This window comes from Hibiscus syriacus, unplaced genomic scaffold, assembly GCF_006381635.1.
Source record: "Hibiscus syriacus cultivar Baekdansim isolate YM2019G1 unplaced genomic scaffold, ASM638163v2 tig00111621_pilon, whole genome shotgun sequence".
Taxonomy (NCBI): Eukaryota; Viridiplantae; Streptophyta; class Magnoliopsida; order Malvales; family Malvaceae; genus Hibiscus; species Hibiscus syriacus.
In genome coordinates, this window is record NW_024063138.1 from 2,605,846 (window position 1) to 2,677,934 (window position 72,089).

Sequence of the window (72,089 nt, forward strand, 5' to 3'; positions counted from 1 at the left end):
GATCATTATAGCAGTATGCGAGGAGTTAAATATTTTCTTTATAGGAACTATCTGGTTGCTCCAGTTATGCTAGGCCATATACTTCAATCTTTTTAGTTTTCAATAGCATTTTAATTTCTATTAAGGTGAGGTGAATGGCAAGTGTGATTAAGATTGTGTGCTGTGTCTGTGTGGAAGATAGGAGTATGGGTTTATAGTTTGTGGCCAATGCAAATTCCTGGTGTCCAAGTTTACGTTTCGAGTCTCAGGAGTCATTTTTCTTGATGATTGATGTTCTTGGTTCTGATAGATGTTTCGTTGGGTAGTGGCTGGTTAAATTGGATGGATCCCTATCTCAATTTCTCTATATTAGGAGTTAGGGATGGTGTTTGTTATGTGTGATCAACTTTATTAATGATGTTCTTAGCTTCTAACTACCTTAAGGAATATTATTTTTCCTCCATTCAGGATTAAGGAAGTTTTTTAATGAGGTTCTTGAGGTAATGTACTTTGTAAACGTTTCAATACAAAGTACCTTCTTTCTAAAAAAAAAAAGAATAGCGAATATTCCTAATATTATTTTGATAATTGGTCAAGAGTAATTCGAGGCGTGTCACAAATCAAATAAAGAAATGAATTTATATGTTAATCAACCAACATTTTAGTGCATTCAACGTCTTTAATGTGATTGTTACAAACGTCGACTTCAATTCTAACAATTGAAATGGCACGAGGTTAATGAATCTGCACATCCTTATCTGTTTCTCGGTCAAGTTTATAAAGCAACCACCTAACGCTTTAATGCATTCGTACCAACGTTAATGTAATTGTTACAAAAAGTCCATTCTTCGATTGCAAAATGTCACTCTCTCTTTCCTTTGTACGTGGAGGTAGCATGCCATCTATGCACTCTGCTACTTCTCTCTTTCCACGATTTTGATTGAGATTGACTGCCTTCATAATACTATTGCCTAACCCAATCTCTGTCCAAAAAATTTACATATACATATCAATTGAATAAAAATTAGATATAAACATATAAATATATATATAAATTATACATTAAAAAGATAAATTTATAAAAATTTAAAGGACGTGTCTACTAAGGGTTAATTTGACATTTATTTTTAAAAAGTGATTTTTAAAAATATTGTTCAAAAGTATAGTTTAAAATTTGACAGATTAGAATTTATGTTAAAAAGTGAATTTGAAAAAATAAAATATTCATTATAGACATTAAGTTGTAAATTAAAAATATATCATTTAAATTATATTTACACTTATATGTAAATTATATCAACTTAAATTATAAAAAATATAATATAATATAATTATATTATAATATATTTTATATAACTCGTTATAATATTTTAATATATAAATCATGAATTCTATTTATTTTTAAATAATTAAAATAAATCATTAAAAGCAATAAATTATATTTTAAGGATGTTTGTATTAAATTATTAAAATAAAATATAAATACATAATTGAGCGGAGTCCGTACATTAATAAGGGTAAAAATATAAATTTGATTCTAAATGCAAAGTTAGAATGAAAAAACTATAAATTTTAGTTTTTGTAATTGGTTTAAAACCACCATTTTCATCATATTTTTTTCTTTAATTTCTATCCGTTTGATAATAATTTTACAATCAAAACAAGTTTTTAACTAAAAGTGCTTTTAAACTACATAACAAATGGGACTAGATAAAAGAAGCTTACATCTACAAATTTATTTGAGTTATATTTTATAAATCACAATTCAATTAAATTTGAATTTTTTTTTCAAATCTAATCAAATTTATGAATTTAAAACACGAAATCAATTCGAATTTAACTTTCTCGAGCTGAATCAAATAAAAAGATTTCAGTTTTTCAAATGAAAACGAGGTTTGCTCACGCTTAACAGTGGGTTTGGGTGACACAAATAACATTGATAATGGTGATATTAATGTAGATTTAGGGTTGGTGTAAAGGAGGCATAGGTCGTGCTGGTGCCCTGTTATGAGTGGAGAAGATGTTTCTGCAAAGGGTAGGAAAGAAGGATGACGTCTTATTTATGAATAACTATATCCAATAGCTAAAAGGTAGACTCGGGATACTCGTTTTAAAAGGGGCAAGGTGTACCAATGCGTAAAAGGTCCTTAAAGCTTAGGGGTAGGGTGCAGACGCACTCCTTTTATAGGCAAGATACACTTTTTATGTTAAAAGTTTATAAATTAATTATAGAGTATTTTTCACTTATTACCCACTGATTCACTTCTAAAACACTTAATATCCTCTCTACACTCTTTTCTTTTACAATTGTTTGTCCACTCCTTCATAGTCAAGATCCATTTCTAAAGTATTTCACACACAGTTGGAGTTATCCTAACTAAAAGAACATTGAGGAACACTTATCATTTGGTTAAAATTACCTGCCCATGTTTAATTGCTTGCAGCTTGCTCTCTTCTCCTTTCACCAAAATCTATCTATTATTAATTTATGTTTAATTATTTTAATATTTAATATTTAATATTATTTAATTTTAAATTATTTAAATTAATTTTATTATTAATTTAAAATTTATATAATTTCAAGTTATTATAAAATAACTTTTATATTTAATAAAATTTATTTTTATATATTATTTCAAATTAATTATAAATATTTTTAAATAAATTAATTAATGAATATTATTTAATTTAAATGCAGACGAACATAGGAGGGAAGTTGTAATGGGATTATAAATAAATAATGTTAGAGGGGGTATAGATTGAGCTGCTTAATGAGTAATTTTATGTGTTAGACTATTAGGGTGCGTTTGGTTCACGAAATATAAGATTACCAGTGGAAATAAAAGATTATCAGTGAATAGGATTATTGGGAATGTTATTTTGTGTTTGGTTGGTTTAGCAGGAATGTAAGATTACCATGTTGGTTTAAAGGAATAAAAGATTATTGGAATGTATATTTGACTAAATTGTCCTTATTATATTTTTATAATATTACAAATTGTAAAATATTTATATATATTTCTTTAAAAAATTAAATTCATATATTATATAATTTTTTTACAAAATTAAAATATAAAAAAGGTTTAATGAAAGGGTAAAATTTTAACCCCTGAACTTTATATAAATTTTAATTATAGATTCTTTTTTGTAAATCTAAATAATTTAAGGATAAATTTGTAATTTAACCTTCGTAGAATTTTTATTATTCAATGACAGAAGAAGGATATTTTTGAAAAAAAATAAAAAATTTAAGGGCATTTTAGTCTAAAATGTCGGTAATGTTACAATACTAAGGGAATGGAGGTAATGACATTCCCGATAATATACCCCAAAAATCTACTATGGTAATAAAACATTACCGGAAATGAGATTCCCGGACAATCAAAATGGGAATGTGAGATCTCATCCCATGAGAATCCCACAATCCTTGAACCAAATACCTCATTAGGTTAAGGGATAAGAAACAATGTGACTTTTTATCGTGCTCTCCAGTCACCCCATGCGACTTTCTATAATCTTCTGCAACACTTTCCAACATCATCATCTTCTTCTTATTTTTTTCCTGTTTTCTTTCTACTCTTTCTCAAAGGCGGCAGAAGCGCGCGCCTAAGCCTATGTGCGCGCCTAACGACGCTTCCCTTATACGCTGCGCCTGAACCGTAAGCGATTTTGACGTTCGACTGCGCCTCGCACTCGAGGCACGCCTTTTAAAACCAAGGCTCAAATTATGCATTTTGTGTCAAATAAGTGTTGTCTACATTATTTTACTCATGAGTGTTTAACGTTATAAATGGTAGCATTTTAGGTGTTCGTTCCATCAACGGCATTAATTTCTCGTTAAATGTCACTGTCACAACCTGTAATTTAAAAATTTTATAAAATCAAAAAAATAAATTATATATTTTTAAAAAGAAAACACTTAATTCAAATAACATCTAAACTTTGAAAACCTTCATTTCAACCCCTAAACCCACGCTGATCGTCGACTTTTGCCATCGAAGAAGCTCCCCGACCTCCCCTCCCACCGATGACCAAAACCCATGTGTGAATTGTGGCCAGTTGACGACCGATCAACGTTAAATTGATGTTTTAAATCTTATGAACCCTAAAAAAAAGGAATCCTACACGATTCTAATGGTTAATCGACAACAACTATAGCGACATATAACTAGGATGATGACCAAAACCCATGTGTGAAATTAAGGTTAGGTTTTGGGATTTTGGGGTTGTTTTATAATATAAGAAAAGTTAGGGTTTTTTTTTTAATTATACTAATATTTTAAAAAATAATTTCAAAATTATCAGGTTTGACACGTATCATTAATGGGGAAAAGTTGTTGACGGTTCAGACACCTAAAATGCTATCATTTGTAACGTTAAGAACCAGGATGAGTAAAATATATATAGGCACTTATTTGGGCATTAAGCCTAATCACAATATTTTTTTTTTGATAAACCTAATCACAATATAAAACAATGAAGGGAAGAGACGTTTTTCTCAAAATTAATTTAACACCAGAGTTAATCACAATATAAATAATTAATGTGATTAGTGGTTTTTTGGCAAAGTCTCACATTGGTTGTGTATAAGGAGGAGGGGAAATTCTTTTGTTATAATAGAGTCCTCCTCTTCCTTAGTTAAGTATCCCACAAATATAAGTCTATTCACTATTAAAGGCTTTGTACTCTTTCTCTCTTTGTAATATTTCCTCTATTAGTGAAATTATTTTAGTAGTGTTCGAGGACATAGACAAATTTTGGTCGAACCTCGTTAAATTTTGGTGTTCTCTTTTATGTCTATTTAATAACTATTGTCGGGTATAGTTGTTGTTAATTATTGTCCTATTAAATTACTTATTTTGGTAGTTCTGTCTAAGGAAAGTAGGTTTTAAGAGGGACCATTGTGACCCTCATTTTCCTGGGAATCTACCTTGGGTAATTTTAGTACAATCATTTTCACACTAGTCACCTAGATAATAGTTTTCAAGATGAATTGTTATTATTGGTGGAAATTAACCTGAATTCACAACAATTGGTATCAGAGCTCTTGGTTTATTTTAGTATGTTTTTGTAGTTGCGGCTTAAGCTGATCTTCCACATCAGAAAAAATTTCATTGAGGTAATTGACATTCCGTATTGACAACTATTAAATAGAATTTGTAGCAGAAATGACAGACGACACAAAAACATCTGCAAGAAATGCTGTGACAAATGTTAGATTTGCAGTGGAGATTTTTTATGGCACCGGTCATTTCGGCATGTGGCGAAATGAGGTTCTAGATGCCTTATTTCAACAAGGTCTAGACATTGCTATTGAATGAGATAAACCAAATGATGTTAAGGGAAAGAATGGAAGAGGATCAATAGATTGATGTGGTACTATTCGATCGTGTCTCTCTAGAGAGCAGAAGTATGCATTTTCTAAGGAAATTTATGCAAGTAAATTGTGGAAGGCACTGGAGGAGAAATTTTTAAAGAAAAGCGGTCAGAACAAGCTCTACATGAAAAAGAGATTGTTCCGCTTCAACTATGTACCAAGTACCACTATGAATGATCACATTACCAGCTTTAATCAGCTGGTGACTGATCTAATGAATATGGACGTGACTTTTAAAGACGAAGATCTAGCTCTGATGTTGATGGGATCACTTCCTGATGAGTTTGAGTATCTGAAACTACTCTACTTCATGGGAAGGTTGAGTCTCTCTAGTGAGTAATTGCTGCCTTGTATAGTCATGAATTGAGAAAGAAAGACAAACAATAAAACACAAGTGTCGAAGCAAAAGCTCTTGTTGTTAGAGGCCGTTCGAAAAGTCAAAATAAAGGAATGAGAGGGAGATCGAAGTCAAAGTCTATATTGAGCAAAGATGAATGTGCCTTTTGTCGTGAAAAAGGGCACTGGAAGAAATAATATCCCAGGCTAAAGAATAAAGGCAAACCTGAAAGGGGAAGACTGTCTCGGAATCAAATGTGGTCGAGTATGATGATGCAGATTCAGATTTTGCATTTGCTGCTACGCCATCAACCAGTTATTCCAGTACATGGCTGTTAGATTCAGCTTGTAGCCACCATATGACCCCCATAGAGAATAGTTCTTTGATTTTAAAGAACTAAAAGGTGGAATTTTCTACACAACAAATAATTCCCCTTTGACACACTTGGGATTGGTTCAATTCGCTTGAGGAAACAGGTGTCCATTATGTACTAGATTTAATGAGAAATCTCATCTCTGTGGGAACCTTAGAGTCAAAAGGTTTAGAAGTGAGGGCAAAAGATGGGATTATGAGGATTATCTCTGGTGCACTGGTGATAATAAAGGAATCCGAAAAAGAAAAGAAACAATGTGTATTACTTTCTGGGTAGTACAATTGTTGGGGACAGCAACAGTGGCAGCTTCTACTGATGAAACATGAGTCAGAAACAACCAAGTTATGGTATATGTGCTTGGTGGTTGAAAATCCTTGAAATTATTGATAGATCAAGGATTATTGAAGGGTGTCGGGCTTGCAAATTAGCTTTTTGGAGCATTGCTCAAAGGGAAGAAGACGATGGTGAAATTTGGAATAGCAATCCATGATACTAAAGGTATTTTGGATTATGTTCATTCAGATGTATGGGGGCCTTCCAAGACAACTTCATTGGGAGGAACACATATGTTACTTTGTTGATGATTTTTCCCGAAGAGTTTGGGTGTATACAATGAAGACAGAGAATGAGGTGCTAGGATTTTTCCTTAAATGGAAAAAAATGGTGAAGACTCAAACAGGCAGAAAAATTAAACGTCTCAGTACAAAAAATGGTGGAGAGTACAAAAATGATCAATTTCTGAAAGTCTGTAAAGATAAGGTATTGTCAGGCACTTCACTGTCAGAAGTACACCACAATAGAATGAGGGTGGCAGAGCGTATGAACCGAACATTAGTGGAGAAGTTCGATGTATGTTATCTAATGCTGGGTTAGGCAAAGAATTTTGGGCTGAGGCTTTGGTCTATGCTTGTCACTTGTCAACCGCTTACCATCGATTGCTATTGGTGGTAAAACACCATTAGAGAAATGGTTTGGAGTACCTGCTATATATTATGATTCCTTACATGTGTTTGGTTCCACTGCATACCATGTAAGGAGTCAAAACTGGATCCAAGAGCAAAAAATGCGATCTTATGGGGATCACCTCTGGTTGTGAAAGGCTATCGTCTTTGTGTCCAGAAACAAAGAAAATAATCTTCAGCAGGGATGTTACCTTTGATGAATCTACCATGTTGGGAAAGGTGACTTTAGAAAAATTGGAGCAGACAGATGGAACTCCCAAACAGGTGGAGTTTGAAGGAAGCATAATTGACCCAGCCAATAAAGAAACTAATGTTGACTCTCCTATGGTAGAAGAAGAGTCAGATGAAGAAGAGGTTCAGACCTAAGAACCTCCACAACAACATGAATCAATTGCACTTAGAAATGAAAAGAGGATCATTAGACAACCTGCTTGTTATGCTGATATGGTCTCTTTGCATCACCAATTATAATTGATGACGTTCCTGCCACTTTTAATGGAGCATTCCAAAGTTCAGAACATAAAAAGTGGAGGATCGCTATGAATGAAGAAATGTAATCCCTTCAAAAGAATCAGACATGGAAACTAGCTAGTATTCCGAAGGGAAAGAAGGCAATTGGGTGCAAGTGGGTATATGCAAAAAAAGATGGATTTCCTAACAAGAATAACATCCACTACAAAGCAAGATTGGTGGCTAAAGGCACGATCAAACGGAGGAGAGTTGATATAATGAAGTATTTTCTCCAGTTGTAAACATTCCTCCATCAGAATTTTGTTGGCTTTGACAGCGCAGTTGGATTTAGAACTAGTTCAGATGGATGTAAAAAACTGCATTTTTACATGGAGACTTGGATGAGGAAATCTACATGACTCAACCAATTGGATTCAACGTTGCTGAAAAAAAAGATGGTGTGCAAATTAGAAAAATCGATGTACGGTTTGAAGTAATCTCCAAGGAAATGGTATAAGTGTTTTGACAAGTTTATGATAGGGCAGAAGTACACAAGAAGCAAATATGATCATTGTGTGTATTTACGCAAGCTACAAGATGGATCCTATATATCTTTTTTATGTTGATGATATGCTGATAGCTTCCAGAGTCAGACAAAAATTACGAAACTAAATACTCAATTGAACAGGGAGTTTGAGATGGAGGATCTTGGTGAAGCGAAAAAGATTCTAGCATGGAGATATCAAGGGATAAGAAATTGGGGAGGCTTTGTTTGTCTCAGAAAGAATATCTGAGGAAGGTACTAAAACGTTTTGGAATGAATGAGAAGTCAAAACCAGTTAGTACACCTCTTGCTCCTCATTTCAAGCGGTGCATCCATGTCACATAAGGATGATGCAGAACGGAATACATGTCAAAGGATCCGTATGCAAGTGTTATTGGTAGCTTGATGTATACAATGGTGTGTACGAGACCCGATATTTCACAGGCAGTTGGGGTTGTGAGCAGATATATGATGATTGGAAATGAGCATTGGCAAGTTATGAAATGGATTCTGCGGTATATTCTGAACACCGTAGATGTTGGTTTGGTCTTTCAGTAGGACAACACGATGGTCAATGTGTAGTTGGGTATTGTGATTCAGATATGTAGGTGATTTGTACAAGCGTCGATCAACTACTGGTTATGTGTTTACATTTGCAAAGGCACCAGTCAGTTGGAAGTCACCTTACAGTCAACAATGGCTTTGTCTACTACAGATGCAGAGTATATGGTAGTTACAGAGGCTGTGAAAGACAATTTGGCTTAAAGGGTTGCTTGGTGAATTGTGAATGAAAACTGAAAGCACATCAAAGTGCATTGTGACAGTTAGAGTGATATTCATTTAGCAAGAACTAGGTTTACCATGCAAGGACGAAGCACATCGATATTCGATATCACTTTGTACGGTAGATTCTAGAAGAAGGTGGAGTCATAATCCAGAAGATTCGAATTACTGAGAATATTGTTGATATGTTGACAAAAGTGGTAACTGTGGTCAAGTTTAAACTTGTTTAGACTTGGTCAATATTGTTACAAATTGAAAGATGAATTGCAGACACTACTGAAGATTGGATTTTTGAGAGATGTGTGTGGAATTGCCAAGGTGGAGATTTGTTGGTTTTTTGGCAAAGTCCCACATGGTTGTGTATAAGGAGGAGGTGAAATTCTTTTGTTATAAATAGAGACCTCTTCCTCCTTAGTTAAATATCCCACAAATATAAGCCTTCTTCACTATTAAAGGCTATTTGTATTCTTTCTCTCTTTGTAATATTTTCATCTATTAGTGAAATATTATTTTAGTAGTGTTCGAGGACATAACCTTGGGGTGATTTTTAGTATAATCGTTTTCACTAGTCACTTAGATAATAATTTTAAGGTGAATTTTGTTATATGGTGGAAATTAAACGAATTCCACAAAATATCTACTTTAATTTTTATATACTTTCTTTATGATTATTAATTATATTGTATCTCTCCTTATTTATTCAAAAATATTATATATTCTTATTATTTCAAAAAAAACTCACAGTTATTTCATTTGAATTGATATATGTTTAACTCGTAACACTAACTTTATCTAGTAAGTTATAATAAGAATTAATCCAAAAATTATTATATAAAATAATAAAACTTATTTTTTATTTTATAATAGATGACTTTATTAAGTTAAAATGATTACAAGTATCTATTTTAAATAATCTTAATCATTTGATAATAAATGTTCAATCATATTTGTATCGTTGATTTTTGAACCCTTAATCTAAAAGTAACAAAATTTTTTACTAGAAAGTAAGTTAGTTCGTGGGACGTTTATTAGTTTATCTACTTTTAGTTATAATTGAAAAAAAAAATCTCAAATTTAATCATGTAAATGGAAAATCCCCAGAATGTCTTTCGTTAACATGGAGTCTGGCCTGTGGCCCAATTTGGATCCGAGCCCTGCTTCTACCTAAATAGTTTGTTCGTATCAGCCATTCCAGTGTTTCAACTAATAAAATTAACATATTCTTGAGCAAGTCAACAACTAGGGGGATGCCCATTTGTGTTTCTTGATATAGATCCTCCATCCAAGGTAACTACTCAACCTACTGATTTCTGTTTAGGAACGAAAGCAATTTCTGGAATCTGAACTAAGTTTTTGCTTCCTTTTGTTCTGACTATGATAATAATTCTTTTTAATTTGATTTATTGTAAAAACGAAAATAAGAAATTTCCTTTTTCAGCCAATGCTGGATTCCCAAGTTTGAGCTTTGGGTGCTTAGAGTTGCTAAGTGTTTAAATTGAATCTATGAGGTAGTGGTTGCTTAATTACCTAAAAGAGTGTCTGGATTTGATGCTTAATTAGTAGGGGTGAGCAAAACTCTCGAAAAAGTTTCAAGTAAAATTGTAATCAAATAACTAAAAATTTTAGTAATTAGTGGATTGATTTCAAGTTCAATTTGAGTCTGTCAACGTGCATGATACATGTATATCACATATAAATAATATGAAGAAATATAAATTTATATCGATATAGTTATAGAAAGTCGTTTAAATTTGAATCAATTAATTCATAACATTATAAATATTACAATAAATTTAAACATAAACTCAACAATTCGGCTCGACTCGACTCAAACTTCATAAACTCAATTTGAGAAAGTTTTAAATTTCGTTTGAGTTATAAAATAGGACTCGTCAACTGATAACTCGAAATTTTTTAACTCGGCTCGATTGAATAATCACCCCTATTAATTTGGCCTTGGTTACTTGCTCTTTGTGATATTGTTAGTTATTCTTTTTCAACTTTGGAACTTTCTTTCTTGTCCAACGTAAAGGATGTGAAAAATAGGTCCTCTGGTTAGGAACCCAATTTCATTTCATGTTCCCTCCACTTGGACAGTCTTACAGATTCGATTCCTTTGTAAGTTTTTGATATGGATAAAATGATCCAGATTTATGGCTGCTAGTTTAGTTTATTGCATCTGTTGGTCCCATACTTAATCATATTGCATTCATCATGGACGAGAATCGGAGATACTCAAGAGGTGCAATTCGACGGGAGGAGATGGCCATAAAGCTGGATTTCAGCTCTCAAGTCTATGCCAAGCACAGCTACGAATCCGTGAGATACGTAACGGTCTGTGCCTTCAGCATCGACAATTTCAAGTGAAGTCCCGAAGAAGTTCGATCTTTGATGGACTTGGTGCTTGAAAGATCGAAGAGGTACTCAAGGAAGGGCATTGTCGATAGTTACGGTGTCATAATCATATTTAACGGTCTGTGCCTTCAGCATCGACAATTTCAAGTGAAGTCCCGAAGAAGTTCGATCTTTGATGGACTTGGTGCTTGAAAAGATCGAAGAGGTACTCAAGGAAGAGGGCATTGTCGATAGTTACGGTGTCATAATCATATTTCAGGGAACCTGAACTGTTGAACGAACCAGTTAGGTCGGCAGCCGAGAGAGCTATACTTGCCACTGCTAAGAAATCCAAGGCGGTCTTGTTGTTTGTGTTGCCTACACTTCCACCAGCGAGATTTTGAATGCCGTTCAAAAATCTTTGAAGTAAAATGGGATGAAATTGACTTGTTGAATTCAAGTGGATCAGGTTACGGCTTGATCAGCCTTGGAGGGTCTAAACAGGGTGAAACTGACCACCTTATAAAACTTATCGATATCGAGAAGCATGTGTATATGGCAGCTGCACCCAACCCCATATCATATACGTACTTCGGGTGAGACACGCTGGAGCAATTTCCTTTTGTGGCAGAGCGGAAACTGTTATTTGTACTCGCCTTGGCACTTTGGCCGGAGATCAGTTCCGGGCATAATGAATTTCCAGAGATTTCGTTTTTACTCGGACAAGAAAAGGAAGCAGTTATAAAATGCTCCTATATTGATTCGCTTGGACTTGTTTTTGGTGTCCTTGCTGCCATTGCATACCAGAGAATGCGAGAAATCGATCGCAGATTAGAATTGGAGGGACTGATTACATGGTAGGTTGTCTGAGTTATATACCGACAGTTATACTCGATATGCTAAGAGGATAACGGTAGATGATAGAGCGAAAGACTTTACGACGTGCTCAGGTTCGTACCTCGTGAAAACGACCGGATTATATCTAGAACTGATGGTTCTGTGATTGAGAACAACCTTCCGATTAGTGGACTTGTCTATATGGTTTAAGGTTTTAGTTTTCCTTGTTTGGGCTCCAGGAATTTGACGCTTATGAATACATGTCATGTTAGGTTCGCAGGTTTCGATGTTGAGTTTTGAACAAGTTTGACACTCAGAACTGTTGGATTTTGTGTGTGTAAATATACATTAAAGATTTAAGATGATGCAGAACCAGAATCAGGTTAATGAATTCCAGTCTCTTACAGTAAAAGAAAAAACAGTTGAATTAATCAGATATGTATGATAAAACTTGCAAAAAATATATAGGCATTTGTTCCATAAGCGTTGCTTATTCTCTTGCGTTTCAAGAAGATCCTCCAACAACTTGTTATCCAGGCACTCAAATTCTATGACTTCGGTTCCACGTTTTAATCCTGTCGTAACCGTCTTTCGGTTGGGCCCAGAGAAATTGAGTTTCGACTTGAAAAATGTGGATTGGAGTCGCCACCTACCACTTTAAAACGAATTTAGGTGGGTCGGACACCATCTTACATGATCTGCTTTGTACCAGAAACGTGTCGGGTTCGGGAGTCGGTTACGGCCAATGAAGGATTAGCACTCTTGAACCGCCCTTTCGGTACTAATTAATTTACCAGTTGTCTTAATTGCGAAAAATTTAAAATTAAATTTAAAACCCGATTCGAAGTACTTACCTTTGATCGAATGAAATTTCTCTAAAAAATCAAAAATGTTAGACAAAAAATAATAAATTAATGTTAAATAAATAAAAAAATAATAATAAAAACATATATAATAATAATAATAAATAAAAACCGAAATCACAGGAAAAAAATATAAATAAGTATATAAAAATAAATTAAAGATAAAAAAAGAAATAAAATACAAAATAAAAATATATAAGAAGGGTAAATAAAAATAATAATAAATAAAGAGTACAAATGAAATGGTGGCTGGCCATTTTGGTCATGTTAGTCAATGTTTTAGCGTTGAATTAGCACACAAGATTAGGATAATGTTTACAGCAGCCGCTAATGTAGCCTCTGATCTTGCATATTGACTGAAGTCCAACTCACGAATTTTCTCAAAAAAAAAATAAATAAAAAGTTAAAACAAAGATAATTATAAAAAAAAATCGGGGACTAAATAATAAATAAATAAATAAAAATGGATTAAAATGTGAACATGTTAAATTTGGAATCCACATTGAAATGCAAATTAAACTCAATGACGAAATTATAAATATTACAAAACTTGAGTACTGCAGAGGAGGTTTACCCATAATATTTGAAGGATCAATGGGAGAGTTTACCCAAAGTTCAAAATCACTTGGGCATTTGCTTAATATCACGCAACAAAAAGCCAAAACAATGGTTTTTCTATTTATTTGCTTCGATGGCTTCTGCTTTCTCCCAGCTCTTCCTTCCTCGCTCAAGTAGTGGCCAACACGACCGATCCTCCGATGAGCCGAAGCAAGCCATGCCTCGGCCACCCTATATGGGTGGGCATCCGACTCCAATCGCAACTCCGTTCGCAGCCATCGTCGTTGGAGCGGGTTATCAACAAACCCGCGAGCTATTCATGGCTGTGGTAAGGCATATCTTCTCCGGGGAAGCACAACTGGCTTGGGTCGCGGATGGGCAACGCCGGTTGACCGTGAAACCTTCCCCAGTCGGTTCTGATTTGGGTTTTGCCGCCGTTTCCGTGTGGTGGCCTTCCGTTTAGGGCTCCGGCAAGGTCGAGAGTGTCTAGGGGCCACTGTCTTTTCCTTCTGATTCCCTTTTGTTTTTTTAGTGTTTCCCCTCCGTTTTTTCAACCCGAAATCACCTTGCGTATTCGTGTGATTTTTGCCCAAAAATCCTCCTCCCTTACAATAGAATGATTATATGAATTTATAGGGTTTGAATGCCCCTATTTTTTGGTGTTTTAATCCTAGTAGAAATCTAACACTGCGTTTATTGGCCTTGTTGTTTCCACGAAATCCAAATGCCGATAAATCCGGCTGGTTAGCTACGTAGGAGGCGTGCTGCGCGGGGAAACTTTGGACGAGGGAGCTTGCGGCGCAGAAGAAAACCTACTAGGGTTATGGAAACCCTAGCCCTGATTCAGGAGCGGGTTGCGTGCTTTGGGTTTAGCATAGGGTAGCTGATTTTGGGTCCCATATGGGCCAGTAACTTTGTATTGGACCTGCAATATGTAACATAAAATAATATATGTTAATAAAAAAAAATATTATATATATATATAATATATAATACATATATATGTATGTTTTGGTCAAAAAAGTGTGTCTCAGCTGCCCCTCTTTGCCCATAGTCGTGTAACGGGGATAGGGCAAAGATTAAAAGACACACTTTTCGTTTAACATAAATGTTTCCAAATTTAACACCATCCACATAATGGTCAAATCCCATCGAATATCTGTTGTAGAGTTGAAATCCGATATTTGATTGGTTTGTCAATTTGGATTAATCAGGAAATGACTCCGTCGTAGCGAGGAGGTCACTGGAAACTTTGAGCACGATCGTGAAGTTGAAATTGAACTCAAAAGCTTGGCAAGCCTCTGAACCGTCTTCTGGCTCAAGATACTTCGTCGTGAAGGTGAAATTTATCCTGAAGACTTTGTGTTGTTGTTACAGATGACTCCTTCGTATGAAGTTGGGTCAATCTATTTGTGAAGTTGGAATCGTATAGGGCCCCTTCGTCGTGAAGTTGAGCCTGAGTATTGGATATCCTTCGTTGTAAAGTTGAAATCCAATGTAGGTTGTGTTGTTTCGAGGCCAATATCATTCTTCGTGAAGTTGAAATTGACTCCGAAATTGGGAAATTATTTGTTGGCAATCAGCCGTCCATTCGTTGTGAAGTTGAACTTGTGTTGTCTTGAGTGGCACGATATCCCCCGTCGTGGAGTTAAAATCACAGATGGCCCCTTCCGAGTCCAATATCCTCCGCCGTGAAGTTGAAATTGGCTCTGAAATTGGGAAATTGTTTATTGACAACCAGCGGTCCCTTCGTCGTGAAGTTGAACTTGCGTTGTCTGCAGTCCAATATCCTTCGTTGTGAAGTTGAAATTGGCTCTAAAATTGAGAAGTTGTTTGTTGACAATCAGCGGTCCCTTTGTCGTGAAGTTGAACTTGCGTTGTCTGGAGTCCAATATCCTTCGTTATGAAGTTGAAATTGGCTCTGAAATTGGGAAGTTGTTTATTGACAACCAGCGGTCCCTTCGTCGTGAAGTTGAACTTGCGTTGTCTTGAGTCCAATATCATTCGTTGTGAAGTTGAAATTGGCTCTAAAATTGGGAGATTTTTATTGACAACCAGCGGTCCCTTCGTCGTGAAGTTGAACTTGCGTTGTCTGGAGTCCAATATCCTTCGTTGTGAAGTTGAAATTGGCTCTGAAATTGAGAAGTTGTTTGTTGACAACCAGTGGTCCCTTCGACGTAAAGTTGAACTTGTGCTGTCTTGAGTCCAATATCCTTCGCTGTGAAGTTGAAATTGGCTCTGAAATTGGGAAGCTGTTTGTTGACAACCAGCGGTCCCTTCGTCGTGAAGTTGAACTTGCGTTGTCTGGAGTCTAATATCCTTCGTTGTGAAGTTGAAATTGACTCTGAAATTGAGAAGTTGTTTGTTGACAACCAGCGGTCCCTTCGTCGTGAAGTTGAACTTGCGTTGTCTGGAGTCCAATTTCCTTCGCTGTGAAGTTGAAATTGGCTCTGAAATTGAGAAGTTGTTTGTTGACAACCAGCGGTCCCTTCGTCGTGAAGTTGAACTTGCGTTGTCTCTAGTGGCACGATATCCTCCGTCGTGAAGTTGAAATCGCGGATGGCCCATTCGTTGTGAAGTTGAGCATTGACTTGAATATCCTTCGTCGTGAAGTTAAAATCCAAGTATTGTATGTTGCGGGTGGACACAATTCCCTTCGCCGTGAAGTTGAAACCGTGGAGACCCCTTTATTGTAAAGTTTGGCTTCGAGCTAGATATCCTTCGTCGTGAAGTTGAAACCCACTCTCGAGCAAATTATGTTGTTTCGAGATAAACTTTCAATCTGTCGAGTTGGTCGAAGTGTAGCTTCTTGCTGCTGAGTTAAGCAACCAACATGAATCTTTAAAGGTGCTTTTGAATCGAGTATCTTTCGTGTGAAGTCGAAACTTGACTCTAAAGCTACAAAAATTATGTGGAAAATGATAATATGATGCTCTAAAATGTATGCATAAGATGCATGTAATATGAATTGGTTCTGTTTATCTCTTGAAAAGGTTTGATAATTTGCACTAGGAGGTTGAATCCCCAAAGATGCCCCAAACATCAAAAAATACCCCAATATTTGATGTTGAATCTTCAAAGATGCCCCAATGTTCCTCATTTTCTTGCTTCATCATTGATTCTGAGCATGAGTTTGTGTCTAAGGTACATGTCATTTACCAAGATCCACTCTAGAGAGACTGTCTTGTTTGAAAAAAATTTTTCTTTCTCTTTTATTTTCAAAGCTATGAAAATATCAATTAAAAGAGTTTTGAAAAATGTTTGATCCAAAGTTTTGAAAATATTGTCACTTTCACGGTTTTACAATTGAGACGAATCATAAAACTAGAGTTCATTGGATATCAAATGTTTAATAACAATGTTAATCCTTCAATAAATTATAGCTATTTGACACTGCCAAGATCAAAGCTATCTTTGGGAAATGGTTAAGTAAGGAAAGGATAAAAAGTCTCAGGTTATTGTGTTTGGTCAAAGGTTTGGCATTTGATGCTCAAAGGATTGATGAGGTAGCTTGCATGCTCCTCTGCTAGAAGTGTTCTCTGACTCCCAACCTTCATTGTCACACTCGGATTGTGCGATGCCTTATCAAGGAATTTGCGTGATCGCCTCAATTTGCACAATTTTATATTCGAGCCACCTTTTTAGGTTTTCAACTTGAACCCTCCTTTGGTTTCAAGACGTTATTTAGGATTTACGTCTTGAACCCCCCCTTTGTTATTTTTCTCTACCATGCATTAATTACATTGTTTTTTGCAAACAAAGATTAATCCTGATGGGCGGGAAAATCTGAAGATAGTCTCTTCTGTTTAGAAAATCCATGTATGATTAGAAGGGACTTTTAAGGCACGTAATGTAGGCCGGGTTCATGGTTATGAAGAAAAGGATAAAGGCCCAAACAAGTGTTTCAGGGTGTTGAACCAAGGATCAATTCATTCTGATGCCTTCAATCTTGCTCAAAATGTTTCTCTCTTGATGCCTAGATCTCGAGTGAAGTGATTCAGTGATTCGTGAATGATTGTGCTTGATCAATCTCATAGTTGAAGCTTGATGTACCATTTGTCTTTAGGGAATCTTTGCATGTGCTTTTTTGTCCCTTTTTCTTTTTGATTTTTGTTCTTTCTTTTTTTCTTTTTTGTTCTTCTTTTTTTTTCTTCTTTTCTTCTTTTCTTTTTGTTTTGATTGAATCTTCGCACTTGGCATTTGATTCACCTTTCGGTATCTCATCTGAATCAATGCATTCACTCATGCGAGCAGATTTGCTCCACCTTGCCCCCTAGTGTGGAGGGGTGATCCTTGGTTAGGGTTTGAATCAGAAGAAAAAACACTATAGGCTCAAAAGGGACACAAGGGATATATTTTTTTCTCCTGTTGTGAAGGGATAAAGAAAGAAAGCCGTTCATCATTTCATACATGGAAGTCCTCACAGAAGAGGTATCCCCAGGGGGATAGATTTGCAGGATTAATTCTATTCACATGAAAACAGTGTAATTAATGCATGATAGGATTATTTCAAATGAATTGTTTTTTGTTGCTCCTTGCTCCCAACATGTCTCAATGTTCAGGTCCCGCGAGATGCCCCAAGTTGTCTTAGAATAATGCTCATATTCAAATGAACAACTCAATGCCTTGGGTTTTAACGGTAAGAAAAGGTTAATTTTGAGTCTAAAAAGACAATGATGTGATATTATTGACTCAAAGAAAGGTATGGCTGTATCAGAAAGATAAAGGCAATGTTCAAGAATTTCAAAGGGAGGTAATGTCAAAATTTGTTTTTTTGGTAATGGTCATGAGTTATTTTGGGCAAAAAATCGAGGTATTTTATTTTGGGGTTTGAGACAGGGTAAGAAAGGTCTAATCTTGTCATATGTCAAAAATCTATAATTTTTGAAGAATTAAAAGAATCCTTAATTCATTTAAATTCGAAGAAATAAAGATTAAATTTGTTCAATTGCTCCACCTTAGAAAGTAGCATGAATTCAATCGTTTAAAGATTAAGCAAGATCAAAGACGTGTTCAAACAAAACAATCCTCTAGGTGCAAAAATGGTATATGCATGCCCCATTCTTCGGCTGTCCATGCCCCTGGATCCATCAGTTTTTGGATATCGCGCTTCAGTGCCTTATAGTTCTCAGAGGAATGTTTGGAGCATCCTATGTGGCAACTACAAACAGCTTCAACATCGTAGGCCTTAGGATAAGTGGACTCTTTTCTCAGATCATCTTGGCAGGCTTAGTCGTACAACTAGCTGATCGGGCTCATTCATTGTGATTTTAGTTTTTTTTTTGATGTTACAATCTTGCTTCCATGTGGTGTCATGTGGTTAAAACCACTTCATCCCATTCTCCATGAAGAAATTTCATGTTTATGAAAATGCTTAAAAATGAAATGTATATGCAAAATGCAAAAATGCATGAAATGTTCGAGGCATTGATCCAAAAACATGTATGTTATTATAAATAATCTTTATTGGGAAAAAAGTGTTTTATCTTTTAAGAGACAATAAGCATATTTAAAGGGACATCCAGACTAAATCCTCTAGACCCGGAACAGGTGACTAGTCATTTGCCTTCGTCTTCATCGGTTGAATAACCTGTTGAACCGCTCCGGCTCCCTGGATGAACGTGAAATATTGAGTTGATTTTTTGTACGGTTCCCAAAAGTATTGAATGATGCATCTCTGGTTCATCCTTATTGAATCGGAAACTCTATTGAAATCCTCCATCAAAGGATTATCCGAAGTCCATTTGCTTGTTTCTTGAATTTGTCGACAGTGACTTGTCATCTTGTTCTTGTTGTCTTTGAATGGACTCTCGAGGTTAGTAACATTTTTCTTTGCCTGCCACCTTTGTCAACCCAAAGTTAACTTTTGATGTACTGGTTGTGGGCACCTCGACTTGATCGAATGTGACACATAGTTGCCTTGCAAATTGTCATTCTTTCTTCTGAGTCTTCTGACCATAGTTGGACCCCTACGTCTTCATTCTTGTATTACAACCCCTTTGTCCATTAATGCAAATTATTCATGTTTAACAAACACGTTTTTGGTGGATCAACGCCTCTTAATGATGCGAATGACAAAAACAAATAAAAGAGGACAAAATAAAAAGTTAGTGAGGTAAATCAAAAATAATAAATGAAAATCCTACCCCATATGATATCTACCCGAACATGCTTAGCATTCCTACCCGGACATAAATTCTATCCCGCATGCTAATTTCAAACAAATGCTAACGCAATTGTCTAGTCATGCTTTGAACAGAAGTAAAGCAGGAAATAAAATCAAACAGCCTAGGGTTTGGAATAAGGTTTTGGGGTGGGCTCTAACTCCTTCAAAGTCTCTCAGTTAAGTTCTAAAACACGGTACCCGAGTTCTCCTTGCTGGTGCCCCATTGGGCTTACCAGACCCTTAGTCCTAAACCATCACAGGCTTGTGTGGACTAAGTTAAACTCGAGAGGAAACATCCCTTATGCCCATACGGAGAATAATTCACACGAAGACATAAGGTATATGAATCCCGAAGGCTACTTGCTAGGCCCGCACGGGAATAAATTCACACGAAGGTGTCGCTTTCACCCCCACTTAAATAGGGTTCAGAGCTCGGGTATATAGCCTTAGACGAAAAATCTTTAAGGGCTGAAATCATTAGAAACGGTTAGTACAACTATTTACTTGAAAAAAATAATCAAAGATAAATAATTGGAATCGAAATAAATAAAAATTTAAACTTGTAATTTTTGCTAAAAAAGACAACAAAATTAATTATGGCCTGACTCTACCGTCCCCAGCGGAGTCGCCAAGCTGTCGTAAACCGTCTTTCGGGTTGGGCCCCGAAATGGGCTTCGACTTGAAAAATGTGGATGGAGTCGCCACCGACCACTTTAAAACGAATTTAGGTGGGTCGGACACCATCTTACCTAATCTGCGTTTGTACCAGAAACGTGTCGGGTTCGGGAGTCGGTTACGGCAAGGAAGGATTAGCACTCTTGAACCGCCCTTTCGGTACCAATTAATTTACCAGTTGTCTTAATTGCGAAAAATTTAAATTAAATTTTAAAACCCGATTCAAAGTACTTACTTTGATCGAATGAAATTTCTCTAAAAAAATCAAAAATGTTAGACAAAAAATAATAAATTAATGTTAAAAATATAAATAAAATAATAATAATAAAAATAAATAATAATAATAAATAAAAAATGAAATCACAGAAAAAATTATAAAAAGTATATAAAAATAAATTAAAGATAAACAAAAGAAATAAATAAAAATAAAAATATATAAGAAGGGTAAAAAAAATAACTAAATAAAGAGTACAAATGAATGGTGGCTGGCCATTTTGGTCATGTTAGTTAATGTTTTAGCGTTGAATTAGCAACAAGATTAGGATAATGTTTACAGCAGCCGCAATGTAGCCTTGTCTTGCATATTGCCTGAAGTCCAACTCATGAATTTTCCAAAAAAATAAAATAAATAAAAAGTTAAAACAAAGATAATTATAAAAAAAAATCGGGGACTAAATAATAAATAAATAAAAAAGGTGATAAATGTGAACATGTTAAATTTGGAATCCACATTGAAATGCAAATTAAACTCAATGACGAAATTATAAATATATTAAAACTTGAGTACTGCAGAGGAGGTTTACCCATAATATTTGAAGGATCAATGGGAGAGTTTACCCAAAGTTCAAAATCACTTGGGCATTTGCTTAATATCACGCAACAAAAAGCCAAAACAATGGCTTTTCTATTTATTTGCTCGATGGCTTGCTTTCTCCAGCTCTTCCTTCCTCGCTCAAGTAGTGGCCAACACGGCCGATCCTCCGATGAGCCGAAGAAAGCCAGCCTCGGCCACCTATATGGGGTGGGCATCCGACTCCAATCGCAATCCGTTCGCAGCCATCGTCGTGGAGCGGGTTATCAACAAACCCGCGAGCTTTGGGCTAGCAAACCCGCCTTTCCGCCACCATGTTCGGCTATCATGGCTGTGGTAGATATGTGGCCAACACGGCCGATCCTCCGATGAGCGAAGCAAGCCAAGCCTCGGCCACCCTATATGGGTGGGCATCCGACTCCAATCGCAACTCCGTTCGCAGCCATCGTCGTTGGAGCGGGTTATCAACAAACCCGCGAGCTTTGGGCTAGCAAACCCGCCTCTTCCGCCACCATGTTCGGCTATTCATGGCTGTGGTAAGACATATCTTCTCCGGGGAAGCACAACTGGCTTGGGTCGCGGATGGGCAATGCCGGTTGATCGTGAAACCTTCCCCAGTCGGTTCTGATTTGGGTTTTGCCGCCGTTTCCGTGTGGTGGCCTTTCGTTTAGGGCTCCGGCAAGGCCGAGAGTGTCTAGGGGCCACTGTCTTTTCCTTCTGATTCCCTTTTGTTTTTTTAGTGTTTCCCCTTCGTTTTTCAACACGAAATCACCTTGCGTATTCGTGTGATTTTTGCCCAAAAATCCTCCTCCCTTACAATAGAATGATTACATGAATTTATAGGGTTTGAATGCCCCTATTTTTTGGTGTTTTAATCCAAGTAGAACTCTAACACTGCGTTTATTGGCCTTGTTGTTTCCACGAAATCCAAATGCCGATAAATCTGGCTGGTTAGCTACGTAGGAGGCGTGCTGCGCGGGAAAACTTTGGACGAGGGAGCTTGCGGCGCAGAAGAAAACCTGCTAGGGTTATGGAAACCCTAGCCCTGATTCAGGAGCTTGTGGTGCTTTGGGTTTAGCATAGGGTAGCTGATTTTGGGTCTCATATGGGCCAGTAACTTTATATGGACCTACATATGTAACATAAAATAATATATGTAATAAAAAAATAATAATATTATATATATATAATATATAATACATATATATGTATGTTTTGGTCAAAAAAGTGTCTACAAATCCAAAAACGATGGGGGCGATGTCGGATTCTGATATTGGTACTCGTCCGGCAGTTGAGAATAGCCAAGTGAATCCGAAAAGCGACAGCGGCCCTATCATAGTCATAGGCCCTTGCAGCCTCTTTGGCTACCTCAAAAGTTCCTCCAGAGGTATACAAATTGCCAATCAAACTTCAGCAAATAAAATAAAATATATTTTCATTTTTAATTTTGAGCTTTGAAGGTGGTCAGCAGGGACAGAGCTCCTTAAGTTCCTATTAAATTTTATATATTCTATATAGTTTTGATTTAATAGTATTTTTGGTTCATATAAAAATAAAAATTTAAAATTTAAAAAATAAAATTTATTAAATATTTAATCAGTAGGGGTCGAACTAAAGAATGATAAGTCTGTGTTCTCAAATTTTTTGGTCTCATTACAATTTAAGTCACTGTAAGTTTAAATATTAGACAAATTAGAAGTTTTCTTTTGAGTTTTGAATATATATATTTTTTAATTTTGGGTGAATACAATGTAATATATGTACAAAAAACTTTTAAAACGCTCATATCCCTACATGAGTGCTTGAACCCTAGACCTTAAGGATAACAATAATCCCTTAATCACTAAGGTCGCTTGGTTCATGTTGAATTTCAAATTTAAATACCTAATAAATTTTTATATTTTTTTAAATAGTCTAATATTTCGATTTATGTCAATATTTAATTATGGTTCGTCCATGGTGGTGGGGGAATAAATTTGTGAATTTTGTTGGTTCAACTTCAAAAGCTTAGTGGCTTAGTTTTGCAACTTTTCCCACATTATTCAAACCCAATGAGTCAAATACGGAGAGAAATTCAAGCCCAACCATTTTGAAAACCGACATAGCTAAAAATAAATTCTTCAATTTCGAAACAATTATATTATGCCCTCGGTCCCCGTTCTCTTTAAACTTTAAAAATAATGTAAGAAAATATTTTAATTCACTTTACATGATTATTATTAACAGGGCCGGCTACTAGGGGTATATCTTGAGCAACTGTTTAAGGTCTCATTTTTTTATAGGATTCCTAATTTTTTATTATATATTTTTTTTAATTTTTTTAATTGAGTTTTTTTAATTTTTCTCAATTTTATTTGTATTTTTATAATTGAGGCCTCTATTTTTTTTAATCTTACTTTTTATAATTAAGACCCTTAATTTTTTCAATCTCACTTTGTAACTTTATAATTTAGCTCTTAATTTTTTTAATCTGACTTTCTACCTTTTTAATCGAGGCCCCTAATTTTTTAATCTCACTCTTTACCTCTATAATTGAGGCCCTATTGTTTTCAATCCCATTTTTTAATTATATAATTTAGACACTTAATTTTTTAAACCTCGCTTTTTACCTTTGATATTGAGGCCCCTATTTTTCAAACTCACCTTTTACCTTTATAATTGATGCTCCTAATTTTTTTCAATAATACTTTTTACTTTTATAGTTTAAGCCCATATTTAATCAATTTTTATAATTTATTAATCTAATATTAAATTAATTGTTCAAAAATAATATAATATACTTTCGTAATATAAAAACACATACTTTAGTTTCGCTCAGGGTCCTGAAAATGTCTTAGATGACTCTGATAATTGAACATATTAAATTTTGTTGTTGTATACTGAAAATATATAAATTAATATTATCTTATAATCACTCTAGACTAATAAAAAAATATTGAATTTTAATATATAAATTTTCCATTTAAGGATATGGAATAATAAATAATTTATCCTCCCGTAGCCGTCAATATTGAATAAGCAAAAACAAAGTCTCATCGTGTGTTATAGATTTGTACGAGGTGTATACCTCTCTCCCACAGCTTCCTGGAAGCAGCACTTATACTGTTGCAATACCCAAAACTAAAACAAAATTAAAACGCCATTGTTTTATTTCTACAATTTTATAACCTAACAATTAGTCACTAAACATCGACATTATTGATTAATCCATAGTTATATAGTTTAATGACTTGGTGCATTGCATTTACCCGATGTCGGTCTGGAGTGGCATGGCTCTGTGATCGATTTGGATTCGGTCGTCCCCACCATCATTTAAATTAACGGTTGAAACTTAACATTTTTTAATTTAATTACATATGAATCATTAATTTTGTTCCTCATATAGTATACACTTAGCTTTGGACCTTTGAAGAATTTAAGACTTCCAAACCCTTGACGAGTTTTGATGTGAAATCGAATCATATTTAAACACAAATTAAGATTAAGAATAGGGTTGTAAACGAGCAGAGTCGAGCTCTCGAGTATTGTTGAGCTCGACTCGACTTGAAAACTTTAAAATAAAACTCGACTCGCTCGAAAACTCGCGAGCCTAACATTAAAGCTCGAAATGAAAAAAAAAATCTTAAACTTAACTCGATTGAAGCCTCAAACTCGAACCACACCTTAATTACGTGAAAATCTTATACTATATTTAAAAAATCAACACATAAATATTAATATTATTAACAATTTATTTTCTTAAAAATAAAATCTTAATATTATATTTTCGAGGCTCACGAACTTTTTCGAGTCGAATCAAGTAGTTCGTTTCGGTTCGTTAAGAACTCGAGCCGAGTATTTATCGAGTTTTGATCGAATTGATCTCGAGTAGCTCACGATATGTCTTGCCTCATTTACAACCCTAATTAGAAGGGACCAATATATAATTTTGTGGAGCTTAGGTATAATCATCGATTTAACTAAAAGTAGAAGAAGACAACAACTATTACTATGATAGTTCATAGTATTTGGCATAAACAATCAGTTTCAACAAATTTTTATTAATCGGAGCAACTATCTTGGCCTTTTCAATAATTATAGAGTATTAGTTTGTTATTGTTATTATCCCAATGCTTATATGATATAGTGATGGAGGCCACAATGGATGTCCAACTCAATATCTATAATCTTAGGTTAAACTATAAAATATAATTATAACACTAAATGTTTCAAATTAATTTTTGTTAATATTTTCATCATAATTTAGATTCATGCACTTTGCTTACCTTTGGTTTGTAACATGTAGGAGCAGCAAATTAATTGGTACAATTGTTCGGCCAAATGCAATATGTCAATGGCCAAGCAACTAGGCCAATGAGAATTCATTGTAGATTATTCCAACAGAACTAATAAAACAAAATAAATTTTCAGGTACCCATCACCCCACCATCAATTTTATGATTCTTTGAATGCATTTACAAGAATTAAATTAAAATTCAAACCCCAAATATATGCTTGGTTTATATATAAGTTAATAAATCATAGTATTAACTTTAAGCTTGATTAGAAATTATATGTTTGATTAGTGAAAAAGATGGAGCATGAAACACTGAATGTGGGCAGATACAACAATGTTGAATTGGATCTAACATTATCATAAGCAATAGAAAAATACAAATTGTAGATTACAAATAATTACTGTCAGAATCTGTCACATTTTATTATACGTCTGCAAAATCTTCTAGTTTGAATGGATTCATTAGCTAAGCATAAGCTCCCCACAGCCAGCACTTCATAGCTCAACATTACTAAAGCCGAGTAAAAATACAATGGTTCATGCACCTTTGCCCAAATGAATTTGAAAATGGCCGGCCGGCCCCATCCCCATTCAACTCCTCGTATCAAACCTAAAGTGCATTTTTAATATCCCGAATTGGTTATAAGATAATATTTATTTAAAAAAATTTAATCAATCGTTAATGTATACATTTTTTTGGTTATTCTCTAATTTCAAAGCTTCACCTTCACTGATCTAAATCGATTCTGGTCGAACATCTGGTTTTGGTGGGTAAGTCTTTCAGAGAATTTTTTTTTGCATACACAAGACTCGAACCTGAGTCATTGCTTATCACTTGAACCAACCCCATTGATGTTAACGTATACGTCCTACAGACACATCATTTCAATATTAATTTGATTTACATCGTCGGTTTTTATATACGGTACAACCATATTGAGTGAGAGAATTGTTTCATATACCGGATGAGTAATTTTAATCTACTATTTTAGTTTGTTTGACAGCAGCGCAATGAAGTCATCATCCATATCCCCAAATTAGGAAACTTCACCTGTTTCTCACACTCTTTCTTTTAATACACAAAGATTGAATTTATTTTTTTAAAGGTATTGATTGCTTTATTAGTTTTAATCGAATTTAAATATTCAACTACACAACTAAGACAATCAAAGCTTTTACATATATTTATTTTTTATATTTTTTAATTTTATCTTAGTCTTAAATAAAAATATGAATAATATTTTATTTATTTTAAATAATTTTTATTTTTTTCAATCAAACTGGTATCCAATTAACTTGTAAGTTCGATTTATATAAGTAGAGATGATAACTAACGCTTCATCAGGATACTTTACCAGGTAAGAAAATTATCCTTATTCTTTCAAACTGTTATTATAATGAGTAAATTGAATAAATCCTCCGATTATAAAATAGTTTTCAACTATTAAAATTATAAAATGATCTTCCAACTATCGAGGGGACTAGTTTACTTTCATAGTCGTCATATGCAATTGTTTTTTAATCTATTAGTTTAATAGTCTGGAGCAGGGATTCGAATAGAGATTGTGATTGTGTTTTCGGTTGGGTGTAAGTTTAGCGATTGCGGACATAGCGGGTGCTATTGCGGGTATCGCGGTCATATAATACGGTCGCGGAGGGCACCGCTATCTAGGGATGGAAACGGGCGGTTTCGGGCCGAGGATTAGTCTCCCGTCCCCGTTTAAAAAACCCTACCCGTCACCGTTTAAAAAATCGAGGGGATTTAAACGGGATCCCCATCAGGTAATCGGGGAAAACCGCGGGAAAAGGGTATCCCCGCTTAGCATAAACGGTTTAATTAAAGGATTGGCCGACGAAGTGAAGTCACCAGCAACAGAGCAGGAAGGTGAAGATCGGCGAGCAAGACTTGAGAGCAGTTGCAGGGAAAGTGACGAGTAGGTTAATATGTGTTCTCCTAATATTAATCTCCTTTATATATATATTTTTAATTTAAATTAAATTATTATATTATATATATAATAATTATTTTTACTATGTATCGGGCAGGGTATTTGGGTAATCGGGCGGAGATTACCAAACCCGTCTCCGTTTAAAAAATTCGGTTTTTCCCTATCCCCGTCCTCGTTTATCATCCCCGAACCCAACCCGTTTAATTCGTTTTCGGTTTTTTTCCAACGGGTTCATTTTTTTTGCCATCCCTACCGCTACCGTATATCGAGGGTGCTAGCTATTGTGTCGTGAACCGCTATTTAAATCCTTGGTCTGGAGTGATTATAAGATATTTATTCAGAATCTTTCGTTTAATTCGTTTTCGGTTTTTTTCCAACGGGTTCAGTTTTTTTTGCCATCCCTACCGCTACCGTTATATCGAGGGTGCTAGCTATTGTGGTCGTGAACCGCTATTTAAATCCTTGGTCTGGAGTGATTATAAGATATTTATTCAGAATCTTTCTAATCATTGACAATACACACTCCTTATAAACGCATTTGCTCGAACTCAAACTCTCTAAGAAGAATAACACTCTCTTGACCACTGAAATTATTGATATTAAATATGATTCTTAATGCAATAGTATAAAGACACTAAAGAAAATTTGACCCTACCTTATATGTGATCATTTTCGTTTAATTGATAGATTCACTGCACATTCTACGAACATATCTTTATTTTACAATCATTTTATATCGAAAAACACTTAATTTCACTTAATAATACTATGATCGAAATTAAAATGCAACATAACTTTTATCTTAAGAACATCCCATTTTGAAAAAGAAATCATGGTAACATGATGAATTAGAAGATCTGATTTTTTTTTAAAAAGAAAGAAAGAAAGAAAACACATTGATATTGTAACTGGAATAGTTAAAAGAAATGATATTATAAAATAGAGGGATAAATTAATTGAAACTAAATATGATGAGCAAATTCTAATTTAACAAAAAGAGTGACCCAAATCTGAATTTTAACGGAGTACTATCACCGTAAGTGAAAGGGGTCAACATCTACCATGTTTCCTCTCTGGTAGGACTTGCTAAATTTCAAGCAATTTATCCAAACTCGTTGAAAGTTTTCAAGAAGGGCTGAACCTAGACCGATTCATCCTCACTACAACAGCGACGGAAGCACGGCGCCTGGCGTTGCATAGTACCGATGATTCACTAATCGGACGGTGCTTGTTTTTTATCCTTTCTTTTTCATGCACATTAAATGTTATCAATAAATATGATGAAACTTAATCTTTCGATATTTTTGTTTTAATTTATTTCAAATGGAGTGATTTTTTTTATGCTGGGGCGGATGCAACTAAGCTCCCGTAGGGTTTAAGTCAAAAGTGCATCCTATTATTTTGAGAAAATTTAGTTTAACGTATTGAAAAAAAAATAAAAAAATTTATATACTCACTATTTTTAAAAGAATAAAATTAAAATTTTAGATCACGGGATCTGTCATTGTGAATGTGCCCAAATTGTACAAGTGATTGATGTTTTAATTAGTTTGATTATGCACGTAAGGAAGAAAATCAGTTTACATGAAGAAATGTGAAATGAATTTACACGATCAGGATCACTTTCTCGTACATAACTGCAAAGCTCTTCCTAATAAACAGTAAATTCCGTGCCACGTTGTATAGACAAATGGGCGCCACGTGGGTTAAGGAAGCCGCAGTGTGCTGCTGACATGGCAGTAGACATCCTCGCTTACGAATTATGGGCCACCGCCGCCGCCGTACGTCACTGTTGACTCACGTGCGTGATCAACTTTGTTTTCATCTTTTTTGGGTCCTATATTCTAATTTGAAAACAAAATGACAGAGAGAAATTATTGTTCAAAATCCGCCTTCTGTTTTGGTATATAAAGGGCCAAAAGTAGTTCCAGATGTTGCTAACACCAAAACAGAACCCAGAAACTCTAGCAAGAACTTGAAATACCAACAAAATGGAGGAACCCAGTTTTTTCAGTACTCAACCACTTCAGAGTTCTTCCCGGAATCATCGTTCGGCCTTGATTACGATATTTCAATTCCTTTCAACTTCAACGACGCTGACGAAATGATTGGATTGATTCATTTGCCGGTGAGCCCAAAGAATCGTCCGAGTCCAGCTCCACCAACAGCGTCAAGAAGAGAAGAGTTACCGAGGAGTGAGGAAGAGGCCGTGGGGGAAATACGCGCGGAGATCCGAGACTCGACGAGGAATGGCGTCAGGGTGTGGCTGGGGACATTCAACAGCGCCGAAGCGGCGGCGATTGCCTACGACCAAGCGGCATTCTCGATGAGAGGGTCATTGGCTACACTCAATTTCCCGGAGGAAGTGGTGAGGGAATCGCTCCAGGACATCATGTATCGATGCGAGGAAGGCTGCTCGCCGGTGGTGGCGCTCAAGAAGAGCACTGTTTAAGGAAGAGATCGAAGAACAAAAGCAAAGGAAAACAAACGGAGGCTGCCAGGCCAAGCAACAACAGAATTTGGTGGTGTTGGAGGATTTAGGAGCTGATTATTTGGAACAATTGCTGAGTTCATGTGAGACTAATGCTTCTTGGTAACAATTTCGCTTCTTTTTTCAAGTTTTCTTGATGCCATTAAATCCGGCCCGGAGCTCTGCCTGTAAAGTCGAAAGTCAAGACGTAGAATAAATACAGGATAATCAAGTAGATTAATATTCACTTTGGATTTCGCAATTTAATGGACTTTAAGGTTCAAATCATTATAAATTACTCATACCTTGATACGATCAACGTTCATATCATCATCAAAAGTGGTGATTTATTTTATTTTTTGAAAGTTTATTTGGAAAAAGTAAGTATATATATATATATATATTTAATTGAAAACTAATAAATTGAATTAAACATTTCGACTAGACTAGCTAGCCTAGCTAGCCAATCAATATATAATTAAATACGCTTAATATAAACTGGATATTCACACTATAACGGAATTGAAATGGATTTTTGGAAAGGGAATTCCACGAACAATTTGCATTATTTTATATGTGTACCTTTTCAGATAAGACACAACACAACACAACAACTTGAAAATAAGACGTTAAAAAAAATAGTTTCCCTAAAATATGATTGGATAGGCTAACGACTATTAATTCAATTAGTTGAAATTCAGGAATTTCAAAATTAAGTTTAAATTCTATCACCGTTACTTTAGTGTGTAATCTGTAAATTTTTATGTTAATCACAATTTAATCATAAGTATGTCCGAGTGACCTGTACTTGTGACCGGAAGAGCCACGTCTAATCTAAATTTTATGTGACGAAAAAATGACTTGAATCGTCCAAACAAAGAAAGACGAGATAAATATTGTTGAAGATATCTTCCGCTTTCCCTTATCGGTTACTAAGAAACCAAGCAGACAAAAAGGCAATAAATTAAGAATTGTTAATCAAATTTGAAGGAAGAATGAAAGCATCTTCTTTTTTAATCTTCCATCATTACTATATTGTTCAATTTTATAATCAGATAAAAACAAAATTTGTTTGTAATTGATGTCTCTTTAAAGTAAACGGAGAGCACATTTGGGGTTCTTATTCGAATCTAAGTTGTTTATTAGTCCAAATTTATCCCTTTGTTTAAGCAAACCAAGTTGGCTTTCGCATGTTAATGGGCAGCTTCAATCAACACTTCTCTCCCACCAACACCGATCGATAATTGTCAACGAACATCGTTATTCAAATTCAAAAATTGATACGCGAATATTTGATTAATATTTCGCTTTTAAATTGCTCTTTAATCATTGATTTTTGTGGTTTATTTGTTCGTTTGATTCATTTTCTGTGCAGGCACTAGATTCTGAGAATTGCACTCAAATGACAGAATTCTGTAGTTTTTTTTTTCGGAATCAAAGTTGAATTAGTATGCATGACTTTGGGCATGATCATCTGACGTGGCGATGACATCACCACCTTCTAGAAGGTCCAATCAGCGCTTCTAGAAGAACGAATGAATCACCTACACACGTTTCTGTATTCAAATTTAAATTAAACTCATGTTTTAGGATATTAATTTAAATATTATTTTATCTTATCTTTGATTTAGGTATTTTAGTTTAGGCTTTAATATATAAAAGGTGTCCAACGTATGCCCATTTTTCTAATTTAGTGCTTAAGGTTTATTTCGTTACAGTTTGGTGTTTAACGTTATATTCCGTAACTCAGAATGGTCATGTCGTAACGGACCGTTAGTTTTCTCTGTTAAATTACACGTGTCACAATCTGATAATTTTAAAAATCTTTTTAAAATAAATATTACAAATATTATTATATTTATAAAAAGCCCTTATTTCTTTTAAATTACAAAAAAACCTAAATCCTCACGCCGAAGCTTATTCACGGTGGCGGACGGCGACTACGACGTGATCCACCGGTTGGATATTGAGCGGACGGCGACGAGGAAGCTAAATATAGTGACGGTGAAGCGAATAGAGGTCCGAGGTGGCCGGAATCGTCCAAAATCCGAGACGTCGGGTGAGTTTTCGATGAAACGATTCGGCAAATGGCGATGACTATCCACGAATTATTTTGGGGAGTTTTATCATGAAGGCGATGCGCTTCGATTGGGTTGAATTCCTATTCAATTACAGACACTTATTTGTCAACACATCATATAAATTCGCTGTTTGAATCTCCCCTGTCGTTCCTTTAGAAACAATGGGTAACCTTTTTGCTGTAACTGGTTTCAATTACTAAATTTAATGAATTATTCAGCTTTCTAAATCTCTTGATATTAAACTTCATGTAAAGAGTTAAACAAAGTAACGGATTACCAGCGTTGAGAAGGACTTCAAAGGCTTCCTGGGTTACCCGCGTCCATGGCAAAGTCACCAGCTGAGTGGTTAGATGGAGAAAGAGCGTTCCAACGTGATTAAATCAAGAGATTGGGTATGAAAATGATTAAATAAAGAAATAATCCCAAACTTTAAAAACCTTCATTTCAACCCCTAAACTCACGTCGATCACCACCGTCGCTCGTCCGTTCCAGTCACCGCCTAGGCCAATCGAAGCGCCTCGCCACCATGATCAAAACCCCCAAAACAATTCGTGGATAGTCATCGCCAATTGTCGGTGTAAACACCCGTTTTTGTCCGGGTTTTTTTTCCGTTATTTTTATTATTATATTATATTATCGTTATCTTATTATTTTATTATTATTTATTATTACAATTTTTGCAGGCCTAATCCCTAAGCCCAATTCAGGTTACAGAGGCCCAACAACCCGAAGCCCATTGGCCCAGAGACCCGAAGCCCAATTCAGATTAGGGTTTTAAACCTAAAACATATTAGGGTTTCAAACCCTAATCCCTTCCAGCCGCCGTGTGACCCTTCTCTGCCTCAGCGCCGCCGCCATCACTGTTCCGGCCCGTCTCGCTCCACTCCGATGGTCCAGCCGCCGTTCCCGCGCCACCATCGTCATCTACAGTAAACCACAGCAACCCCATCAGTCCAAATCAACCCAAATCAGAAAAAATATATATATATCCAAACCCTAAAATAAAAATGCCTAAATCCCGGTAAATCGGGAAATTGGTCACCCTAAATCAACAACCCATAATTTCCCCTATTCCTAGACATCATCATCTCAACAGAATCCAACAAGCAAAAAGGAAGGATAAAGGACCAAAGAGAAGAACGAGAGACGGGGGGTATTCGGGGAACCAAAAAACAAAAGGGGAGAGCATTCGAAATTTAAAAAAAACAGAGAAAGGAAAAGGGAGAGGATCGAAAGGTTACCTTTCAAGCAGTCATAGCCGGGGTCTTCACGCCAAGGTCACCGAGGTTTGAAGGTAACCACTGGTTTTAGGTCTAGAGTGAGGGGCTTGGGTTTTGGTGATTTAAGTTTGGGGTTTAATTTGAGGGTCTTTAGGGGTCGATTTGCTCCCCATGGCCACCGTTACGGTGGCCGGGGAGCCTCTGTTTTCTTGTTACGGCGAGGAAGCAAGAGGAACAGGAAGAACAGTTGGGAGGGAGAGAGTTCTCTCCTCTTTGGTTTTGGGGCACGGCTGAGAATGAGAAAGGTAAGGGTTTCGAAACCCTTATTTTGGGTTATAATTGAACCACAACGACGCCGTTTTAAGGGGTCAGGGTATGCGTTTCAGCATCAAAGGGGTAAATAGCCTATTTGGTCCTCGCATCTTTGTAAACTTACGCGTTTCTTCAAGGTTTGGGGGGTAAATCATAGTTAGGTCCCTCCTGGTTTGTAACATCTCATTTTAGCCATGAATGAAACTTTGTGAATTTTTATTTCGGGCATCTACTTTTAGTTGTTTTATTTAAGTCCTGATTTCTTATATGTATCATTTTTGTGTATATTCGAATTTGAACATTAAATTTATAAATATTTTATATTAGTCACTGTTATTTGATTTAATTACTGTTCGGCCCTCTATGTTTCTGTTGATATTTTAATTTGGCCTTAATATTTATGCATGTACATTTTGGTCACTCTTACAGTTTATATATTTTGTATTTTGTATACCATGTTATATAGTTTGTATTTTGGTCACTAGATCTTCTGTTGCTAATATTTTATAAATTTGTACATTGTATTCTGCAGTTATATATATATCTTATTTTAGTCCCATTATTAAGGTAATATTATTATGGTCATACTTGACTTGGTCCCAATGTTTGTAATAGTTTCATTTTAGTCACCAATCTTGTGTTTTGTGTATTTTCTTTGATGTTCAAATTTGGCTACAGAATTTATGAATTTTTGTTTTGGTCACTGTTGGTTATTTGTGTAAATATGGAATGTAGCATGTATGTTTACTTTATGTCATTTTAATCCTTTATCATCATTTTTGGGTTATTCCATTTCAATATTTGTATTATTTAACATTTGCTACTTGGGTTCTGATTGTTTGTAATTATTGTTGTAGTCCCTAAGTTTCTATTGGTTTCAGTTTAGTCCTAAATTCATGATTATGCTATTTTATTCCTTTAACTTTCTGTTTTACTATTTAGCCATGTAAGTTCATGTTTTGTCATTTTAGTCCCCGAAATTATCCATGTTCATTGATTTATATTTATATTTGGATTTGTAATGTCATCTTAGTTTGACTTTAGTCCTTTAGGTATGAATATTTTATATAATGTTATTTGTGAACGTATATATTATTGGTTCTAGTTATCGTACATGTTTTATTTTATTTTTTAATCGTGCTCATTTCCTTGGTTTTATTTATTGTTAATATTATTAATACTTTCAAGAACATGTATGCGTAGAATGAGCGTGGAAAGTACCACTTGATCGAAGTGGTGTGATCTGGTACGGCATTTTAACGACATAGAAACTTGAAATAAGCGAGTATATTTTGCTAATAAATTTGTTCAAACGATGCAATGTGTGTTATTTTAAATGACAATTACTTTATTTTATGTGAATGTAAATTTCAAAATTTTTAATTTGTATTCAATTCACATTTTAGTTAATCAATTTATTTTGTTGTATGCAAACATCAATTTTATTTATATTCGATTCACATTTTATCAAGAGGGAAATTCTTTATGGATGAGAAATAGTCGAGTTAGCTTTCCCGATGGAGGATTGCTAATTTCGAGATTTCTTTTCGAGTTAAAGAATTTTCTCTAATTATTTAATTCGAAGCAAATTAATCAACGTTCGATAAATAGATCACATTTTAACTTTATATTCGACTCATAAATTCCACCATTTACAAGGATGTGTAAGCGACAGTACCAATTTTGGGCATTGCGGGGGTGTTTACTCTTCCCCGCACGTAACCGACTCCCGAATCCATTTAAATAAATCTTTGGTAACGCAGACCGAATCTTGTCTAAAAATGATTTTTCTTAAAATTGTTTTAAAAGACGTTTTTAGGTATTCGACCTACCTAACCCAAAGGTTGATGGCGACTTTTTTTCAATTTTATTCAAATCGATTCCAAAATTACCAATTTTTTTTAAATTAAAGTCATAATCGTTTTTTAAAATAACATTTAATTGTTTATAAAAAAAATGGTTATGACAGCTTGGCGACTCTGCTGGGGACTTTTTTTAGAGAGTCAAGCTGTATGTCGCTTACACATTGTCGTCTTGGTGGAAATTATGATTTCTAGTACATAGTTAACTTATGATCCGTTTATTGAAATTTTTAATTGCTTCGTTTTTGGCATACTAACATTTTATTTTTGGCTTTCAGCTTTATCAAGATTTTATCATCTTTTCCGTGTTTTGTTTTCCTTTTGGGTCGAAGGTAGGTATGTTCCTCCTCACACACATCACTCGCATTGGCATAACATAAGCTCTAGACACGAGCTTCGATCCAAATTAGTTGAGGTGAATGCTTTACTCTCGTAAGAATTTATTCTTCGTATGAGTTTTAGCAATTAACTCGTGGGATACATACCTTATACCTTCGTAGGGATTTATTCCTCGTATGGGTATAAGGCAGTGAATCCCCTCGAATTGAACTCGTTCCGCTCGAAACCTGTAATGGGTGAGGATAGGGTCTGGTAGCCCAAGGGGGCACCGACTCAAGGACAATTCGAGTACCCTTTTTCCCGTTAGAGCCGAAACCAAGCATATAGTGAACCGTCGAACGATCACCCTAGGTATAGTCATACCGAACCTTTGTCCGTCAGTAGGTACCCAAAATAGGTGTACACAAAGGAGGAATATTTCTAAACCCTTACCTTTTGTTTTAAGTTTGTAGAATATATTTATTCTTTTAGAATAAAAGCATGCAAACTAGATACCATGCGGTTAGTATTTTCTTGAAATTAAATCACTTTTGGGTAGATAGCATGTCCGGGTAGGATTGTTATTTAATTGAAAGCATGTGTGGGTAGATATCATGACGGGGTAGGTGGTATATTCATCTCTGACTAACATTTTTATCCGTATAAATTATTTTACATGTACTAACTCGTTTTTCTCTTTTGTTTTTGCACACTAACTTATTTATTTGTTTGTGTCGTTTTCATCCTTCTTTGCATTGCATTGCATCGACATAATATAATGCGAAAATATTGATCCGCAAGGGGATATCCATGAGAAAATCTTCGCAAGAAGAGATAAAGTTTCAATCAAGCGATCGCATACACAGACATGCATCGAGGGCTAAAAAGAAGTCCAGAGTACAAGAATGAGATTTTCTCGAAGATCGTGCATCATTCGAGACTGATATGATAATTCACTGATCTAAGGAGTAATCCAGCAGTAGATTCTCATCCACAATTATTCCATCGTTGACCATCAGGGAGTGAAGCACAAACTTCAGCATAGACGAGGTATTGATGGAGTTAGTTTACAGAGCATGAGGGGCATCGGTTCCAAGTACAAAGATCCGAGACGAAGCAGTGAGCTCGAAGATCGTGCATCATTCAATACTGAGATGATGATCCACTGATTCAAGGAGTAATCTAGCAGTGGAGTCTTATCTACAATCATTTCATCGCTAGTTATCAAAGAGCGACACACCGACCTCACTACCACCGAGGCATTAACGGAGTCAGATTACAGAGTGCTAGAGGGGCATCATTATTGAGGACGAAGATCCGAGATGAAGCAGTGATCCATTCCAGGCTCACCATCTAAGCGAAGACATGTTTGTAAATTGGATTGTCTTGTAATATGAAAACTTTTATTTCTGGTGAAGACTATTCTATGATATTCATCGATGGGGTCAACATTTTCCATCTGCATTGCATTTTTTATTTTGCATATATTTTTATTTTTAAGCATTTTCATATGCATCATTCATAAAAACATGAGATCAATTTGTGGAGAAGTCAGTGGAAGTAATCCTGATCACGTGACCATATTGAGAATATAAACAAGAAGCTGAAATCAACACGATAGAAGCTTGTTCGATTGAGTCTTCCAGGATGGTTCGAGAAAAGAGTCCCCATTCCTGGAAGTCCATGATGTTGATCTCGGGTACAACTACAACATAGGAAGCTTCAGTCATTCCGCTGAAAATTGTAAGACACTGAAGATCAAGGTCCAGAACTTGAGGGCATGTACAATTGAAGAAAATTGGGGCATTGCTTCTAACACTTGAACTGAGAGATTGTTTGTTTGAACTCGTTTTGTTATCTCTTTATATTTGCATAAATATTTTAATCTTAATACTTGAATTTTACTACCTTTAAGGTTGAATGGAACAAATTTTAATCTTGAGTCTTTGAATATCAAATGAATTACATATTCTCTTAATTCTTCAAGAATTATAGATCTTTGACATATGCCAAGATTGGACCTATCTTATCCCGTCTAAACCCAAAATAAAATCTCTCGATTTTTTACCTGAAATAATTCCTGGTCACTACCAAATAACCAATTTTTGACATTCTATCTCTTTGAGACCTTGAAATATTCTTTTAGACCTTGAAACATTCCCTCTCTTTGAGACCTTGAAACATTCTTTCCACCTTGAAACACTGCATTTTTTTTGAGACACAAAAGTCATACCCATACCTGTCTTTGAGCCAATAAAGCCATCATCGTCTTCTTAGACGCAAAACCAACATTTTCTACCAATAAAACCTACAGACATTGATTACAAGATGTTCACTTGAACATAAACCTTCCTACGAAGAAGACACAGTGTGGGGCATCTCGCATCAATTTTCTGAAGACGAGCATGAGCAATTGAGACATGTTGAGAGCAAGAAGCGAAGAGAAAAAAATAGAATTCATTCAAAATAATTCTATCATGCATTAATTACTATTTTCATTTAAATAAAAATTAATCCTGAAAATCTATCCCCCTAGGGATATCTCTTCTGCAAGGACTTCTGTGTATGAGATGATGAACGGCTTTCTTTCTTTATCCCTTCACAAAAGGAGAAAATATATCCCTTGTGTCCCCTTTGAGCCTGAATGATATTTTCTTTTGATTCAACCCTAACCAAGGATCACCCTCCACACTGGGGGGCAATGTGAAGGAAATCTGAGTGAAGAAAATTGATCCAAATGAGATACCGAAAGGTGAACCAGACGCAGAGTGCAAAGATCAAACCAAAGAAAAAAACAAAAAGCAAAGAGAAAATCAAAGCAAAAATCAAAGAAAAAGCAAAGAACAAAAGAAGACAAAGAACACAGACAAAGAGTCTCCTGACTTAAATGACGCATTGAGCTTCAAACCGTGAGATTAATCAAACACAATAACTCTAGAATCACTTGACTCGAAGATCATAAAACATCAAGAGAAAGACATGCGAGTAGATTCAAATTGAGCAAAACAAGATCGAAGGCATGAGAGTTAATTGATCCTTGTTTCAAATACCCTTAAAACACATGTTTGGGTCTTTTATCCCTTTCTTTCATAACCCTGAACCATGACCTACATTACGTGCCTTACAAGTCCCTTCTAATCATACATGGATTTCTAAGCGGAAGAGACTATCCTCATATTTCATCCCGCCTATCAGGATTAATATTTTACTCAAGAGGTTTTCTAAAATCTTTAATGCATGATAGAGAAAAATAACAAAGGGGGGGTTAAAGACGTAAAATTCTGAGTAACGTCTTGAAACCAAAGGAGGATTTGAGTTGAAAACCTGAAAGGGCGGCTCGAATATGAAGATTATTACATAGGAGACGATTGCTCAAATCCCTTGATGAGGCATCACACAACATGAATGAGAACATGAGAGTTGGGAGTCAGAGAACACTTCCAATAACTGAGTACAGAAGCTACTCCATCAGATCAGAGAACATCAAATAAATGAGCACTATACTTTTGATCAAAGATAACCACTTGAGACTTTTTTATCCTCCCTTACTTAACCATCTCTCAAAGATAGCGTTGATCTTGACACTTGTCAAATAGCTATAATTTATTGAAGGATTAAAAGTGTAATTAATTCTTTGATATCCAATGAACTCTTGTTTTATGATTTGTCAATTGTGAAACCTTGAAAGGGGCAATATTTCATATCTTTTGATTAAACATTTTTCAAAATTATTTTAATTGATATTTTCATACTTTTGAAAATAAAAGAAGAAGAAAAACATTTTCAAACAAGATAATCTCTGGAGGCATATCTTAGAATTCAACAAATATCTCACCAAAGCTCAGAATCGAAGCTGGGGCAAGAGAAAGTTAATTTTGGACAAATTTGATGGGACAAACAAATGGTCTCAGGTCAAGGTTTGCAAGAGTACACCATGGTGGAAATACGGACAAGTTGAATCAATGATAGACTCTCGCGATCATTCTCCTTCTAGATCGAGAAAAGTATATACATACATACACATACATACATACACCTGATACATAAAATTGGTATCAAACATTTATCATCGTGTATTAAAGACATTTTTCTCCTCACTTGAGGACAAATTCAATAAAAGAAGATCAAATAAATTTCATCTTGACATCTATCATAGCTTCCAAGATAGTTGGTCAAAATTGCATCATTCTGATCTTTTCAGGAAATTAGAGCTCGGAAATAACCAGGTGTTTCAACCTGAAAGAACAATGCAATCCACATATTTGGCTTCCTGAAGTCAACAATCAGATCTTCTGAAGATGTTTCCTCAACATGCAGGAATCAATAGATAAATTTTGAGCTATTGAGATTATTTTCTTTAAAAAAATAAAGTGTCGTCTCACTTGAGATAGTTTTCTTAAAAACAAATTTTTTTGTCTCGCTTGAGACAACCTTCTCTTTAAAACAAGTTACGTCTCGCTTGAGACATTTTTCCACAAATCTTGAGAATTAAAACAAATTGCGTCTCGCTTGAGACATTTTTTTCCTTTGAGATACAAATTTTGAATTTGATTCACTTAAAACAAAATTAATCTCACCTTAGATTGTTGTTTCTTTCAAAACAAATTTTGGCTCGCTTGAGACCTTTCCCTTTGAGATCCAAATTTCGAATTTGTTTCACATTAACAAAGTTGATCTCACTTGAGATCGTTTTCTCAAAAACAAACTTTGTCTCGCTTGAGACAATTTCTCTAAAAACAAATTTTGTCTCATTGAGACTATATCTTAAAGCAAATTCGTCTCGCTTGAGACATCATTTTCTCTCATAATAAAATTTCAAGGTTGTTGTACTTAAAGCAAAATTAATATCACTTGAGATTTTCAAAGCTGATTTGTCTCGCACGAGACAGTTTCCCCTTTTAACAAATCATGAAATTGTTTTATTTGAAACAAAATAAGCACTTTTGAAAACACCTTTGAGATTATTTCCATATAAACAAAATCGACAATATTTGAATCTTTTAAAAACGATTTTTTATCTCTTAAAGACAATTTCTTTTAAAAATATTTGAGTTTGTTTCTCTTGGAAAAAATCTTTGAGTTTGTTCCTTTTGAAAAAAATCTTTGAGTTGTTTCTTTTGAAAAATATCTTTGAGTCTACTTATTTTGAAACAAAGTTTTGTCTCTCTTGAGACAATTTCGTGAAAAGTCTTTGAGTCTGAAACAAAGTTTTGTCTCTCTTGAGACAATTTTGTGAAAAAATCTTTGAGTTTGTTCCTCTTGAAAAAATATTTGAGTTTGTTCATTTTGAATAAAAATCTTTGAGTTGTTTTTTTTAAAAAAAAAAATCTTTGAGATTGTTTCTTTTGAAACAAAAAAATCTTTGAGTTTGTTTCTTTGGAAACAAAATTTTTTCTCTCTTAAGATAATTTCTTTTGAAACAAAAATCTTTGAGTCTGTTTCTTTGGAAACAAAATTTTATCTCTCTTAAGATAATTTCTTTTGGAAAAATCTTTGAATCTGTTTCTCTTAAAATGAATTTTGTATCTCTTGAGACCGTTTCTTTTGAAGTAAATCTTTGAATGTGTTCATTTTGAAAATCTTTGAGTTTGTTTCTCTTAACAAAATCATCTTTGAGTCTATTTCTTTAAAAACAAATGTTGTCTCTCTCTTGAGACAGTTTCTAATTAAAAACTAACTTTTGAGATTGTTTCATTTGAAACAAATTTGGTCTCACTTAAGATGAGATCCATCATTTGAGTCTGTTTCTTTTGAAACAAAATTTTATCTCTTAAAGACAATTTCTTTTGAAAAAAAATCTTTGAGTCTATTTTACTTTGAAACAAAGTTTTGTCTCTCTTGAGACAATTTTGTGAAAAAAATCTTTGAGATTGTTTCTTTTGAAAAAATCTTTGAGTTTGTTTCCTTTGAAACAAAATTTTGTCTCTCGAGACAACTTCTTTTGAAAATACCCACCTTTGAGATCGTTTGACAACTTCTTTGAAAATACCCATTTGATATCGTTTCTATTAAAACAAATTTTGTCTCGCATGAGACAGTTTCCTTTCAATGACATCTTTGAGTCGTTTCCCTTCAAACGAATTTTGTCTCTTGAAACATTTTCTCTTAAAACAAGATCATCTTTGAGTTTGTTTCTCTGGAAACAAGGTTTTATCTCTTGATACAGTTTCTTTTGGAAAAAATCTTTGAGTTTGTTTCTTTGGAAACAAAATTTGCCATCTTTGAGTATGTTTCCCTTGAAACAAAGCAAACATCTTTGAGATCGTTTCTCTTAAAACGAATTTTGTCTCATTTGAGATAGTTTTCAATGAAACCCCGATCTTTGAGAACATTTCCCTTAAAAAACAAATTTTCTTGAGACAGTTTCCTTTAAATCATCTTTGAGTCATTTCCCTTGAAAAGAATTGGTCTCTTTTGAGACAGTTGCTTTTAAAAATATCATCTTTGGGTTTGTTTCTTTTGAAACAAATCTTTGATTTGGTTTCTCTTGAAACCATAATCCTTTAGATGGCCAGAACTCTTCATCACGTATGAGCCGTGTCATCAGCTGACCAGATCCTCATCACGTAGGAGCCGTGTCAACCATAGATAACCAGCCGTCCTCATCACGTAAGAACCGTGTTATCACCTTTAGATGGCCAGAACTCTTCATCACGTATGAGCCGTGTCATCAGCTGACCAGATCTCCTCATCACGTAGGAGCCGTGTCAACCATAGATAACCAGCCGTCCTCATCACGTAGGAACCGTGTTATCACCTTTAGATGGCCAGAACTCTTCATCACGTATGAGCCGTGTCATCAGCTGACCCGATCTCCTCATCACGTATGAGCCGTGTCACCCTAGATAATCAGCCGTCCTCATCACGTAGGAATCGTGTTATCACCTTTAGATGGCCAGAACTCTTCATCACGTATGAACAGTGTCGTCCCCACCAACAAAACTATCCATTTTTTTCAAACCAAAAAGAGGAAAACCAGACAAAAACGTGTTTTCTTGTCGTCTTTGCCCTCTTGTTAACACAAGAATGTGCAAAGAGGGGCAGCTGTAAACACCCGTTTTTGTCCGGGTTTTTTTTCCGTTATTTTATTATTATTATTATTATTATTATCGTTATCTTATTATTTTATTATTATTTATTATTACAATTTTTGCAGGCCTAATCCCTAAGCCCAATTCAGGTTACAGAGGCCCAACAACCCGAAGCCCATTTGGCCCAGAGACCGAAGCCCAATTCAGATTAGGGTTTTAAACCCTAAAACATATTAGGGTTTCAAACCCTAATCCCCTTCCAGCCGCCGTGTGACCCTTCTCTGCCTCAGCGCCGCCGCCATCACTGTTCCGGCCCGTCTCGCTCCACTCCGATGGTCCAGCCGCCGTTCCCGCCACCATCGTCATCTACAGTAAACCACAGCAACCCCATCAGTCCCAAATCAACCCAAATCAGAAAAAATATATATATCCAAACCCTAAAATATAAAATGCCTAAATCCCGGTAAATCGGGAAATTGGTCACCTAAATCAACAACCCATAATTTCCCCTATTCCTAGACATCATCATCTCAACAGAATCCAACAAGCAAAAAGGAAGGATAAAGGACCAAAGAGAAGAACGAGAGACGGGGGTATTCGGGGAACCAAAAAACAAAAGGGGAGAGCATTCGAAATTTAAAAAAACAGAGGAAAGGAAAAGGGAGAGGATCGAAAGGTTACCTTTCAAGCAGTCATAGCCGGGGTCTTCACCGAGCCAAGGTCACCGAGGTTGAAGGTAACCACTGGTTTTTAGGTCTAGAGTGAGGGGCTTGGGTTTTGGGTGATTTAAGTTTGGGGTTTTAATTGAGGGTCTTTAGGGGTCGATTGCTCCCCATGGCCACCGTTACGGTGGCCGGGGAGCCTCTGTTTTCTTGTTACGGCGAGGAAGCAAGAGGAAACAGGAAGAACAGTTTGGGAGGGAGAGAGTTCTCTCCTCTTTGGTTTTGGGGCACGGCTGAGAATGAGAAGGTAAGGGTTTCGAAACCCTTATTTGGGTTATAATTGAACCAAAACGACGCCGTTTTAAGGGGTCAGGGTATGCGTGTTTCAGCATCAAAGGGGTAAATAGCCTATTTGGTCCTCGCATCTTTGTAAACTTACGCGTGTTTCTTCAAGGTTTGGGGGGGTAAATCATAGTTTAGGTCCCTCCTGGTTTGTAACATCTCATTTTAGCCATGAATGAAACTTTGTGAATTTTTATTTCGGGCATCTACTTTTAGTTGTTTTATTTAAGTCCTGATTTCTTATGTTATCATTTTTGTGTATATTCGAATTTGAACATTAAATTTATAAATATTTATATTAGTCACTGTTTATTATTTGATTTAATTACTGTTCGGCCCTCTATGTTTCTGTTGATATTTTAATTTGGCCTTAATATTTATGCATGTTACATTTTGGTCACTCTTACAGTTTATATATTTTGTATTTTGTATACCATGTTCATATAGTTTGTATTTTGGTCACTAGATCTTCTGTTGCTAATATTTTATAAATTTGTACATTGTATTCTGCAGTTATATATATATCTATTTAGTCCATTATTAAAGGTAATATTATTATGGTCATACTTGACTTTGGTCCCAATGTTTGTAATAGTTTCATTTTAGTCACCAATCTTGTGTTTTGTGTATTTCTTTGATGTTCAAATTTGGCTACAGAATTATGAATTTTTGTTTTGGTCACTGTTGGTTATTTTGTGTTAAATATGGAATGTAGCATATGTTTACTTTATGTCATTTTAATCCTTTATCATCATTTTTGGGTTTTCCATTTCAATATTTGTATTATTTAACATTTGCTACTTGGGTTCTGATTTGTTTGTAATTATTGTTGTAGTCCCTAAGTTTCTATTTGTTTCAGTTTAGTCCTAAATTCATGATTATGCTATTTTATTCCTTTAACTTTCTGTTTACTATTTTAGCCATGTAAGTTCATGTTTTGTCATTTTAGTCCCCGAAATTATCCTATGTGTTCATTTGATTTATATTTATATTTGGATTTGTAATGTCATCTTAGTTTACTTTAGTCCTTTAGGTATGAATATTTATATAATGTAGTATTTGTGAACGTATATTATTGGTTTAGTTATCGTACATGTTTTATTTTATTTTTTAATCGTGCTCATTTCCTTGGTTTTATTTATTTGTTAATATTATTAGAATACTTTCAAGAACATGTATGCGTAGAATGAGCGTGGAAAGTACCACTTGATCGAAGTGGTGTGATCTGGTACGGCATTTTAACGACATAGAAACTTGAAATAAGTCGAGTATATTTTGCTAATAAATTTGTTCAAACGATGCAATGTGTGTTATTTTAAATGACAATTTACTTTATTTTTGTGAATGTAAATTTCAAAATTTTTAATTGTATTCAATTCACATTTTAGTTAATCAATTTATTTTGTGTATGCAAACATCAATTTATTTATATTCGATTCACATTTTATCAAGAGGGAAATATTCTTTATGGATGAGAAATAGTCGAGTTAGCTTTCCCGATGGAGGATTGCTAATTTCGAGATTTCTTTTCGAGTTAAAGAATTTTCTCTAATTATTTAATTCGAAGCAAATTAATCAACGTTCGATAAATAGATCACATTTTAACTTTATATTCGACTCATAAATTCCACCATTTACAAGGATGTGTAAGCGACACAGTACCAATTTTGGGCGTTGCGGGGGTGTTTACTCTTCCCCGCACGTAACCGACTCCCGAATCCATTTAAATAAATCTTTGGTAACGCAGACCGAATCTTGTCTAAAAATGATTTTTCTTAAAATTGTTTTAAAAGACGTTTTTAGGTATTCGACCTACCTAACCCAAAGGTTGATGGCGACTTTTTTTCAATTTTATTCAAATCGATTCCAAAATTACCAATTTTTTTTAAATTAAAGTCATAATCGTTTTTTAAAATAACATTTAATTGTTTATAAAAAAAATGGTTATGACAGTCGGAATCGTTTCGTCGAAAACCCACCCTGACGCCTCGAATTTTGGACGATTCCGGCCGCCTCGGACCTCCGTTCGTCTCACCGCAACTATATTTAGCTTCCTCGTCGTCGTCCGCTCAAAACTCAATCGGCGGGTCATGTCGTAGTCGCCATCCGCTGCCGTGGGTAAGCTTCGGTGTGAGGATTTGGGCTTTTTTGTAATTTAAAAGAAAGAAGGTTTTTTTTATAAATATAATAATATTTTTCATATTTATTTTAAAAAGATTTTTTTTAATTATCGGATTGTGACACGTGTCACTTAACGGAGAAAACTAACGGTCTGTCACGGCTTGACCCATTCTGAGTTACAGAATGTAACGTTAGGCACCAAACTAGAACGAAAAAAACCTTGGGCACTGAACTAGAAAAACGGAATACGTTGGGCACCTTTTGTATATTAAAGCCTTTAGTTTAAATAGTTTTAAGTATTTTCATTAGGATTTATTTCTTTATTTTAAGAATTATCTTTATCTTGTTTTTAAGATTTTTTTAAGGCCATAAATACACTCTCAGGGTAAGCCTAAAAAGACATCTCTCAACAACGGATAATTTACTCTTCTTTTTTATAGTTTTATAAAATTTTCTCTTTTCTTTTCATGTTTTCATTTTATTTTAAGTTTATTTTTAAACATGCTAAGTATGGCTTTTGTCATGCTTAGCTACTTTGTTTTAAGCCTAAGGCTAAAGCGATGGCTCAATTCAAACGTGAGAATTGTAAGACACTTAAATCGCTTCAGATATCTCTATTTGTTTTCTGGGCTTATTTTCAAATCAAAACAATTTTCAAAACCAAAAGTAGATGTTGATCTGGATGTTGTTATGGTTAACGTGGGAGGAAGAATTGACTTATTGAAGCACATTCAACTTCCTGAGAATACACTTAGTAAAATTGTTTGCTAAGAGGAAATTGAGATCAAAACCAGTTATTTTTTGAAACAACATAATCCAAGTCATCAGCTTTTCAAGCCTCAACGTTTTAGATTTACAACATTGTTGTTGCTTAGATCAATTCACAAACTGATATTAAAGTTTGCACTTGGGTATTCGGTATACAAAACATAGTCACAAGGATTTGTCCTTGTAGACAAGTAACCAGCATGAATCCTGGAATAAAGATATATTTCGATAATTCGAGGAAATTGAGTCAAAGCTTAAAGCTTGAGGCTACTTTTCACAATAAGTCTTCTTTTCAACTCAAATTACTATTTTATTTATTATTTATTATTTTTCTTTATTTATTTTCAAACAGTCTTTTAAAATCTCGTTATTTTATCTTATTATTATCTCACCTTTATTTTTATATTTTATTTTTATTTATTTTTAATCTTGAATTCATCCCTATCCAAATTTTACCATTCAAAAACAAGAGATAATTGAATCAAAAATTGCAGAGTCTATGTGATATCGACTCTTACTTTCCACTTGCTATATTTTCTTTATATTTCTTTTGAGATTAAAGAATTATTTTGACGCGAAAACGACGCGTGTCAAAAACATATTCTCTTTCGCCACTAAAATTATTTGATAAATTATATTTTATATAAATATTTGTTACATTTTTTTATTTGAATTATGTTGATATTTTTTAAGGTGCCATCGGATGCCATAATCCATAATTCTAGCTTGGTATTGCTATGGAGAAGTACTTTGTTTTGAAAGTAGAAGCAATACCAAATGGTTAAAGTTAAAAGGATAAATACGTTGAAAACGGTACTTTTAAACCAACGTAAACTGAAAAAACTTTTCTATTTTCAAATTGTATTTGAAAGCATTTGTGATCTTTCCTTATTGTCACGTGGACTCCATTCATTTGTAAGAAAAGAACTTTAAAATTTTATATATTTTTAAAATATATATATATATATTAGTTATATTTTGTTCCAATAATTAATATAAATTATATATTTAAATTAAAATTGATTTGTTAATTATATTAATTATATATAATAAATAAATTTAAATATAATTTAGATTAATATCTAAAATTTTACAATATAATGTATAAATTGTCATTATGTATTAAAAGTATTTTTAACTGTAAATCCCAAACATTCAAAATTTTAAACTAAGTAAATAAAAATACTATTAAAAGCCATTTTAAAAATTATTTTTTAACCACACTTTTTAAAAGTAATACCGTCGAAGGGATATTTTGGTCACGCATATGTGTCATCCCTTCCTATGAATTCACAAATTTCAAATTATCATATTCCGAAGTATAAAAGCAAAGAGAGATGAAATAAAATAAAGCATACACATTGTACGGCAATTCACATTCCATCAAAACTGAAATCCAAAGAGATTCAAGAAGATTTGTCTGCCAAATCTTTGATGCCTTAGGGGTGACGAAAATTTAGACAGTGATTCCCCCCTAATTGGTCCCTACCCTCCTACAAGAAAAACATAAAACAAACATATTCCTATGCAGTACTTGTTGGTCGGACATCTTCATTTGCGTTAAGTTTCTATGTTTTTCAGCTTAAAATAGTAAAGCAGTAACGAAAATGGGTAAGTTTTCTTCTGATATTCATTCAACTCTCCCATTAAGGCCGCTACCCTTTTTAAATTTAGAGTTGGACATCGTTTTTGTTCATATTGAATAAAACCACACTTCCGTTTCATTATAACCACGCTTGCCCTTCCACCTTCCTTTCATTCCATGCATTTTCCTTAATCGATTCTTCTTTCATTTCCTTCTCTTTTTCTTCAGAGTTAGTCTTTATATATATATCTCAGACCGTTGCTTTCATTTGTTTCGGAAAATAACACAACACTTTGAGAAACACAGGTCAGTTTCAGAAACTTCAGCTTCCTTTGTTGTTTTGTCTTATGTTCTTTTAGCCATACCTTTTGAGTTTTTTTTTTTTGGTTATAATGAGACATCTTCATGCATGCAATGGGATTGCCGGAGTTTCTTTTACACTTTAACCGGGCAATAAAAAGTTTGTTTATATTAATTTATTTATTAAACGAATAAATATGAATAAGTTTTTCTGTTTCTTTAATTACGAATAAAGAGTTTTGTTCGTTAATGTCACAATAGATTGGAAAAAAAAACCACAAATTGCTTTTGCTCTACCTTCCGATATTTGTTTGCCTTCGTTTTACGAATAAGTATATTCCTTAACGAATGAACACAAACAAAAAATCATGTTTGTTTAGTTGTTCAGTTAACGTTAACAGACATGAACATTCTCTTATTCATGTTTGTTTGGTTCATTTGCATGCCCTCATTTACCAGTGGGTTATCATTTGTCAAGGAGCTGAAAACACTGGAAGGAAACTGATGGATTTTCTGTTTTCCAGATGTTATTTTCACTTGTGTTTATATAACATAACATCAATAGTGAAGCCCTACTCTCTAGTTGCTAATTTTAGAAAGAATGGAAGTGAAAACCCGAATCAAAATTTGGAGAGCTAAAAATAGAAATTAGTTGCAGTCACTCCCTCCTTTTGCTGAAACATGAAGGAAGGTTAACATGGCCCTTTAATTGTAATACTAATATATTATTACACGATCTTGGCAGAAGAGAGGTGATAGATAAAGAAGATTGGGAGTGAGCAGGTAGAGCTATGGCAGGAAACCAATTACAGGTGCTTGATGCACTTGATGCAGCCAAAACACAATGGTACCATTTCACTGCAATCATCATGCAGGGATGGGTTTCTTCACAGATGCGTATGATCTCTTCTGCATATCACTCGTAACTAAACTGCTTGGCCGCATATACTATCATGTCGATGGCGCTAAGAGCCCCGGATCTTTGCCCCCCAATGTAGCGGCTGCCGTTAACGGTGTGGCGTTCTGTGGAACATTGGCGGGCCAGCTCTTCTTCGGTTGGCTTGGTGAAGCTAGGCCGGAAAAAGGTCTATGGTATGACTCTGCTCATGGTTCTATGTTCTGTTGCATCCGGTCTTTCTTTCGGCAGTCGTCCTAAATCAGTACTGTCGACCCTTTGCTTCTTCCGGTTCTGGCTCGGCTTTGGCATCGGTGGTGATTATCCACTTTCTGCCACCATCATGTCCGAATATGCTAACAAGAAGACTCGTGGAGCTTTCATTGCGGCGGTGTTCGCGATGCAAGGTTTTGGTATTTTAGCAGGTGGTATTTTCGCTATATTATCGGCTGCATTCAACGCCTGGTTTCATGCCCCGCCATACGAGGTCAACCCTGCTGGCTCCACCGTTCCGGAAGCAGACTATGTTTGGCGTATTATTTTGATTGTTGGTGCACTCCCAGCAGCTCTTACCTACTACTGGAGGCGGAAGATGCCCGAAACCGCTCGTTACACAGCCCTTGTCGCTAAGGACACAAAGCAGGCCGCATATGATATGTCAAAGGTTTTGCAGATGGACATCGAGGCCGAGCCAGAGAAGGTTACGCAATTAAAGCAGGAAAAAGCCAGCTATGGTTTGTTCTCCAAGGAATTTGCTATACGCCATGGACTTCACTTGCTTGGAACAACCACCACTTGGTTCTTGCTTGACATTGCATTCTACAGCCAAAACTTGTTCCAAAAGGATATCTTTAGCGCCATTGGCTGGATTCCACCCGCGAAGACCATGAATGCCCTTGAAGAAGTTTATAGAATCGCTAGAGCACAAACATTGATCGCTCTTTGCAGCACCGTTCCCGGTTATTGGTTCACGGTGGCTTTCATCGATATTATTGGAAGATTTGTCATCCAATTGATAGGCTTCTTCTTCATGACTGTATTTATGTTTGCACTGGGCTATCCCGTACGAGCACTGGACCCATAGGGACAACCGAATTGGCTTTGTCGTTATGTACTCGTTGACTTTCTTCTTTGCGAATTTTGGACCAAATGCCACCACATTTGTCGTACCGGCTGAGATATTCCCTGCAAGGTTGAGGTCCACTTGCCATGGTATATCAGCAGCCTCAGGAAAGCTTGGTGCCATGGTTGGTGCATTCGGTTCTTGTATTTGGCTCAGAATAAAGATAAGGCCAAGGCAGATGCAGGGTATCCTCCAGGTATTGGGGTAAAGAATTCACTAATTGTATTAGGTGTAATCAATGCCTTAGGCTTCCTCTTCACTTTCTTGGTGCCTGAATCAAAAGGGAAGTCTCTAGAAGAGATGTCCGGCGAGAATGAAAACAACGTAGAATCGAAAAAGGCAAGGCCATCGTCTTCATCATCATCTGATCACTAAACTACAGTTTCCAGTTGCTTGTAGTAGAAGCTCTCTAAATCTCTTTAGTTCCCCAACAGATTTATTTAGTTTCTGATGTCAGGTTTTCGTTTTCAGCTATATTTCCTTCACATTTACGTTATTCTAATAAATGAGAACTCCATGGTTGCCTCCTTTCGTTTTCCAAATGCTCTTGCAGATTCAAATACAGATATGAACCATAATTAACAGGAACCGAATAATGTTAAGCCTATAGCTTCATATCAGTTTCATTAGATTCTTGTTATTCAAGGAATTATACATTGCCAGGAAATGACTCTGCACAGGAAGCAAAGATTAATCCCAAGTCGACAAATCGAGGAGGGTAGTTCCTAGAATGGAACAGTTAAACTACGGATTGTTCAGCGAGCACGTTCCTTCAGCACTTTGAGATCCACCTCAGTAGGGTCAGTAGCCTGAATCTCGTAGTGTATACCGTCCAGTTCCCTTCTAAGCCCATGTTTTGAAGTGGCCTAAAGAACCTTTGCACGGATTCGAGACGATGAAGGGGACCTGATAAACGTAACCGATTGTTAGGCAAGGAGAAGATTCAACAGGCATGTCAGGGGAATGAATGCCGTGTGCAAATTTGAAGAAGCATCAAAGGTAATAAAAACATAACAGCACAGGCAAATCCTAACACGTGCAGTGTCTGCCTCTGTAACCACTACCGAAAGAAAGTGTTCACTTGCAATACAAATATCAAATTGAAGGCAAAAGAAAACTGACCACGCAATCAAGAAAATCTTGCTCTTTCGGCAATTGTCATAAGTAACAAAATCGAAGTCATAGACGGCATATCGGCAATCATTCTCTGGTAGGGAGGCAGTGAAGTCATCATAGGTCTCAGCAGGATTCCCAGTTTTCGCAACCACCACTTCTCTTCTCATCGATCCTAAAGACCAAATAGCAGTAAATTTTCTTCCTTTTCAGTTCCATAAATGCATCCTTGGTGTGATCAGCGGCACACATGCCACATGTGGCATTTGGCTGCAAACAAAAGCACAGATCATCATACAGTTATTTCTTCTTGAACAAGCAATCATATGCCAAACTCATTAGCCACAAGCGCAAGACAGAAACATGTGCATGTAATCCAATTTTTTTTAGGAGAGCAAACAACATACGAAACATACAATAAAAGCTCTTCGAACCCAGGAATATCTATAAGATATCATCATTTCAAGCACAAAAGAGTAACGTTTTGTATGAAGAAGGTGGTGAAATGGACACCCTATTGTTAGTAAAAACATACAAAATAGCTCCTAGTTTAGAACAGCCTAAGAAGTAGGCAGTTAAAGAGATCAGAAGAAAATTAACAACAGAAAGATGAATAAACTCAAAGAAAAGAAAGGAAAGGAAAGGAAAGAGAGACACCCAACCCAGTTCTCTGAACGGCATGGCAGCAGAATGAGTGTTTAGAATGAAGAAGAAAACTGGGAAAGAGAGAAACCAAGAGTTGGAAATTTGTAAAATACCTCTTGATAATGACATAGGTATCTTCCTATAGAAAGTTATTTCAGCAAATAAAACAGGAAGCTCAAACTCTGTAGAGGTGTTTCACGTTTGTACTCTCCTTTATTTTTATTCTCTTTAATATTTCATTCAATAATATATTTATAACCATGCGAAATTAATTTAAAACATAATTTTTTTAAATTGAAAATATTTTTTAAAAAAATTAAAAAAATGAAATTTAATTTGGAAAAGACAAATAACATGGAAACGTTCTATTTAGCCAGAAATGAAAAAAAAAGGAAGTGGGGCGTTGGATAAACGCTTGTACCTTAACTTTTCCTGAATACAAAGTCCTTTGCTATGATCTTCAGAAAAAACAGACAAATCTCAGCCGTCCGTAAGGCTCCCATTGGATCATAATCGTCCAATCAATTTCTTCATTTCCGGTCGCCGCGTATCTGGTTTTTCTATTTAATTAAGTTAAGGTGATGATAAAGTAGTATATGTTCTAAATACTTTCGATCATTTGATAAAGAACGTTCAATCATCATGCTGCAGTCGTTTGTGCTCAAATCCGTGACTTCTAAGAAATACAATGATTACTTTAACTACTAAAGTAAATTTGTTCCTACTTGATTTTCTATTTAAAGAAAAAAAAGGGAAAATACCGTCAACTTTATAAATCAGGCTCAAATCTATAGGCCCAATTAGGTAGACGAACAGAGGAATCCTATTGGCTGGATCCTAGGGACAACCCATTGGGTTTATAGGTCAGCATCTTTTTCATGTGTTTGTGTTGATAGAAAAGGAAATATTATCATCTTTATAAGTTTTAGATTTAATCAATTAGGTTTACATGATGTATGTATGTTATTAATAGATTAAGAAAATTTGAATATATAGACTCACGATAAAAATAAACCAAAACCAAATTTTACGATTTCAGTAACCAAAATTTTGGTTCAGTTTTTTAGGTTTCGGTTTCAGTTTCCAAATTAATTGCACAAACTTTATTGAAATGGATTAAAAAAAGTAAAATGTCATAATTGAGGGATTTAATCACAAAAAATCCCTCTAGAATTGATTCACGCTATAAATGAAAGTTTTTTTTTTTTTTTGAATTGAGAGAAAGGGGTACAATCAAACTCTTAAGTATAGGGGAGACTCCACGCGTTTATGATTTACGACAGTTTTTGATTCTGTCTCTAAATAAAGTCTTCACTCGTTTTATGATTTACGACAATTATTGATTCTGTTATTCATTGGTTGTATTACTTGTTAGCCCCACATTCGATTCGGGTTTATTACTGAGTAGCAACACTCTGATTGTTCTTATCGTATTTCTCTTCAATACCCATTGAATTGAAGGGACAACTTATACGTCCTTGGTATACTGATGTCCCCGTAGTACACGATTTTGCTATTACGTAATTTGACTCGCTTATCGGAACATCCTCTGTAACTATCCTCATTTTTAATTATTTAGTATGCACTCGACTAAAGATATTTGGACGTATTACGCTTAGTATGATTACTTCAGTTGTAATTCACTCCTACGAGTGTTTTTAGACATCTTTGGTCATTTATATCCCCCACAGACTAAATTTCACCATTACGAATTCTCCTTAACTCTTACGGGCCTAAACAAGGTAAAATATAACCATCCAAAATGGTTAGTATCAATACTCTGCTTGAAGAGCCGATACCCTAGGATTAAGTATCGATACCTCCATGAGTATTGGTACCAAAAATGGCTTCTGTTTGCTAAAAAGTGGCCTAGTATCGATACTAAATACCCTCAGTATCAGTAGTATAGGGGCAATATCGATACTCTCCCGATCAGTATTGATACTCCCTGTAAAAATTACCCAAAAATCGTCCCATATCATCTAGTATTGATATTATTCTTCCAGTATCAATAATCGAACCTAGAAAACCTAGAAATGGACTCGAGAAACACTCAAAAATCGTCTTAAAGGTCTTAGTTTAGTTCTAATCATGTGCTAAAGCTTAAGGAAGTTACTTAGAGTCATAAAGTACCATAGAAACACATGATTTACATAAAAAATGTCATCTAATCATGAAATCAAACATAAACCCTAAAATGCTCAAATACTCAAATCTTAATAAATCTTCATGTTTATGTAAGCCTTGACACCACAACGGATTAAAAAATACACTACATTGATGTTAAAAACTCGAAATGAAGCTTTTTTAGCCAACCAACACTCTCCTTTAGGACTTAGATGATAAAATTCACACTTTCTCTAGCAAAATAAGAAATACAAAGCTTGAATCTTCAAAACAAGGTTGTGGAGGAATTAAGGACGATATTGAAGATTAAAAGAAGTATGAAATAGCTCAAAAGACATACTTTTAGCTAGGGTACTTGGAGAAGAAATGAGAGAAGGAAATGAAGAAGAAAAAAAGAAAAAAAAAAGATCAAAGCTCTCATCTTTTAAAATAAGATAATCGCACTATTGGTCCTTCTCATCTATCTACTATGTAAAAATCCTCTTTTATGATCTATTGGGCTCAACCCAACCTAATTAAGTTCAACTGGTCTAACGACTTTAATTACGAATTCCATGAGGTCCACATAACTCTCGGGTAAACTCGAAACTACTAACCTGTAATTTAGAGTGTTACACAGACCTAGCCTAGGGTACTTGTGAGATGTTGATGTTATGTGACCTAGATCTTACCCAAGATACCTCTAGTAAGCATATAAAGGTGTGAGTTTCATGATGCTATGTGACTTCGAGCTACACCATGATGCTTACTTATTGTTGTGTGTTTGTACTCAACGTCTCTATGAAATCGGGTACTATCATTATGTGTTGCATGATGATAAATTGTAGTATGATACTAAGATTAGACGATACACATGACAAGGCCCTTAGTATTAGATTAAGGGAAGCATGAGACTCAAACCCTCGTGATATTGGATATACGTTGAATAGATAGTTTAGTAGCATTGATGGCATCGTGGTATTTCTTCTTTAACTGTACTTATTAGCATGCTTAATTTTATAAATGCATGTAGTATAGTTGAGGTATTGTGTGAAACAGGGCTTGCAAGCTCAACGTTCGAAATATATTTATGTTCACAGGTTACTAGTCACGTGAAGTGCAATGGGACAATAATATCATCAGAGTCTCGGCGGAGTACTATTGTACAATGATGATGACTTAGTGGGCATGTAGAGGTAATGATTGGAAATGAGTCGACTTGTAATATTTTAATTATTTATTTTATTTATCGAGTTTTTAAATTAGGGCTCCGCTTTTGTAAATGGTTATTGTTTCATACCTTGTGTAAATATTTAAAAATTGAGTATGATTTTAATGGAAAATTGTTAATCACTTTGTTGATTCCGTGTAACACTAGAATCTGTGGAATATGAGTATTAGATTATTAATGTATTAAGTTAATATATTATATTGTAATATATATATATAATACCCATGGGAGGCTATAGTAGATTCAGAGGTTAAAACAGTATTGAAACATATTAATCTATCACCATATCTAACAAATCTGAACTCTCACCAAAGCTTCCATGGAATGTTCGGCTTTTCGTGTCCGCCATATCAGTTTGCTTCGGTATGAGTCGCCGCTTCAATTTCACTCTCAGTCGAACTCTTATGATCCTATTCGACCTCAAATCACATGCTTCCAACAACCCGTCGACGGCGTTAAATCATCCGATATCGTCGTCGACGGTTCCTGCAACCTTTGGTTTCATCTCTACACATCCACCAGCACCGCCATCGATGCTCGCGAATCAGCTACTTTTCCGGTCATAGTCTCTTTTAATATTTTATAAATCTATCACCTCTTAAAATTTCGACCCTAATATAAGATCTTACATCTATCATTAATAATACTACAATTTTTTAAAATTATTATGGCAAGTGAGCAGTTAAATTCACTGGAATAAGTAATGTGGCATTGAACGCAATATAGGAATCCAATATGATGAAGAAAAGGATAAGCCTTTTGAGAATTGGTTTTGTACATCATTTAGTTAATTTTGTCATTACATCAGTCATGTAATTATCCTTACATATACGTTAGCACATACTATTTTCTAACTTAATTAATTTAAAATTTAAAATATATTAGGATACTAATTTAGAAAATGTATTTTTAAATAAAAACCACCGGCGTAAGTTACATGTAGTTGAACGTTGAAACTTTTTTCATCTATCACATTTTTTTACTTTTCAACATGGCAAATTTGCCATTTTTTTTTACCCAATTAATTTGTTACATCAGCTGGAGTAAATAGAGGGTTCTAATACACTTTCCTATTTATAATAATTTACTGAGACTAGTTACTTTGTATTAATAAGTTGTTCTCACAACAAAATATTTGTATAGCAGACATTTTTTACTCAAACACAACACCTGAAAAGAGTAATTGTCAAATATGATTCAAGCCGTTGTCGCAACTGAAAAAAGTTAAGAATTATTTTTTGTATGCGATATTGCATATAATTACTAGATACAAATTTATTCAAATTTTGGTATACAATATTACATGAATAAAATATAAAATTAAACATCATATTAAATATTTTTAATATTTTTATATATGATAAAAAATGTTGAATATATATCATAAAATACATATAAGAAATAACAAATACTTACGTAATGTAAACTGAGAAGATTCACCGAGGATTTATGTAGTTTGTGCATGAGAATGAAATGATCGAGTGATGACAAAAGTGAAATTAAATATGGTCTCGAAAAATGTTTTACTATTTAAAAAAAAATTTCATTAAAAATAGGTGCCTAATTTAGGTGTCCGGATGTCAACCACTGTTAAATTTGGTTGTTAAGTGACACGTGTCACTTTCTAATAATTTTGGAAATTTTATTAAAACAAAAATATAATTTTTTATTTTCAAAAAACCTATATTTTTAAAATCTAAAAAAAACCAAACTTTTAGAACTTTAATTTTAATCTCTTTGCCACCGTTAGTTGCCACCAACAGTCAAACGACAGAAAACCCAACACGTGTTGAAAATTGAAGCAAAGCACGAAAGGTGCAATAAACAATTCCATCGAATGGAATTGGTCAAAAAGGTGCAACATTTGTGAAATTTGGAAAATGGTAAAATCATTTTTAGTCATTGTAATTTAGAGTATTTATAAATTAGTCCTAAGCTTCAACTATAAATACCCTAGCTCATTTAGCTTCAAAACCATCCCAAAACATTTTAACTTTCTTCCAATACTAGAGAGAATTTAGAGAGTTTCTTGAGAGTGTTTTCTTCTTTTTATCAAGAGAGAATTATCATTGTTTTCTCCTTGGTAGATAGAGAGAAGTTGTAATTCATATTTTCTCATAGTGAAATTCTTCTACTTGCCCGTGGTTTTTATCCTATATTATTTAGGAGTTTTCCACGTAAATTAGTGTCTCTTTTATCTTTATTTTTATTTTATCAAATTATTAGTTGCTATTTTACTCTATCTGATAGCCGTCTTCCGCAACAATTGGTATCCGAGCCAGATTTGAGTGTGTAATATCTGCTTATTGTCTTTGTGGTTGCCACCAAAAGGTGGATCCTCCAACATAAGAAAGTAAGAAGGTATTACCCATTCTTTGAAGGTTCTAGAGAACTATTCACGATAGTGAAATAGTGAGAGCTATCTGTAATAGAACCTATGGCAACAAAATTTGATATTGAAAAATTCAATGGGAGAAATTTCTTATTGTGGAAATTGAAGATGAAGGCCATCCTGAGGAAAGAAGGTTGTCTAGCAGCTATCAGTGAAAGGCCGATGGATTTCACAGATAACAACAAATGGATCGAAATGGACGGGAATGCTATGGCAAACTTTTATCTAGCATTAGCAGATGAAATATTATCAAGCATCGAGGAGAAAAAGACAGCTAAGGAGATATGGGATCATCTCACCAAACTGTACGAGGCCACATCGATGCACAATAAAATTTTCCTTAAGAGAAAATTGTACACTCTTCGTATGCCAGAATCTACTTCAGTGACGGAGCACTTAAATACACTGAACACTTTATTTTCTCAGCTTACATCTTTAAGCTGTAAAATAGGAGAACAAGAACGTGCTGAACTTCTACTTCAAAGTCTATCAGATTCGTATGATCAACTCATCATCAACTTGACAAACAGTAATATCACCAGTCTAGTCTTCGATGACGTTGCAGTTGCTGTTCTACAAGAAGAAAATCGGTGCAAGAACAAAAAAGATAGACAAGTAAATCTGCAACAAGCAGAAGCGTTAACAACGATGACAACGATGAGAGGGAGATCAACAAAACGTGGCCAAAGCAGCAGTCACAAACATGGTAGATCAAAGTCGAGAAGCAAGAAGAATTTAAAGTGCTACAACTATGGAAAGAATGGTCACTTGAAGAATGATTGTTGGAGTCTATATAAAAACTCCAATCCACAAGGCAATATCGCAAACACTTCAGATGATGGAAATGCTCTATGTTGTGAAGCGTCAACCACCGTGGAAGGTAGAAAGAGATATGCAGATATATGGCTCATTGATTCGGAAACAACATATCATATGACCTCAAGAAAAGAATGGTTTCATCATTATGAACCTGTCTCAGGATGATCTGTGTATAGTTGCAATGATCATGCCTTAGAGATCGTTGGAGTGGGAACCATCAAATTGAAGATGTATGATGGAACGATTAAAGTTGTTCGAGATATGCGGCATGTGAAAGGCCTGAAGAAAAATTTATTATCCTAACGGATTGTTGGATAATAATGCAAGCAAGATTGAAACATAGAAAGAAATCATGAATGTATTCCGTGGAGTGCTTGTGGTGCCGAAAGGCGAAAAGAAAGTAGTAAACTTGTACATGCTGAAGGGAGAGACTTTGCTAGAAGAAGAAGCCTCTGTTGCCTCATGTAGTTCAGATTCTGCAATGCTATGGCATCAGAAACTTGGACACATGTCAGAACAAGGAATGAAAGTTCTTGTGGAGCAAAAGCTACTTCCAGGCTTAACAAAAGTATCACTTACCTTGTGTGAGCATTGCATAACAAGTAAGCATCACTGGTTGAAATTCAACACGTCAAATTCTAGAGGCAAAAGTGTTCTAGAATTGGTTCATTCTGACGTATGGCAAGCACCAATTTATATCCCTAGGTGGAGCAAAATACTTTGTCTTATTTATTAATGCTACTCTAGGAGATGCTGGGTGTACCCTATTAAGAAGAAGTCAGATGTGTTTTCAATTTTCAAAAATTTTAAAGCGCGGGTGGAACTTGATTCTGGATATAAGATCAAGTGTTTCAGAACAGATAATGGAGGAGAATACACAAATGAAGAATTTGATGACTTTTGTAGGAAATAAGGCATCAAAAGACAGTTCACAGTGGCGAACACTCCTCAACAAAATGGAGTGGCAGAGCGGATGAACATAACCTTGTTAGAAAGAACAAGAGCAATGTTGAGGGATGCAGGCCTAGAAAAATCATTCTGGCAGAAGTAGTCAATACCGCATGTTATTTGGTGAATCGAGCTCCATCAACTACAATAGAGCTGAAGACATCAATGGAGATGTAGACTGGTAAACCAGCTGATTATTCAAACCTCCATGTATTTGGAAGTATTGTGTATGTGATGTACAACTCCCAAGAAATTTTAAAGCTAGATCCAAAATCCAGGAAATACACAAATTCTTGGGGTATGCTGATGGTGTAAAGGGGTATCGCTTGTGGGATCCCACTGCCCGCAAAGTGATCATTAGCAGGGATGTTATCTTTGTAGAAGATAAGCTACAAAGAAAAGAAGAAGATGGTAGCGCTGAAAAGTTAGAGACTACACAGATACATGTGAAAAAGGAGTTTGAACAAGGAGATTCTTCTGAAGCAAAACCATCATATGATGAACAAGAACCAGAGAGTTCTAAAGCTCCAACAATTCGTCAATCAGATCGTGTGAGAAGACATCCCAATTGGCACTCAGATTATGTTAAAGAATGTAATATTGCATACTGTCTTTTAACAGAGGACGGTGAGCCATCAACATACCAGGAGGCAATAAACAACTCAGATGCTTCACTATGGATGATGGCGATGCAAGAATAAATCGAAGCCCTTCATAAAAATAATACATGAGACCTTGTGACACTACTACAAGGAAGAAAGCCAATTAGTAACAAATGGGTCTTCAAAATCAAGCAAAATGGTGACGATCAAGTGGAGAGGTATCGTGCAAGACTGGTGGTCAAAGGATATGCTCAAAAAGAAGGTATTGATTTCAATGAAATATTTTCTCCTGTGGTTCGACTAACAACAGTTCGAGTAGTTTTGGCAATGTGTGCTACATTGGACTTACATCTAGAGTATCTAGATGTTAAAACAGCTTTTCTTAATGGAAATCTTGAAGAAAAAATTTATATGCTCCAGCCTGAAGGTTTTGAAGAAAAAGAAAATAAGAACTTGGTTTGCAGGTTGAACAAATCTATGTACGGTCTAAAGCAAGCGCCGAGATGTTGGTATAAGAGATTTGATTCCTTCATTATGTGCCTTGGATACAACAGACTTAATGCAAACCCTTGTGCTTATTTTAAGAGGTCTGGCGATAACAATTTTGTTATATTGTTGTTGTCTGTGGATGACATGTTGGTTGCAGGACCCAACAAAGATCATATTGAAGAATTAAAGGCACAACTGGCTAGGGAATTTGAAATGAATGACTTGGGATCAACAAACAAGATTCTAGGGATGCAAATTCACCGAGACAGAAGTAATAGGAAGATTTGGCTTTCACAAAAGAATTACTTGAAAAAGATCTTGTCACGATTCAACATGCAAGATTGTAAGCCAATTTATACCCCTCTTCCTATTAACTTCAAATTATCCTCCAGTATGAGTCCTAGCAGTGAAGAAGAGAGGATGAAGATGTATCTAGTACCGTATGCATCAGCAGTGGGAAGTTTAATGTTCGCTATGATATGCATAAGACCAGACATTGCACAAGCAGTGGGAGTGGTTAGTCGGTACATGGCGAATCCAGGCAAAGAGCATTGGAATACAGTAAAGAAGATCCTGAGATACATCAAAGGGACCTCAAATATTACATTATGTTACGGAGGATCAAACTTACTAATCAATGGGTATGTAGATTCTGACTATGCAGGGGATTTGGATAAAAGCAAATCTACTACAGGATATGTGTTCAAAATTGCTGGTAGAGCTGTAAGTTGGGTTTCAAAATTGCAGTCAATTGTGGCTACATCCAAAACAGAGGCAGAATATGTAACAGCTACACAAGCCAGTAAAGAAGCAATTTGGTTGAAGATGCTATTGGAGGAGCTTGGGCACAATCAAAAGTATGTCTCTCTGTTTTGTGACAGTTAAAGCGCCATGCATTTAGCAAGGAATCTATCATTTCATTCAAGGACAAAGCACATACGAGTTCAGTACCATTTCATTCGTGAAAAGGTGGAAGAAGGGACAATAGATATGCAGAAGATTCATACCAAAGACAACATAGCAGATTTCATGACGAAGGCGATCAATACCGATAAATTTACTTGGTGTCGATCCTCTTGTGGCCTGTCAGAAACGTAAGCAACATGATTGTATAAGGTAGAAAGAATAGTGTGAAGATATGATTGTTCCAATCAAATCTTCAAGTGGGAGATTGTTGAAAATTGAAGCAAAGCACCGAAAAGTGCAATAAACAATTCCATTGAACGGAATTGGTTAAAAAGGTGCAGCATTTGTGGAAATTTGGAAAATGGTAAAATCATTTTTAGTCATTGTAATTTAGGGTATTTACAAATTAGTCCTTAAGCTTCAACTATAAATACCCTAGCTCATTTAGCTTCAAAACCATCCCAAAGCGTTCTAGCTTTCTTCCAATACTAGAGAGAATTTAGAGAGTTTCTTGAGAGTTGTTTTCTTCTTTTTATCAAGAGAGAATTATCATTGTTTTCTCCTTGGTAGATAGAGAGAAGTTGTAATTCCTATTTTCTAATAGTGAAATTCTTCTACCGTTGCCCGTGGTTTTTATCCTATATTATTTAGGGTTTTCCACGTAAATTTTGTGTCTCTTTTATCTTCATTTTTATTTTTTCAAATTATTAGTTGCTTTTTTGCTCTATCTGATAGCCGTCTTCCGCAACACAACGTGTGTCTGGCCAACCACCCACGACCAAAAGCCCCATACTTTAGCAACCAATAGAACATCTAAAAACGATGTGAATGAACATTTTCGTTTTAAGGTTTTGAATCTATAAAAATCCCTTATATCGATCATGGTAATCGACCGTTTGATCGGATGTCGTGGTCGATCGTTTGCCATTTGGTCGGCCTTTAGCCGTGGTAGGGGAAGGGGAGAAGGGAGAAAAGGGGGAGGGAGAAAGTGGGGAAGGGGGAGGGAGGACGATGCAGAATCACTTTTTTTTTAATTTTTAATATAAAATATTTTTAAAAAAATTTAAAAATGCCAAAACATGGCACGTGTCACTTAACGGAAATTTTAACGGCGCTTAAAGTTCGGGCACCTAAAATGGTACAGAAGAAACGTTAGACACTTATTTTTAATGAAAAATAATTTGGACACTAAAACATTTTTGAGACAAAATTTAGACACTTAATTTTATATTAAACCTTAAAAAAATATTGAAGCCAAAGCAGCTTTGGCATTCGCCTTTCTCTCCCACTTGTCTACTACTTGTCCAATAATAAATACATAAATATTTTTGAAAATAAATATTTATATCAATAATATAATTTTTTTATATAAATAAAATTTAAATTAAACACAAAATGTTAAATAAATAATAAACCAACAAAAATTCAAATCTAAAATAGCATTTTCTGAGCCTAAACTAAAAGTAAATCCGTCGCCGACTTCAATTAATAAATATAATAATTACACTTATTTGTGTATATTGCATGCTAATGATATCTCTTAACCGTATAAATAATTAATAAACATATAAAATAGCGCTACTAGTTAATATTTTTTAAAATTAAAAACTTTAAAATTACATACAATAATTAGTCTCAGTAATAAAAGAAAATATTATTCTCTTTAGAAATCTTGAGTTTGAACAGTTGAACTTTGCAAAGTTTAACTATATTCCTGAGACATTAATTATTTTAATAATTTGAGAAAATTAACAAAAATATATGAAAAAATCATATATAAAATTAAATTTTAAAAGGAAATCAGGGTTAGGAGTTTTAGTCAACAGCAAACCTTGGTTATTATGACCCACGAGTCCTTTGTTTGACTTACAACATCTTTAATTAGAGGGGGAATTATACATTTATTTAATATTTGAAGAAAATTGTTTCTGGTAACAATTAGTATTTGGTCCCACGAATGGGAAATTTGAGCACCAGCTGCTGTTTCTTGAATCTTGACCCGTTCAAGTTTCAAAACCAGTAATTAATATGCCAATTTCCGATCAACGCCGGTTTTTTTGTCTGTATATTGTTACGTACAATGCAGACTAAATACTTAAATTGGAGTTGTCTTTTTAGAGATATTTATATAAGGAGTTGGTCTTTTTGAAAGATTAAATAAACACTATGTCACGCTAACTGTGATTGATTGTGTCATATATTTTCTTATTATGAATTTGATTTTAAATCAATTCACAATCTTCACTTGTATAAATTAACACAAAGGCAAAAAATAAGATAAATTGCATTATCTAAATAGTTAAAATATATAAATACTTATAAGTTTAAATTGTTAGAAAACGACTTACCGTATCATTTTAAAAAAATAAAGGAAGAAAGAAAACAACTTCCTGTAAAACGAGATATTAACACTACATAAAACACTACATATAGTTATCATCTTAGAAGTAAATTTAATCCACTGGTGTAATCTCGAAAGTTGGATGTTTTCCCCTAAGATTAATATAATTTTCTGAATTTTGTATACTCGAAATAAGAAAGTAGAGCCCCCATTCTTTCTGATATGTATGTGTTCTGATAATCACGTCATCCGTAGTTAGTTATATCATCGTCTGGTTGTTGAACGGCAAAGTGTTGTAAGATAAAACTAAAATTTAATATTATAATTGACAAAATTAAAAACTCAATAGTATAAGCGAGTTAACGGACAAAATTCAATAATATTTAGGGGGTAATTTATCTAATGAAAAAAGCAAAATTGATTTTTAAGTACGAAGTTTAGTTTTGACCAAGTAAAACCCTATTATCTACCTGTCGTGTTCCGACTAACTTTTGAAAGTCGTAAAGTAAGTCTGTCGCTGCCAAATAGCCACTACTCAGTTGAGTACTCGAAGTTGAGTTGAACTGCATGAACAAAATTCGTGTTCATGCACTAGCGTACATTCACTGTTCTTTTGGACATAAAAGGTTCACGCGTGGGTAGATTTTAAGATGGATCATTTTTCCATCAGTGAGTTCTTTTTAAAAGATAGAATATATGAAAAATTGAAACAGGTAAATATCTTTATAACACTATGCTTTAATTTTAATTTATTATTATAGACCATGTTTTATTTTGATCATTTCACTAATCCCAAAGAAAAGGGTTTGATAGAGATGATTATTTTATTCAGATTTAACGAGTTATGACCTGATCCGAATTGATTGAGTTGATTTTTTTTTTATTTTAAAGTTTTAAGTTTGGGTCATATTGGGTTAGTTTTCTAAGTGTAAGATAAAATCGAGTCGATTTAGAATGAAAAATTTAACACGACTCAATTCAACTCAACATAATATTATAGTTATTCATTATATTTAAAGATAATTATAATAATATTCTTTTTATTTTTAATTAAATCCTTATTTTACATAATAAAAATTAATTATATATATTTAAATTAGATCAGACCAAATGCAATCTTTAACCAAAAAAATCAAATCAGATTTTAAATCAGATAAAATCGTATGAAATTTAAAATCAAAATGAATACAAATAATAAAATTTAATTTTAAAATAAAATTAAGATTCATCAAAAATTTGAAACTACCCTACCATTATCCTTCTTATGTTTTGATACATAAAATATCAAGGAAGGGGATTTCTTAGAAATCGCAGGGGAGGATATGCTTGTTAATCTCAATAACTTAGGTTAACTACACAAATGATCACTTATGTTTGTGTTTTATCCACTTTTGATTATTGATTTCAAAATATATAGATAAGATTTGGTTACCTTCGTTTTATTTAATTAAGATATAGTCACTTTTGTTTTTATTTATTTAAGATGTGATCACTACGGGTTAACTATCGTTAAAGGTTAACAAATTAAGTGACATTCTATTTTGGTATGATCACACATTTGGTCCTTATTATTTACATATTCTCTCAATTTAGTCATACTTTTAATAAATTAAAATAAATTTAATCTTCCAATCAAACGATGTCACGTGTCACTGGTGTCGTGTGTCGTGTGTCACCATTTGGTTGGAAGACTAACTTTATTTTAATTTAATATATTTATTTTCCACCAATTTGCTTTGTTTTGCTTTGTTAAAATAAATAAAGTTAGTCTTCAAACTGAATGGTGACACATGACACGGCACGTGGTACCAATGACAGTAGCATCATTCGATTAGATGATTAAATTTATTTTAATTTATTAAAAATATGACTAAATTGAGAGAATATGTAAATAAAATGGACCAAATGTGTGATTATATCAAAATATTTATATGTTGTTAATGGGAGTTAACTAGGGGTGATCACATCTTAATTAAATAAAAACAAAAGTGACCACGCCTTAATTAAATAAAGACAAAAGTGACCATATCTTATGTTTTTTAAAATCAATGACAAAAATAGACAAAATACAATCATAAATGATCATCCGTGTAGTTAACCCTAATAATTATTTGCAGTTTGTTACTCTATGGGGTTTAGGGTTAATGTGATAATGTTTTTTAATTGCATATGGCAGTAAAGTAAATCGAGTAAAATTTCACAACAAATATTGTAATAGACGTTTTGGACTTTCTTGGCGGCCCAGCTCTTTTGGCGTTTTTGTGTCAACTCAGGCGATGTGGTAATATTTTTCCCAGCCCTATAAAAACCCTCTCTTTGAGCTTAAATTCAACCCTTTGTTTCAAACCCAAAAAAACATCGCGTCTTTAAATCTTGTTCTTTCTTTCTTTCTTTGGTTTTTTTTCCAGGTTTATTGAGGTGTGGAAAGAGTTGCAGGCTACGCTGGATAAACTATTTGAGGCCAGATATTAAACGCGGGAATTTCACCAGGGAAGAAGAGGACACCATTATTAGCTTACACGAAATGCTTGGTAACAAGTAAGTATCGATTTCAGTCTCACTTCTGTATTTCTGTTCAACTTCTATTTTATTTTTACAGCGTTCAAGAGATCAAAATATGATGTTTTTAAGGATAAGTTACCTACTTATCACACAGTTTATTCTATTCACGCCACTACTTTTTTGAATTGTTATCCTTTTCATTTTGATCAGTGCGTAGGGAAAAATAAAATTGTTGATGTGATTTTTTTTTCAATGATTATATAATATTATTTTATGGTGAGATATAAATATTATCGTTGGTTTTTCAACGATGGATGATCAAAACGAAACTAAAATATAACGTTCTGTATGATTTTAAAAAAAATAATTAAATAATCAAAACGGAATTATAAGAATAAATGAGCGACTAAATGAGTAATTTATTATTTTTAATAAGTTTTTAATTAAACTAAAATGATTATAAAATAATATCTATTTTAAATATCGTTAGTTATTTAACAATAAATATTCAATCATACATATTGCAATTATTAGTACTTGAATACAAGACTTCTAAGAAAAACAATTGATGGTGAATGTAAAGCATACCCAGAGCATACACATACTCACTTAAAATTAATTTTATATTAATTATCTATTTATTATTGATGTAGGCATTAAAAAAATTATGTGTCTAACGTAAGTGTATTTTTAATTAGTTACATTGGATTCATCGCCCTATTTTGATTCCAACTTGGTCACTTCGGTGTGGGACAGCCACTTTGCTTATTACAGCCACGTTTAAAACTTCCAAAAAAATGAACTACACTAGACGAAATCACCACTTTTACTGCACCTGTGCACAGGGTTTTAAAAATAGGTCCGCCAACGTGATTTCGGCTGCGATATAACGATTTCGGTCGTGATATAGCGGTTTCGACGTCATCCGAGTTACCTGCGATGGCCGCAATAGCGTCCGCGACGATCGCAATAGCGCCCGCGACGGCCGCAATCACGGTAAATCCGAAATAACCGAAAACGCGACCGCGACCGCGATTTGAAACCTGCATGTGCACTAAAAAACAAGTCATTTCCATCTTTTATTTCACAAGATTGAGAGATGCTGATTCTCCTCTGTTTTTCATTTAGATGGTCGGCGATTGCGGCGAGGTTACGGGGAAGAACAGACAACGAAATAAAAAACGTATGGCACACCCACCTGAAGAAGAGGCTTAAACACAGCCATGCCACTAACCGACAACAACAACAACTCCCTGATTCCTACAAAGACATCAAAAATGAACAACCTGCCGATAGCCCACAACAATCCACCAGCGAGGCTTCAACACTCACGACAACCGACAACGACAGAAACGGCAACAACGGTACTACGTTTACCACGAACTCCCAAACCAACGAACATGATGTTCTCGAGATCGACGAGAACTTCTGGTCGGAAGTGTTTTCGGCTGATAATTCCGGCATGGCCGCCGATTTCCAAGTGGGTTTTGCTCCGCCGGACCCACAGACTCATCAGTATCTCACGAGCTCTCCTCCTTTAGCAGCATTGGAAGGGGTGAATGACTACGGTTCCAGTGTTTATGATAGCGATGCTAACATGGAGTTTTGGAATAATCTTTTCACGAGAGAGGTGGATTTACCTGAATTACCAGAATTTTGAGCTTGCTATCTTTGTAATTAACCCTTTAGGTTAATGTTAATTTGTAACCCTTTAGTTTTTTTCTTTCACTTTTAACCTCATCATTGTTAAGATTTGGGACCATATTAAAATAAAATAAAAATGTTGATATTGTCAAAGACCTGCAAATTAGTCCTTTAAAATAGAATAATTTGGGTAGCACTAACCAAGTAGGGGTGGCAACGAGGCGGAGGGACGGTTTTACATTATTCATTCCGTCCCTAACATTTTTAGGCAGAGTTTTAGGGAATACCATTATATGTTTCAAATATTTTTTTTGTTCACATATTCATCCCTTACGAATCCATGCGGGTTTCGGTTAATCTCCATCCTAAAAAATAAAAAATTAAAATATTTTTGAAATCAATGCAACACTTAAAACTTATAAGATATATCATATTATCTCAAATTGATCTCTATCTATAATATGAAAGTTTCAAACATCAATATTCATCTAACACCCAATGTATATGTACAATCTTAACAATTTTCAATATCAACAAATTAATGTATATTAAATGAGAAAAGATCTAAACTTCAATTTTAGTTCCTTTGAGATATAACAGTGGCAACACGTAATCTCACAGATATTTTTCGAAGATCCCCAGGGTTTTTTTGTAAAATATCGGGGATCCCTACGATTATTTTTCGGGGATCCTCACAGTTATTCACACGGGTACGGTTCGACTATTCCCACGATTCGAATAACAATCTCCGTCCCCATCCCCATATGAGCTTCGGGTATAAAACTTCCTTCATCCCCATCCCCATCCTCGTGAGTAAAGATTTCGATTATTCCCTATTCCGTCAATTCGAATCCTTTTCGTTTTTTTCCCGTCCGATTGCTACCCTATAACCAAGTCCTTGTCAAAAGAAAATTCCGATTGATATGTGGGTGCTTGACAAATACTTCGGTTCATTAATTGCAGTGTTTACATGTACTACTTTGCATGAATTTATAGTTATAGTAATTAATTGATTTATCAATAATTAATTGATGTAGTAAAATAAAATATTATTTTTTATGCAAAATTGAAAATTTTAAATTTTAATTTTACGAAAGGAATAAACTGAATTAGTAAGGTCAATTTCATAATAAATCTCTACAAAATTCAATCTAAAATAGTCAACCAATAAAACAGATATTGATTATTAAATTAAAGGGTTTTTTCTCTACAAAATTCAATCTAAAATAGTCAACCAATAAAACAGATATTGATTATTAAATTAAAGGGTTTTTTTTTGCATTTTTATCTGTATAAATAATATATTAATTATGTCTTTTATAGATATTAAATTTTAAAATTCATCATATATATATACAGACTATTAAGTAAAAGAGAGAGCATGGGCCAACTTGACAAACCTTGCCGGCAAACACATGCCAAGATTACAAGACTGGGTATTTTCTTTCAGAAACACCACGATTATTTTGTACCATGAATTTATTTTAGTAATGTTTAATCTCATATGTTTAGTCTTAATAAAGAATATTATTTTAAAAGCATATAATTTGACAAAAAAATATTTTTTAATCTCAATTAGTATTAAATTTCTAATTTAATTTTACTCCTATTTTTTAATAAATATAAAAAATATTTAAAAAAACTTTTTTTAAAAAAAAAATTAAAACGATTGATGTTAATAAGGATTTAGTAATTGTCTCCTGGAGGTAGCAATCTTTTCTTATGGACCCAGGTGTGACTCATGTGAAAATCACTATACTATTTAATTACCAAGCCTGAAATATCTCTATTCTGGATTTTTCAAGACGTTGAACAATGTTATATTTTATTTAATTAAGGGATTATATGTTATATACGTTTAATTTTTTTTAATTTATTGAGAATAGATATTCGGTAGATATAATTGTATGAATTTGAAATTTTCAAAAAAATAATAATTTCTTTTACAATTAAAATTAGGTTATAATATTTTTAATCTTGATAACTGATGTTAATTTGTTAGACAACATTGACTGGAAAAGCTATTTATTATTATTTTTTAATTCGTATCAAATATAAAATTAGATAAATTAAACCATGATCCTTTAATCTTTAAATTTAAAATTAATTTTAAAAGGCTTTCCATATTTTAGGTCGATTGCAGGCAACTATCATTAAATGAAAACCCTTTCTTTTCTGAACCGTTGGTTAAATGGAAAAGTGAAATTTACTGGACTCCTATTTCTTAATCCTCACGTACATGGGAACAGTGGGTTTTGCTTTATACCTATAAAGAACCTTCTTCTTCTTGAGCAACAAGTTACCAATGGAAATAACAATCTTCCCTGGTTCACTAATATAAAACGAGTTCCTAACACTCCCTCCTTTCTTCGTATGGTTCTCGTTTTGTATCAACACTCTGTACGACCCTTCGTCGTCCGGGATGAACTCTTCCTTGTACGATACGTCCCACGATCCGACCACAGTCAAATCCCATACCATCGTCACTCCAACCTGATATAATCACATACTGCTTAGGCTCTTACAAGATTAGTTGTTGTTTTTGGGTATATTGAAGGATTCGGGTTACTTTATTTGTACCTCGGGAGTTGGAATTTGGATGAGCTCAGTTGAATTTGCTTTGGCCTTAACCACTAAAGCCTTGTCCTTTGAGGAAAACTCGTCGTCGTCGTCCTCTCTTCGGAGACCTCCGTACTCAACCGGAAGGTTTTCTGCAGGTATAAATCTAGTTCCGAAACAAATTCGGCATAAGAAAGAAAATGACAATGGAAGATTTGATTTTTGAAGAAACTAGAATTGAAATGTAAATTGTGTAACATTTCTTACTTGAGAAGAGTGCTGGTAACTTTACCCGGTCTGGCAATGACAACCCTGCTATTCTTTCTTTGAGCTTTCAGCCGTGAAGAAAACACATGGGATATATAAAACCACAAGGGAACATTTATGATTATCTGCAATTATATCAGTAGATAACGATATTGATCGATCACATACACACAATATATATATTTGTTATTCAGGATGAGAACATTTTTCTCTCACGTTTTGATGGATGAGCTGAGGATAGTTGTTTTGTAACAACTTCCAAGATTTTCGACAAATGGAACGAAACTCCTTCGTACTTGGCGCTGATGACTGCTTCAAATCTATGATCTGAACAATGGAGTTTGTTCCACCGGCTTCAAACTCGAGTTCCCGGATAGCCTTCTCCATGTATTGAACCCTCCATCTTAAATACTTTTGGTGCTTCTCTTCTGAACCAAGTATTTTACATTGGACTTGCTTGTCTTTCAAGGCACCATAGATGTTGTAATACAGAGGGTGACCTTCCTTGTCTCTGCTTTTTAGATAAGCCACGCTGTCGAAATCGAGACCCAGGTTTTCATCGAGGATTTCGTCGGCATTGAATTCCTTCCTCCATTTCAACGTCTTCTGCAGCATTTCGAAAGCCTCGTGAACCCTGTAATCTTTGGCTTTCAAGAATTTCAACAACACGATATTGGTTCCTTCATGTTGTTTGCTGGGCAATAAAGGTACACCCCAAAGTTTGATCTCTTTCAGTTGTTGAATGGCCTCTGTGCTTTCTTCTTCGCTGCTAGGTTTCCCCAAGAGATAATTCGATAGAATCGAGTCTTCGACTCGGCACCTGAACTCGAGCAAGGCCTTGTAGTTGCTTCGCTTCATTTCCTTTGAAACTTTCTTTCCGTCTTCCAAAACTGATGAAGGTTCTTCAAAGGGTTCCTCATTGCCCTCCTGAACTTGGAGGGCAATCTCATGTTGGAATGCATTAGCCATTTTTTGATCCTGGACCTTGCTAGATTCTTTGGCTTTATTCTTCTTTTCTCTCTTCTTCCCCATGGTTGGAAAATTGAACCAGGTGGAAATTGAATCCCTGAAGGCTAAGAGATTTAATGGAGATGGATAAATGAATGGCATTGTAAAAGTGGATTACCAGGCGATTAGGGTGTAATGCATGGGTTATATTTT

The 72,089-nt window shown here is 34.6% G+C and overlaps 2 protein-coding genes and 4 pseudogenes across 2 annotated transcripts; 4 read left to right on the top strand and 2 right to left on the bottom strand.

The window, feature by feature from the left end:
• Positions 1-11,019: 11,019 nt before the first annotated feature.
• Positions 11,020-11,884, top strand: LOC120166058 (annotated as a pseudogene).
• A 17,381-nt stretch (positions 11,885-29,265) lies between these two features.
• On the top strand, positions 29,266-29,919 carry LOC120165928 (annotated as a pseudogene).
• An 18,396-nt stretch (positions 29,920-48,315) lies between these two features.
• On the top strand, positions 48,316-50,807 carry LOC120165974 (annotated as a pseudogene).
• Positions 50,808-50,987: 180 nt separating this feature from the next.
• Positions 50,988-51,777, bottom strand: LOC120165945 (annotated as a pseudogene).
• Positions 51,778-66,291: 14,514 nt separating this feature from the next.
• On the top strand, positions 66,292-68,165 carry LOC120166060 (transcription factor MYB13-like; the record flags this gene model as incomplete). Its single annotated transcript, XM_039175444.1, has 2 exons — positions 66,292-66,494; positions 67,587-68,165. Coding segments are annotated over 2 exons (735 nt in total), but the record flags the coding sequence as incomplete, so codon positions are not given.
• Positions 68,166-70,319: 2,154 nt separating this feature from the next.
• On the bottom strand, positions 70,320-71,960 carry LOC120166061 (patellin-4-like). The gene is made up of 4 exons (XM_039175445.1): positions 71,145-71,960; positions 70,929-71,053; positions 70,683-70,827; positions 70,320-70,595 (listed from the first exon to the last, which is right to left on the bottom strand). Exons 1-4 carry the CDS (start codon positions 71,958-71,960, stop codon positions 70,320-70,322), a joined length of 1,362 nt encoding a protein of 453 aa, XP_039031376.1.
• Between the last annotated feature and the right edge of the window lie 129 nt (positions 71,961-72,089).

Excerpts from the sequence above, each read along its gene's own strand:
- LOC120166061 (XM_039175445.1), bottom strand. The coding sequence starts at position 71,960 with ATGGGGAAGAAGAGAGAAAAGAAGAATAAAGCCAAAGAATCTAGCAAG. Across the intron at positions 71,054-71,144 it reads CTCAGCTCATCCATCAAAAC|ATAATCATAAATGTTCCCTT; the intron begins GTGAGAGAAAAA and ends ATATAATTGCAG. Across the intron at positions 70,828-70,928 it reads GTTACCAGCACTCTTCTCAA|ATTTATACCTGCAGAAAACC; the intron begins GTAAGAAATGTT and ends TTTCGGAACTAG.